General features: G+C 35.8%; 5 protein-coding genes and 1 long non-coding RNA gene across 10 annotated transcripts in view; 4 read left to right on the forward strand and 2 right to left on the reverse strand.

The window, feature by feature from the left end:
- Window positions 1–18061: 18061 nt before the first annotated feature.
- Window positions 18062–31018, reverse strand: LOC107710055 (cytosolic 5'-nucleotidase 1A-like). 4 transcript variants are annotated; one of them, XM_016514769.1, is made up of 8 exons: window positions 30558–30573; window positions 30402–30409; window positions 28150–28194; window positions 24986–25153; window positions 23680–23809; window positions 20989–21111; window positions 20024–20208; window positions 18062–19029 (listed from the first exon to the last, which is right to left on the reverse strand). In XM_016514769.1, coding segments are annotated over exons 1-8 (1017 nt in total). In that variant the 5' UTR covers window positions 30559–30573; the 3' UTR covers window positions 18062–18672. The 4 variants fall into 4 exon arrangements, with proteins under 4 accessions (XP_016370255.1, XP_016370242.1, XP_016370247.1 ...); XM_016514756.1 differs by lacking the exon at window positions 30402–30409 and having other exon boundaries at window positions 30558–31018; XM_016514761.1 differs by lacking the exons at window positions 28150–28194; window positions 30402–30409 and having other exon boundaries at window positions 30558–31017.
- LOC107710080 (uncharacterized) lies at window positions 21164–22881 on the forward strand. The gene is made up of 2 exons (XR_001636556.1): window positions 21164–22039; window positions 22146–22881. It is a non-coding gene; the product is annotated as an uncharacterized LOC107710080 (long non-coding RNA).
- Window positions 31019–32224: 1206 nt separating the features above from the next.
- On the forward strand, window positions 32225–37061 carry LOC107710087 (serine/threonine-protein kinase 3-like). Its single transcript, XM_016514796.1, has 11 exons — window positions 32225–32411; window positions 32685–32765; window positions 32850–32978; window positions 33076–33190; window positions 33271–33435; window positions 34187–34354; window positions 34441–34578; window positions 34731–34856; window positions 34936–35134; window positions 35220–35392; window positions 35479–37061. Exons 1-11 carry the CDS (start codon window positions 32389–32391, stop codon window positions 35635–35637), a joined length of 1476 nt encoding a protein of 491 aa, XP_016370282.1. The 5' UTR covers window positions 32225–32388; the 3' UTR covers window positions 35638–37061.
- A 663-nt stretch (window positions 37062–37724) lies between these two features.
- On the forward strand, window positions 37725–42449 carry LOC107710673 (ribonuclease UK114-like). 2 transcript variants are annotated; one of them, XM_016515507.1, is made up of 6 exons: window positions 37725–37868; window positions 39198–39300; window positions 39567–39621; window positions 40233–40301; window positions 41383–41438; window positions 42192–42449. In XM_016515507.1, exons 1-6 carry the CDS (start codon window positions 37804–37806, stop codon window positions 42249–42251), a joined length of 408 nt encoding a protein of 135 aa, XP_016370993.1. In that variant the 5' UTR covers window positions 37725–37803; the 3' UTR covers window positions 42252–42449. The 2 variants fall into 2 exon arrangements, with proteins under 2 accessions (XP_016370993.1, XP_016371000.1); XM_016515514.1 differs by lacking the exon at window positions 37725–37868 and adding an exon at window positions 38054–38198.
- A 15210-nt stretch (window positions 42450–57659) lies between these two features.
- Window positions 57660–59489, forward strand: LOC107710097 (60S ribosomal protein L30). Its single transcript, XM_016514803.1, has 5 exons — window positions 57660–57710; window positions 57830–57878; window positions 58728–58873; window positions 58964–59094; window positions 59383–59489. The coding sequence occupies exons 2-5, from the start codon at window positions 57858–57860 to the stop codon at window positions 59439–59441; spliced, it is 357 nt and encodes a 118-aa protein (XP_016370289.1). The 5' UTR covers window positions 57660–57710; window positions 57830–57857; the 3' UTR covers window positions 59442–59489.
- Window positions 59490–62667: 3178 nt separating this feature from the next.
- The window catches only part of LOC107710576 (lysosomal-associated transmembrane protein 4B-like), a 14800-nt gene continuing 5378 nt past the window's right edge, over window positions 62668–72089 (reverse strand). Inside the window, exons 2-7 of the mRNA XM_016515393.1 lie at window positions 71029–71180; window positions 69250–69323; window positions 68833–68955; window positions 68649–68747; window positions 66148–66243; window positions 62668–63557 (exon numbers count right to left, since the gene is read on the reverse strand). Of these exons, the coding sequence (XP_016370879.1) occupies window positions 63483–63557; window positions 66148–66243; window positions 68649–68747; window positions 68833–68955; window positions 69250–69323; window positions 71029–71180 (619 nt within the window). The 3' untranslated portion in view covers window positions 62668–63482. The remainder of the gene's footprint in view (window positions 63558–66147; window positions 66244–68648; window positions 68748–68832; window positions 68956–69249; window positions 69324–71028; window positions 71181–72089) is intronic.

Raw genomic sequence — 72089 nt, forward strand, 5'->3', positions numbered from 1 at the left:
TTATAACTAAATAATTCTGCATAGTTATTCTGCATGTCATTTTTACAGAAAAATAAAGATTTTTAACTGAATGTTACCTTATGATATATGGTGACATTTTTTTAATGATTTAACATCACATTTTTACTGTAAAATACTTTACAATTTATGATTAATTTTAAAATAAAAACCATGAATTACTGAATAATTTACAGTTAAAAACAGTAAAATTATATTTCTAGAAGCTCTGCATGACACATTTCAAATCATATTTTATTTAAATAGTCTTAAATAGTTTCTTATTTTTGTTATTAGTAATGTACATTAGGGTATTTTGTGTTACATTCTATGTCATTAAGTCATGTTACCATGATGGTGTTTTATCTTTGTGCATATGCGCACCGTCTATATAATTGGTTGTGTTTTATGATTAATTTTCACCATAACATTTTTAACATATGGTAAGCATTTTGCTGTAAATTTAATATGATTTTTTATAGTGTACAGGGGTAGGAAAATAAATTATCAGGTTTTTAAAAAAGAGGAGAAAACACATGTTTGGTTGACATCAAATGCTGTGCTTTCAAAAAAATACTTCTGTCACTTGGAGCAGCCAAAATGGAACAGTCATGTGTCCTCATCCTAGAAAACCATGAAGGAAACTAATCAATGTAAAAATAAATAAATAAATAAAATAAAAAACAGACTTGAACACATGAATCCTGAGCCCTGAAGGAAAACCACTTGAACCCCACTTTATTCAACCATCCCATACTAACTGAAGATACCATCTCATAAACCTCTGGAAGACCTACAACATATTCAGACCCCCAATCTGAACCCATTACATAACACAGTGAAGAAGAACATCATCTCGCCATCAGACTGAAAGTCTGAGTGGTTGAGAATAAAATTTTCAACAAGAGGCATCATTTTATGAGCATAATTCATTTCTGAAATGTCCTTGCAATGTGAATTATTTTAAAAGGAATCCTTAAGCATTATTCATAACTTAACACACTGATCAATAAGAGATTCGTCCATTTAATTAAATGTACAACCATCCATAAGCCATAAATACACAGTGGCACTCCAGAATATCAGAACATGTGTAATCTTGTTTTATGAAAGTATCACCATCAAATAAATCTGTAATTTCAAGTTCTTCAAAGCTTCCTCTGTTCAACTCTTGATCAAAGTATCTTTCCTTTCCAACTACTGTCAAATCCACAGAGACTGAAGCGATTATCAGAGCACAAGTGGCATGCGCAGAGCTGCCCTCTTGCTGTTGCTGATGGCAAGATGCCATAAAGCACTACATGTGACTACTTTAAATTATGCATAAATGTAAATTAGAGGGCTCGCTATGCAGCAAACACATACAGTACACCAGACTAATCCATTTGTGTACAGCAGTAAATCCTGTTAAAGTAATACTGTAGTGGAGTAATTGGCTCGATGTCTTCCCACAACTCTGGTGCCAAACTGTGACACTCAACTGATGCTGTACCTCTAGAGAAATTCACTGAAGTGGGTTAATGTGCTCAGATAGGAATCTTCTGATGGGTCTCATGACTCATCCTACTCTGAAAGCAGCTTTGTGTTCAGATCAATATTCAATATCTTGTGTGGATATCAGTATGTGTGTCAGTAGTGATCTTAGGAGGTCTGCTTAGCAAAAACAGAGTGCACATCTCTTTTCGCACGCTTCTCAGCTGTTCAGTAAGTGGAACATCGCACATCTATTATGCATGAGAAGTAATGCACACTTTGTCTATACTGTAGAGTGCAACTCCTAAAAATTGAAAACAGCCTGAAAATGTTAGCGTGTGTAGGTATTAATTAAAGAGATAGTTTATCCTTATAGTTTACCCTCATAGTTTATTCTCATAGTGTATCCTCATGTTGTTCCAAACCTGTAGCAATGTCCGATTCATACACAATTATTTTTATTACATTTATAAATGAGTCGGTTGATCCAATTCAGAAAACCAGTTTGAATTATTTGTTTACAAATCGGACTGATGTTCTTGAGTTCAACTCACTGATTCGGTTTATTCACAGATGACAGCTCACTGGACGGGAAGATTATTAGTGAATATCGACTTAAATTTCAGTTGGTTATGGAAAAAAGTGTCTGCCATGGAATTTAAAAACAAATCTCATAATTCTTACTTTGTTTCTCAAAAAAAAAAACTCATAATTGCTAGACTTAAATAATTACGAGTTTACATTTCACAATTCGGGGACTTTTCTTCTCAGAATTGCAAGTTTACATCTTACAATTCTGAGTTTGTATCTCGTAACACCCTTCACAAAGACCTGCCCCCGTTATTTACTGTTGCTACATCCGACAAGCCATGGCTCTCTCACGCCACATGTCATGAAACAAAGTCTCAGCTTTCAAATTTTGTCATTTTGTAAGAAATTCAAACAATAAATGTGCATGTGAACTGATCATCTCTTCCTCTTTACTAGTTATAGCACAAAATAAGCATGAATGAACATCAGAAGGTATCTTGTTCCAACCACGGAAAGACGTCAATACACTTACACACCAATACACACCACATGAAAAAAGTAACGTACAACATACAATATGAAAAATGGATATTGATTTTGTGATTTGCTGAAGATTAAATTTAAGTGTCATTAAATTATTAGTATTTTTAAAGAACGTTAAATAACAACACAAGGTCATCTATATGTATAAAAAGAGGAAAGATACAACATCAACCGATACCAGTAAATTAAAAATACTGGCTGATAATAAACGATATAGTACCAATAGATCTTTCAGCCCTACTAGTGTCCTGTTTTTTTGTCTGGGAAAGACTGCAATTATGTAAATGCCGTAATAACTGGAATCGCGCTGATCTCAATATCTCGTTCACTTTATCAAAAATATTTCTCTGTTTGATGCTGTTTACTCAAAAGACTTCAATGTGAAATCTACTGTACAAGACTCTCTCACCCTTTCACCATCTCCGCCATCGCATTTCATTAGGAAATGTCACCAGTTCTTGTCACTTGTTTAGCAGAGTGTCTCTTTTTAATCTGGACTGAACTGTCAGATCACAGTCTGGACCAATTTCACATCTGACTCCCTCATTATGATGCTACTGTATGAACAATGGTTTTGATGTAATCATGTTGACTTTCAAAAAGTGTTAATCTCATCACTACATCCTTTTATGTACAAATACTTTGTAATTTGCTCTGTTTACAAAGCTATCAGACTCAGCCCTAAATAATTAAACAAAGAATGAAAGAGGATTTGAAATCAAACCACAGTTTATGGGCTAGTCCCTGTAGTGCTGCGGAATATATGATCCAAGACCATTATTTAAAAGGCTCATGATCAAAGAGCAGTGCGCAGCATAGGCTCTATCTATGTAAACATCAATCACATTTGCACCAGTCCTTCGATTTAAGTCCAATTTGAGACCAGCTTCACATGGGAGCGATTTTAATTAATGTGGATTGCCCTAATTAGCCTTTTTGTGACTGTCTTAATTACCAGGACAAAAACCGGGACACCCCAGTCTGAATTAGCATCATTCTAGTGGATTCTGAGCTTTATTTTTATGCAGCAAGGTCAAATGTTTCCGTTCTGCTCTCCTTGCATTAATGAGACTGAATTTGCATGTGTATTGAATCAGATATGACAGATTATCGTTCCTCTGCTAATCTCTGCCATTGGTATCCAGAGAATATTTTTTCCATAACAAAACTCAATAAAAAAAAATGTGAAACAAGTTTTTGTCTATTTTTCAGGAGAAAGTATGGAAGCCTGTTATCACCTCGGAGTAAAACTTTTAAATGTTATCGCAGCAAAGTCGCAATAATGAGATATAAAGTTGACAAGAAAAGAAGTCACACTATGAAATATAATGTCACAATGTGAGATATAAATTCACACAAATTCGCAATTACAAGAAAAAGTTGCAATAACTCACAATTACAAGAAATTCACAATAACAAGAAATAATGTCTAAATATAAAGATTAAAAAAAATTTTAAAAGTTGCAACTGTGAGATATAAATTCGCAATGACAGGAAAAGAAGTCACACTGTGAAATGTCACACTGTAAGATATACATTTGCACATAAATTTGCAATTGCAAGAAAAACATGCAATAACAATAAAAAGTCACAATTACAAGAAATATTCTAAATTTAATGATAAAAAATAAAGAAAAAGTTGCAACTGTGAGAAATAACATCGCAATGACAAGAAAAGAAGTAACACTGTGAAATATAATGTCACAATGTGAGATATAAAATTCGCACAAATTCGCAATTACAAGAAAAAGTTGCAATAACTCACAATTACAAGTAATTCACAATAACAAGAAATAATGTCTAAATATAAAGATAAAAAATAACAAAAAAAAGTTGCACCTGTGAGATATAAATTTGTAATTACAGGAAAATAAGTCACACTGTGAAATGTCACACTGTGAGATATAAATTTGCACATAAATTTGCAATTGCAAGAAAAAGTTGCAATAACAATAAAAAGTCACAATTACAAGAAATTTGCAATTACAAGAAATATTTTAAATTTAATGATGAAAAATAAAGAAAAAGTTTCAACTGTGAGATATAACATCGCAATGACAAGAAAAGAAGTCACACTGTGAAATATGTCACAATGTGAGATATAAATTCGCACAAATTCACGATTACAAAGAAAAAGTTGCAATAACAACAGACAATCGCAATTACAAGAAATAAAGTCTAAATATAATGTAAAAAATAAAGAAAAAGTTGCACCTGTGAAATATAAATTCGCAATGACAAGAAAAGAAGTCACACTGTGAAATATAATGTCACACACTAGTTCTTAATTGATGAGAACAGGTGCAATAACAAGAAAAGGTTGAGAAATGAACAATTACAAGAGATAAAGTCTAAACATAAAGATAATAAATAAAGATAAAAGTTGCAATTGTGAGATATAAATTCCCAATTACATGAAAATTCTCAAATATAAGAAATAGTCACAATTATGAGAAAGTTGCAATTACGAGAAATACAGTCTCAGTTATGATATATGAAGTTGCAACTATGAGAAATAAAGTTGCAATTGACCTAAAAAAAAAAAACCTAAAGATGAAATTATGTAAAATAACGTTGTTATTATGAGAAAGTTATGAGATATAATGTCACATTGTGTGATATAAAGTCTTTGGGCTTCCATACACAAGTGAGAGACTGATGATAGCCAAGAATAGAAATGACGAAATTACAAATTCATAAAGGTCTACTGAAAAGCAGTAGATTTTCTATGTACAATAATACTTGTGGCTTTACACACCATATTTATGAATTTCAGTTGCATCCCTGGTTTCAAACGAGATGAGAAAATATTAAAAACCCTGTGAACCTCAGAATTCCCAGTACTGCCTGAAGCAGAGGATTTGTTGCATTCCGTAAGTTTGACGGCCACGTAGCAAGAGTCAAAACAAACATAACTTGATAGAGTTGATGTACTTAAAGTAGTATGCCAAACAGCCTTTGGCAGCTCAGGAGCCTTAATTAAATGGAGATTGAAGAATGAGAAGCTTCACCAAAAGGACTGAGCTTCCATGGCAACAAAGTTGGGAAGGTTTAATTTATGTGTGAGGATTTTCTCTCTCTTTCCCCACATTATGGGGAGTCTCAATAAAGTATTAGTGAATAGTGATGACATTGCTTCTATTGGAAGGCCTTGTCACCAAGGGCTACTCGTTGGTCTGAAGATACAGCTCATCAGGCGCTGTGGATTTGGTTATTGGTATGGCCTTAATATAGCACCAGGGCCACTAACAGATGAGAGCAGACAACTAGACCCTAGAGTAAAGGAGCATTTGCAGAGGAATTCAGGCAATGGACATCTAGCAGACACTTAGATAGAATGCAGGAAAATAAATTGGGGTTTGAATTTCATTTAAGAGCAATATTGTTGAGAGACTTTCAAATCCAACTTAATGCCAATCATTGATTAAATGGCCAAAAGAATTAATCTCAAACAGAGCTACTCACGCTTGCTGGAAATGTAGTTTGAGTGATGAATGGAGCTCAAGCGTGGTTCAGACAGACCACGGCGTGACAGCAAGCATTAGCTGATGCTCAGCTGATTGTAACTCCTCCCACTACAATTAAATAAGATATATAAGTAGGGATGGGTATCGTTTACATTTTATCGATACCGATACAGATACCAATACTGCTTATTGATACTACTCTCTATAATTTGGTGCAAAAAGACGATGGGAAAAGATGTTGAAAATGTCACGTTATTTTATTACTGCTGAACTTTAGTACTGCAGTTTACAAATGCCTCTAAGCAAACAGAAATAGGCACATAACAAAGCACATTTAAAATAAAAAGGCCCTTCAAAAAGAGAGAGATAGAGAGAGAGATTTCCTCAGCATACCACAGCACAACATATTTGAACAGCATGTGCATAGGAGCACAACAGAATGTAATAGAGAATTCTGGCAATTTTTATTTAAGAAAATCAACATATTGAGACTTTCTCAGGAAGCAGGCACGGTCTCTCCTTACAGAGAGTGTCCCCGGCTGTCGAGAACACTCTTTCGCACGGAGTTGAGGAAGCCTGAACACACAGGTAGATGTTGGAGAGCTGTGAGAGTGTCTTTCTGATCCCACCACCAGAGGACAGGGTCTTTTGATGTGGGGATGGGAGGCAAGGCTCCGTAGACTGACACTTCACTCTTCATCTTCTTGGTGTAGTATGTTGTTGTTAAATGAGGAGTCTCTTCAGCTCTCTGTCCTCTTCTGTGAAGAGTTCCTCTAGTGCAGAGACTCTTTGTTTCGGAAGCTGAAATATAAGATTTGCCATGTTATTGTAGTCAGCTTTATTCCTTACTTGTTAGAACACAGTATAAGCATCACACAAATATATCTAACTTACTACGTCCACCTCATCCTCTTCTTGCTCTTCTCCATATTGGGTCTGTTGCTCATCCCACACTCCCATTACCTCGTCAGCCTTTTCTGGCAACTGAGAGGAGCATGACCTCATTAATGTCATGTACATTATTACATTCATTCAACATTAAAAATAAAACATCTCATAGTAAACATATTCTGAAAGAAACTATTAAATGAGTACTTCCTTCACTGCTGCCTCGACTACTCGATCCCAGACTTCACTCTGCCACCTTTGCCTTGAATCGAGGGTCCATGGCAGTCGACTCCTCGAGGAATGCCATCACATCATCATCCTGTATGCTTTTTTTTCTAAAATCAATTAATTAATCACTCACTCAGATTGACACTCTTATTATAGGCAACAGCCAGCTGTGTATGAATTGTCATAATGATGAGTGGTGTTTTTTTGGCACCTTGTAGAGTTTGGATAGATCGCACCACACTTTTTCTTTAATGGCAGCCACAAACTGCGAATCTCCCTCCCTAATTCTAAAGTAGTCCTCCATCTTTTCAAGGATAGGCTGAATTTGGCATTGTAGCATTATATGTTAGGAGATGTAGCATTCCTGTTGCTGGACATGCACAGCGTAGATGTGTATAGAATGCGCATCACACTGACAAACTCCTCAGTCTTCCTTAAGTCATCCTCTATAACCTAGTCTGAGATTAAATTAATTAAATTATGATGTAAATTTAGTACATTAACATTACATTATTTGTCTTCATCATTACATGACCTTGATTCAGGCTGGCATGAGCACTTACAGTACAATACAAAATTATAGTATGTTTATTAAGCCTAGCCAATTCATTAACTTAAATCTACTAGTTCTACTAATGCTTATATGAAATCCAACTCATTGAATTACCTGTCTCTCTTCATGAGCCGTTTCGGGGTTTTGATCAAGGGTATTGTTCAACAAATCTTTCAACCATGAGGAACAAGGAGTTCCAGCGGGTCTTGATGTCCAGGACAACAGAGTGGTTTGGCAAGCCTGAAACATAATGGCCAATTGAAATCAATTTAAATGAATAATTATTCATATGCATTAATAAACACCAGTCCATTCGTGCATTAATAGTAACTAATGCATGAATAAAACTGAAATAATGACTGAATTTCTTTCTTACTTTCTTACTGCTTCTCCTCAAAGATGTTCTTCACAATGGATGATCTTTTTATCCATACAATGGCATTACTCATTCTTGCCAACCACTTGGAGATGGCTGGGATGTTGTACACCTTTTGTGCAGCAAGGTTGAGGGTGTGCGCAAAGCACCCAAGATTTCTGATCTGTAGCTGTCGTACAGCCACTTCCACATTCGCAGCATTGTCTACAGTAATTGCTATTACTTTCTCTCCTAAACCAAATTCTTGAATGACTTCTCCTGTCTCCTCTGCTACAACTGGACCACTCTGAGACTCATATAAAAATTAGTGTATATTTATGTGTACGTCACTTTGAATAAAAGCAGCCTGTATATTGATTCATTCGTAAGTCGCTTTGGGTAAAAGTATCTGCTAATAATAGAATAATGTAGAAATTGTGCGTAATTTAAAAATTCTTCATTTTACTGTGTAACGATTCTTTGTTTCAAATTTCCCATAATCTTAAAACTTTATTTACTTCCAGGTTTAAACTGAAAAAATACAGATTTTCAGTGTGATCTCTTTTTGTAGCCCACTGGATCTCTGAACTTCTGGACCTCAGTCAAATATGGTATTGTAATTATTGACCTGTTGATCATAGATGGATTTGTGGATTGTAATGCACATGTCTTGAAATGCAGCATCACTTGTGAAAGTCTATGTTTAGTTTAACATTTACGTAAAAATCCCCAAGAGTGGCCCCATAACAAAGGTATGCTGGAGGTCTCTATCTCTGACTCATGTTGACTCACCATGGGAACTGGTCCTGTTTGGGTTAAATGGGATAAGAGGGGGGTTTCTGATGTAATGCATTTAACATATTTTATTAGTGTCCCTCATACAGAGGAATAAACATGATATTATTTACATTACATAGTGTACTGTTAGTCAGTACTTTCTAGAAGAGCCGTCTAAACAGATTCTGTGAATGAACCTCACACCATACGATCTGGAAGCAGCCCAGTGCACAAGTAGGTTGCCATGGTGAGCAGTGGAAAGGTTCTCCCCATGGAGACTGACTCAGACAAATTCGAATCGGGCAAAAATCTGTTCTATTGCTGTTTGAAAGATGTTGAGTCTGGGGGACTATTTAATTTACAACAATGCTTTGTCTTGTGAAAAAGATAAAATCTACTTTAGACTATCACTGGATTAATCTGAAGTTTATTTATTTTGAAAGAAATTAATACTTATATTTAGAAAGAATACATTCAATTCATCAAAAGTGACAGTAAAGACATTTATAATGTTACAAATTTGATTACTATTTCAAACAAATACTGTTCTTTGAAACTTTCCATTCATCAAAAATTCCTGAAAAAATGTATCATGGTTTCCACAAGAATATTAAGTAGTTCAACTGTTTTCAACATTGATAATAATAATGTTTCTTCAGCAGCATATTAGAATGATTTCTAAAGGATCATGTGGCACTGAAGACTGCAGTAATGATGCTAAAAAATCAACTTTGCATCACAGGAAGAAATTAAATTTTTAAATATATTCAAATAGAGCACAGTTATTTAAAATTGTAGTAATATTTCACAATATTACTGTTTTACAGCAGTTTTGATCACATAAATGCAGCCTTGGTGTACATAGGAGACTTCTTTTTTTTTTTAAATGTAATGGTAGTGTACAAAATTAAAAAATTATAGTCTTTCTAGTTTAGTCAATTATTAGTCTTTCTCTTGTAGCAAAATGGAGTAAATATACCGAAAGATTATGGGGTATTTGCAGTCAAATTCTCTACAGAATACATAGAACTCAGTTTCCATTCCAGTGTAAAACCTAAAACAGGTCATTTGTGAGATACATTTGATATAAAGTCACAAATACAAGAATAGTCACTTTTTTGTTAATTTTACTTTGACTCTCTAAGAATGAAAGTCCTTCCCCTTAAATCCTCCTGCTTGTGACTAGCAATAGCAAGTAGGCTGGTGGATCATGGTTCATGAGGTATAGCTACTAGTAATGATGTTACCGTTGGTCTCTTCGTGTGATCTTGTATGTGAACATGACCATCTTCATTGAGTTATACTATGGAGCCTATTGAAGCAAATGAGGAAAAGTCTGAGAATAAGACTTCCTCAAATATCCTGTAGAATCATTTTCCGCTATGCTGTTTATCATCAAATGTGTAAAACTGGAAGACTGATGAACACTGCTGCTTTCAACAGTTATAAGATTCTAAATGATGTCTGGCTTAAGGTGCATATTCTGCGTGACCTTAGAGGACACGTGTCGTGACTGTGCACCCAGGGTCCCTGTTATTACATTACTATCTACTTCATGTCACAGAGAGGGAGACGAACACGGCCATTTGAGGCCAGCGGTGCAGCCTGACAGGGAGTGGAGATCAACAGCGTTGGACGCCTGTTGCTCGGGATCAAACGGACAGAGACATCAAATAACACTGATTTCCGGGAACAAGCATTTCACACATAGGGCGACGTGTGACTCAACAGTTAAAATGTCACTGGGAGGTGAACAAGTGACCTTTACAGCACATTTTGGTTCTAATAAAAAGCTACTAAAATTAGGCCATCAATATAACTGTTGGTGGACCGGCACAGAGACACATTTGGAGGCAGTTGGAGTCTATCAGCTCCTTCCTGCATGAGGCCGAAGATAACTGTTGGTTTTTATTTGTTTAGCACAACTCTCATCTCATTCCTGGCTTTGGATCATCACATTAATATGCCAGCTATAAAAAAAATAAATATAAAAAGACACCGTCAAAGACAACATTTGGAATCGCAACAAGTGCCACTGCCTTCAGGATACAAATGACACACATCTTCGTGATTTTAAAGACAAAATGAATGTGTCTTACAAAACAGCCACGATAATGACAGATGCAAATTAAGAAATTCAATTTAAATTCCATGTGGATGAACATAATCCTGGGGCTCTTGATCAACCAGCTGCTGAGTGTAACATCTGGAGATGCTGCTGATGGCTGCAGTTAACTCCTGCATCATGAATAGATGAGGAGAACTCTTCAAAATCAGTGAATGTCTTAAAGTGTTTGTTTTCTGGCAATTTAACAAGAATGGTCCACACAGCATATTTATCTAGATTGAGTGGAAATCACAGCAGAAGGGATGCACACTGGGGACCTAAAAACCCAGAGCCAGCCACCCACCGCTGCCCTGTCCACCCACAGCCTGACTGCAAGGTTACGTCAAGGTGTCAGCAATGTATCCGGATCAGGCTAACTTTGCCAATTCAGTTACACTTTACAGTTAGGTTGTATATGTTAAACATTACTTAATGCAATAATCAAACTGCCTTAGTGTGAGACTGAGACTGCTTTAAATCCTGTCCTAACATATAATGTCCCAACATAAAAAATATATATGATAAAGAAGTGAACATTTTAATATCAATTATTTTGGGTTCACAGGAAAAAGACAAACAATTTTCAAATGACATTATGGGTAGTATAATATATATATATATATATATATGCAAATCACATAATTTTAGTCAAATAAAACAATTACTGAGTTTACCTAAAATAATTGTGCAAATAAATATAAAATATACAAACCATCTTTTTTATTTTACTTCTTTTATGGAAGTTGCATTATTATTAGTTGTGTTATTTTAGTATTATTTATGTACTATTATAGTATTTATAGCTTTTATTTTTATATTTTCAGTTTTATTATTATATTTTATTATTATATTTCCATTTTAGTTTGTTTTAGTAATTTTATGTTTTGTCATTTTTATTAGTATTTTTAAATATTTCTATACAACTTACATTTATTTTTATTCCAGTTTTAGAGATTTTAGTACTTGCATCTAAACTCATTTAGTTGCCAAGGTATTATTTATCATTTTTGTTATTTTATTTTATTTATTATTTTATACGATAACAACACTTATTACAAATCCACTTTAATCCATCTTGCTATGCTTCTGACAAAGATTAAAAAATGCTGTAGAAATATTGCTTATTATTAGTATATGATACCTAATGCATTAACAAATGCTGACGTTACAGCCTTACATTCTCATTATAAAACACATTATAAACATTACATTTTCAGTGAGTTCTCTTAGACTTTAAAAAATTGTGAGTTCACTTACGTATAAAGGTGTTGATTAATAAAAAAATAACCCTGTTTTTGTGTGGATCCCAAGTTATGCATGATTGCTCTAATGGTGCTACTTGGGCTCTGGTTACTATGGAGACAGCAGCAAGCTGTTTCTAATTCAATAAATACTGTAAAGATTGACCATAGATTGCCCACACCAAGGGACAACCTCATCCTGTTGCCATGGATACCTCCTGCCGACCACTAAGACCAGGTTCAGCACCAGAGAGATGTTGAAATAAATAAATTAACCAATTTACATTATAATAAAGGATACAAAAAAAATCTTAAAGTTATATGAAATGTTTAAACATCACAGTCATATAAGCTTACCAAGATGTCAGTGTTAAGTAATTACACAAATACTTGTCTGCCTCCATGAGACTCAATTCAGGTCCACAGTGACGTCTGTGGAAAAAAATTAATTGCTGTTCTTTTTTTAGACACAGGTAGAAGAATGCGTCTAACTGTTGCTTTTAGTCACAACGGAAATCAAAGGGCAGCAGTGTATGAGCTTATTGATTAGATCTGCATGCTTGCTTAAGGAGACATTTCAGTAGAGCTGTCGCTAAGGGAGCAGGGCTTTCTACCGATATCTGGCTCCTATTCAGGCCTGTCATCCTAAACTGATGGCTCTGGCTGATCAGAGGCATTTTGTTGAAGCTTGATGGATCCGTCAGGACTCATTCACTCTCAAATTAGGTTGTTGTTCTTGGGTTATAGGAGTCCAGACTCCAGACATTGGTCTGCTGAAGAGATGCCTGTGTTGCGGCAGAAAGTGAGAAGCAAGAGAACAAAGGGAGAACTGGGAGATCTAGGACCTAAACTACTTTTATATACGTATATAACAAAAACTACCTAAGCTTGTCTGTTGGTTGGCTTTTAGGGGATTCTGGCAAGTTATTTTTTCCAAACGTGTAGCTTTGTAGCGTATTAAAATGCTATGTTGCTTCCCTTTTATCGCTATAATGAACTTTGCCCAACAATACAGTGAAGTAAAAATCAAGCGTGACTTCAAGCGGTTTACCTGGTTAACATGACCTCATTAGACCCTGCTGGTAGATAATATAATTACACGCCCATAGCTACTCCATAGCCAGCCAAAACTAGCCTTGTTTTCTGAGAAGTACATTTCTTTAAGCAACATCTATATCGCTAATGTTTTGTTAATATAGTACATGTTTTACCAGTGTTCAATTCTTATTTGGACGGTGTTAAAAACATGAGTGGTGCTGTGCTGTGCAGTTTTTTCCTGCAGATTCAGAGAGTGAGTCACATGGTGTTTACTGCTCAGGTAATTGGTTCAAAATGTTCTGTGGTTTCATGAACAAAATTGGCAGAATTCGAATCGACTACTTAAAAGAGTTCTACGCGAATGAGATGAAGATGAACAAATGTGCTAAAGGATAAATATCTTATAATATCAATCTCCTTGCGTGGTCTTCTAACTATATTCACTCTTACTGGCAAAGTTCAGAAGTCAGATTCAGTTCATCGGTTCGTCAAGACAATTCATGTAAATGAATCAGTTAATACAAAATGACTCACCATTACGAGTCTCTAAAAAAATCTAGTGCAACATTTTGTCTTTTTCTACCAAATATTTACATTGGTAAGTGTTGCTGCTCTCATTCGTTGTACAATTTGTGCAATGACAATAAAATCATTCTGATTGTTGTAAATGTATCCGTTTAAGTTTAATGATGTGATTTTAATTTAGCCATAGTCATACATTTATTTTAAAATGCTGTCTTAAATAGTTTTACTGTATTTACTTAGTATTGTGTAACTTACTGATTATTAGTTAGAGAGCTTAAAAAATTAGTAGCTTGTAATTTGGAAAATTACAAAGTTGCTTCCCTAACACTGCTCCCAGTTCTCTGATATGGAGATATCTACAGTACATGGAAATAATATTAACAAGTGGCACCTCTTTTTGTGTACATAGATTTTATGTTTGTTTGTTTGTTGTAATTTTTTATCTATAATTTTATGATGGCATATGTTAATGTGGAGAAAATCATAAAGAATAGGGAAAAAACAACAGCAAATTCCCTTTACAGTCCAATTCTGTGGTCAGTCGTGGCACTGGATTATAATGATGATTAACTCCCCGGGTCCATACCCCGTCAAATCTCCCACATTTTCCCTAATTAATTTCCGCAGCTACTGTTAGAGTCTAATTATTGTTATTAGTTCAAAGTCTGGCAATTACCTCACTATTACCTCATTGCCACAAAGGCCAATTCATTGGCTACCATCAAAGAGCCACGAGGCTATCGATTTCAAACAGGATATGAAACATTAAGTGTATACAGAACCTGCTGCAGCCTATCTGATGAGAATATGCTCTTCCTGTGGAATATTTGCTAAAACATTGGTCTGAATGCATATAGGCACAGCATGATTAACTGAAGCGAAGCCATGCTGAGAAAGAGGGCGACCTTGCATTGTGGCTGGCAGATCATATGAGTTCACTGCACATCTCACCATCTGTCTGCACCAGGTTTAGATGTGGCTTCAGCTCGTTAGCTCGTAATAAATTGGTCATAATCGCCCACCCATTATATCACAGCTGATTCAGCCTAATACTACAGGATGTAATGGTGCAAGTACAGCACATACCAACTGCCAAAACGCACACAGAATCGCTAACATCTTGTTGACTAAAAAGGCTTTAATGCCTGCATTGTGCATTTTTACAGCCACTCTAATTAGCCAAGCCTGGCAAATGTCATAACAGAGCAGCTGTCAAAAGTATCTAGCGAGCTCCGGTTTGTTTAGATTTGTTTGCATGCTGACCTAAGGTTATTCTAAAAAATTCGATGCTTATTATTTCAACATAAAATGAAATTTTACTGTGTCTCTGACAAAACAGGCATATCAAAAACCACAAATTTGCCTCAAGTTGTAATGTTCCACTCTATGAGACCCTTATCACGCCGGTGCACAATGAACCAACTGCAGAACTTCAGGAAGGAAGACATGAATTTATTTTCCTGAGTGTATAACAGCATGGTTTTCCCCAAGCAAACTAAATAGTTTCAGCATCACCATCAATTTTGCAGGCAGAATTCAATTTTTGTGAGCTTTATCACACATAATCCATTTGAAGTGCCTCAATAGGAAAATTGTGTATAACATGTATGCTCATTCATTTAAATTTGTCAATAGAATGGAAAATAATACAACAGCAGTTCTACCTTTTCTTAAAGAAATAGTTCACCCAAAAATGATAAATTTGATGAAAATGTACTCCCCCTCAGGCCATCCAAGATGTAGATGAGTTTGTTTCTTCATCAGAACAGATTTGGAGAAATTTACATGACTCCAGACCATCAATTAATGTCTCGTGAAGCGAAAGGCTGCATGTTTGTAATAAACAAATCCGTCAAGATGTTGCTTCCGTGAAGAAGTCCATCACTTGTTGTCTTCTCACATCCAAATCCACCCACACATTTGTTTAGAACTGTTTTGGACTGTTTTATTCAGTATTGGAAATGTCTTTGACTACATCTCTATCTGTATCCATCTGCATCCATGCCTTTGATTCTTACAAACATGCAAGATGACCATGATGAATTGGACTCGTGTTGTGGATTATTGTGGAATATTGCGATGTTTTTTATCAACAGTTTGACGGCACCCATTCACTGCAGAGGATCCATTGGTGAGCAAGTGATGTAATGCTGAATTTCTTTCTTTTGAATTTCATTTTTGGGTGAACTATTCCTTTAAAATTTCATTTGAACATTCAAGTCCAGCTTTGCAATTGAAACGAAGGTGTTGTTAAAATGCACCCTGAATTGATTTTCTTAATCAGTCACTTTCAAATGACTATTTTATAAAAATTCTGGTTAGCAGGAGACTTTCATTTGCTTATTTACAGAGTGTTTGAGAAGAGTGCATTAAAAAGTCAGCCAGATGGCAGTAGTCCCTCCCCAGCACTTCTCCAAAGTAATAAAATGGAAACGATCTCTGATCAATCACTACATATGGGGTGGACAACAATGGCCTCATTACCACGATGGCGCCTCGGAGGCACAGTCGCTTGATAGCCCTCTAGTTTATCTGCACTTGCAGTTTGGCAAGGTTTCTGGGTAATTGGCACCAGCAGCAATGATGAACAGAGAAAGCATTCATCTCTTCTCTTTCTAGTTTCAAAACCTCGCTGAGCGTAACAAGTGCTTGGACACTGATAAATTTGAGTCCTGTTTTAGACTCTCGCTCTGCAAACTCCAGCAAATCTGATACATTATATACAGTAGGATGATGCACAAAATAATAAATGTCTTAAGTATATAAATGCTCCTTATTCCTCAATGTTTTAAGATTATGGTAGCATTAATAATGTTTTTGAGGTCCTCAGCTTTTGGATCTTCTGCTGTCATTGAGGATCATATAAAGCTTTGCTGCCACCTAATGTGATGATGAGGAGGTGCATGCCTAGATTACTAAAATAAATTCTAAAAAGAAATACGCTCAAAAATTGTATTTTATAAAACAGTTAATTATTTATACTGAACAAGGAACAGCTGAAGGACTATTATGCAATTAGTCTTTTGTCTATACAGCATTTGTAGGGGAAATATGCTGACGGTGAAACTGATAAGACTTTTTTGTGTCACGTTGCACATGGACACAAAAGTTCTACGTCCTCATAAAATTCTGCATTCTTCGAATTTTTACCTTTTGTATCAAGGTAGATTAGTTTATAAAAGTAAAAAAAATAAATAATAAATTCGTCAGAACAGAACGTCCTGTTACTGTATATGTATGGAGAAGGCAGCTAATATGTCACATTTCCAGTAGAGTTAATTTAAAGAGGCAGACTAAACACTAATGTCAACATAATTTGTTCCAATAATGTTTATAGGACGGATGCTGCAAAACATTACTAAACAGCACAGAAAGACAAGGCACAAGAAACATGTGAACAAATCAGTACATAAGCAGGAAATTATGTCTTCACTACCCTAAAGTAGAAATAGACAGTTGTCAATTCTGAAGATGATAACTTTTATTTGTGTGCTAGATGCCAATCTAAGGACTATGTGTAAACAAGAAATGATATTAACTGCATGACAAATGTTATCTGGAGAGAAAGAGTGGCAGGTAATGAAGCTCGGTAGAAATACTGCACGGTTTATTTGTTTTGTTTCTACAAATTAACTAGCAAGGGAATTTTTCTTTCTTTGGATGACATCTGTAGACATATGTGACCACTTCTATTCATTTTACTTTCCCTTTCACATACATTAATTTCCCTTTGTAAATTGCAGAATATGACCAACCATGTCAAATTGTCTTGGCTGAGAATAACTATATAATATACGTGTGTATGTTTTTATTTGAGGCCTGTGGACACAGGTAGATCGGCCTTTGCTAATTTTGTTAGGCTAATCCACTACTTGGTACAGGACACAAAAGTAATCAACACTTAATTGTTTTCTGTCAAAATATATATATATATTTTACACCATCATTCAAAAGTTTGGAGTTAGTAAGATATTTTAATGTTGAAGTTTCTCATCAAGCTCATCAAGGCTGCATTTATTTGATCAAAAATACATTAAAACAGTAATATTGTAAAACATTATTGCAATATAAAATAACTGTTTTCTACTGTAATTTATTTTAAAATGTCATTTATTCCTGTGATGCAAAGCTGAATTTTCAGCATCATACTCCAGTCTTCAGTGTCACAAGATCCTTCAAAATCATTCTAATATGCTGATTTGCTGCTTAAGAAACATTGATTATTATCAATAATGAAAAAGGTTGTGCTGCTTAATATTTTTGTGGAAGCTGCTACATATTTTTCAGGATTATTTAATGTATACCGTCCCTTTAGATTAATTTAATGCATCCTTGCTGAACAGAATTTTTAAACAGTAGTGTATATTGAATGCAGATGAGAAAACAAAAAAAGTACAGTTATCACTTTAAATATATCATTCACTACTCATGACTTTCTGGTATATTTCATCTTCTCATACAATATTATGGCTTCTTATTAACATTACATTACAGACTAACACTCCATCCATTATATACGACCATATACATTAGATTACATGAAAGAATACTGTAGTTTTGCTCACACAACACCATCTACAGTAATAAACAAGAACACCATCACAGTCCATTGCTGAATTATACAGTGCGGTTCAAAACACACACTGTGTAATCACCATTTCAGTATCACTCCTTTTTCTTCTGTCACTTTACATATTCACTTTACAAATAAGAATAGCAGCACACATTCCTTTTTTACAGTAAGTTGATGTCATGTATATTTCGACAAACTATCTCTGAGAAACATATGCTTAGATGAAAATAACCGTTCATTGCAGTGCTTCAACAGAGGCACATTGGTCAAATTTCATTCATAATGCAAAAGAATACGGAGGTCCTGATCCAATGAGTTTACAAAATAAAAATGTCTGCAACTTGAAGGTCGCTCTTCATATTTTCTCCTTTCTTTGTTATTTTCCTGTATTGGTGCTTTTTTTATGAAGGTATTTCTGTGCAATCCCATAGGGCACATGGGCGGCAATGGCACCCATCTCTACAGCGCCCTCCACGTGAAACATCTGGTCATCAAAGTAGATGTGGGGCCGTATTTTCTCCAGCATGGGGCCTTTTGGTGCCCCGGCCAGGAAAAGAGCCTCATCTATCTCTAGTCCCCAGGCACGGAGAGTCTTTAAGGCACGGATGCCTGAGCTGGCTGCGCTGCGGGCCGTCACGAGGTAGGTGCGGATGGGACAGTCCAGACGGTGGCCTTTAGCATAGAATTTCTTCTGAAGTTTCCCGAGCACTTCCAGGAAACCTTTCAGTGGCCCCTGTGAGGTAGACAGATATATTAAACAGTATGTCTGTTGTAGCATCAACTACATTGAAGAACAAGGACACTCAGTCCGGTTGTCGGTTATATCTGCTAATTTAAAGATGGTGTGTCATTATTTACTCCACTAGTCGCAATGCCAAAATTATAATTCTAAAGGATTACAAAGAAATAATTCACCCAAAAATGAAAATTTGCTGAAAATTTGAGTTTGTTACTTCATCAGAACAGATTTGGAGAAATGTAGCATTACATCACTTGCTCACCAATGGATCCTCTGTCTGCAGTGAATGGGTGCCGTCAGAATGAGAGTCCAAACAGCTGATAAACACATCACAATAATACACAAGCAATCCATCCATTAATGTCTTGTGAAGTTCCTCTATATATAATAGAGTCCTCTACAAATAATATTGTTTTCTCTAGTTGTTTCGCCTGAATCAGGAGAGAAATATACATAAATCAAGCACCATTTTCAACAGTCCAAAACAGTTCTAAACAAATATGTCTGTGGATTTTGATGTGAAAAGACAACAGGGAATGAACTTTTTCACTGGAGGAAGTGTTATTATGAATTATGAATATTTTGGACAGAAGTGATGATTTAAAGTTAAAATACCTTAATGATGGATTTGTTTCTTACAAACATTCAGCTTTTTTCTTCACAAGACATTAACTGATGGACCGGAGTTGTGTGGATTAGTGTATTTTGTGATGTGTTTATCAGCTGTTTGGACTCTCTTTCTGACGGCACCCATTCACTGCAGAGGATCCTTTGGTGAGCAAGTGATGTAATGCTACATTTCTCCAAATCTGTTCCAATGAGGAAACAATCTAGCAATCATCTAAATCTTGGATGGCATGAGCATGAGTAAATTATCAGCAAATTTTCATTTTTGGGTGAACTATTCCTTTAAACATGCATTTTGCATTTGCTCTGTATCTCATTTAAAATATAAACAGATCAAACGGATAAAAATAAAAATGCATACATGATCTAACAATGTGTTTTCATTTTCCCTCTCATGCTCGAAGAACTTGTCCAGGCCGTGGGCTTTAAAAATACGCTCAGATTCATCAGAAAAAAGAACAGCGTCACCATCAAATGCCACTCTCAGCTGGGTCTCGGACACCTCAATTTGTTTTTCTGACATAAACATGGTGGCTGCTGCAATTCCTGTAAGAAAACACAAAGACAAAGATAAAGCTCACCAGCCTAAAGGAAAAAGCTGTGTGATGAATAACATTTAAAGGGTGTTCTTTAAAGACATTAGGACAGGACCCATTAGGCCTCAGTAAAACAAATAGGTCATTGGATTGTTAAATCGATGTGGAGTTCAATGCTTTCTCCCACTTCAGTTAGTTTTATTTAGCTTACTCACTATATGCAAGTTATTTATGCAATAATTAATATGATGACTGTAATATGTGAACAAAGCAACAGACAGTATGGTGCTCATGTGCTCAAAGGATCTTTAAATGGCAAACTGCAAAAGCAATTCCTTTGGAGTCACTATGACCAATAAGTAATTTAGCACTTTTCATAATTCACAATCATTGACAGGTTACCTCTTAATATACCACAAGTCTAATGTTTGTAAATCACCTGTTCATGATAAACTGGTTTCTTGGTAAGTTCACTTCATATGGTTTTGCTATACTGTGTTGTGACATTGAGACTGTACACCAATTCTGCATCATATACTATAACTTTTACTCACCATTTCTGCATCCAATTTGATTAAAAAAAAACTTTTTAAGCAACAATATTTAGCCAGAAAGAGTCCATGAATATTGTATTTATTAACATAACATCAAAGGTCTCTTGTAAGCACTTTGTGCACTGCTTGTTGCACAAAAATGTCACATGTATTCTTTGATTTACTGAATGTAACTGTGCTACAAGATGAAGTACTAGGCAGTTGCATGCGTTATCTCATATTTACTGTGTCCTAACCTTCAGCGAGGGCTTCCTGAACCTTTTCAGCATCGGCAGACAAATACAAGTTTGTATGCCATGCTTTCAGGTACCCAATGGGGCTGCTACCTCCTGTCATGCAGAACCGCTCAATGAATAGATCTGGGGATGAGAGAAGAATATTAAACAGCAATTTACATTTCATGAGAGCCAGATATTATTACATTTATGCATTTGGCAGACCCTTTTATCCATACGACTTACATTGCATTCAAGCTATTATTACACATTTAATCAGTTATTACCATAGCCAGCAGCTAGTCTAATGCTTTTTTGGCTGTTTTTATTTAGAATACACTCTCAGGAAAAAAGTACAAAAGTTGTCGCTGAGGCAGTACCCTTTCAAAAGGTACACCTTTGTACTTTATTTACCCATAAAGAGGTACCTTAAAGGTATATGTTAGTACTTTTTGAAAGGGTATGTACATGATCAAAACAGAATGTATATTGATCAGTAAATGTGGCTGATTTGGCAATCTATGGTTTATAGTGACACCTAGTGGTTTGGATGCAGTATTAAAAAAAAACAACTTTTCAGTTATCAGTGCCACTGTAGAAATGCTCTATTAGCTGTCAGCCATGAGTAATTTATTTACTGAGATAAAGCAAATATGATTCAGCTGGTCACGTGATCCCAAAATGGCCGTTCTTATGTCCATGTAAAATAAAACAACTGTTTTGAATCTTCCTCTCACATGGGTAGCTATACATTTACATACATTTATCAAAAGTAGTATTAGCTGTAGCTATATCTGTAAAAACCTTTTTAATGAGGGGAAAATGTCGTTAGAAATAAAGTAGGTTTTCCTTAAGTTATTTAAACAGTCAGTGTTTAAACAGTCACTGTTCTCAATTAGAAGATTTCACTATTTCGACACCTCATTTATGAACTGTTTAACAGATGGAAAGCTTAGACTGGTGGGAAATGTTGGGGTAATGTGCTTCTTTTAGCCTTTGACACATTAGTGCATGGGTGCCAGCTCAGTAAGACATCAGCAGCAGGTTTGATTTACATGACATGTCAAGCTAAGTTTCCCAGGAGTAAAGGATAAGGTACAGTCAGCTGATCATTATCGCAAAATGAACCCCTATCAGCATCCTGATGTAGAGTGGTGGGCTCTTGTATCATCCTGAAGGTGTTTATTTTGAGATAATGATAATAATTTTGCAATAACGCTACATTATTACACTTATACGACTACTTAGCAAATAAGTGAATACATGAACATGAAATATTGATTTATTTTATCATTTAAAAAATGAAACTGCTGAGTGCAGTAGGAGACATGAAACTAGCACCAAATAGGAGACTGGATGACAGGAACAGTGTCAAATATACAGTTTAGCCTTGTTATACAAAAATATGTGACCTGTGACCAGAGGATGCTGTGACTGACCAATTAGAATCAAGTATTGCTGAGAGCCAATAAATAAATAGATGTATGCAGTTCAGAGATGTAAAAAATGCTATGTGATTGGCTGATGACACCACAATACTTGTGACATCAAAGAAAGCAGGGGAAAAAATCATTTTCATATTATCAATTGCTATGTCTAAATAATTATACTATGTTTTAATAAAGTATGAATATGAAATAATAGTGATGTGAATGCATCTACAAGCTAATGGGGTTAATGTTCCCCAGTGAGATTAGCACAGAAACATGAGATACATTTTCAACACTCTTGATATTTTAGATCAAATAATCCTTCGCATGATCTGATTGGCTCTTGTTTTAAAGCCCAAAAAAATCTGGAAACTAATTATTGGGAATTAGATGAAAGAAAAATATATAGGCCCATTCTTGTATTCTTTTGTATGATTTTTGCTTTTTTTTCTTGCTGTGATGGGCTTTTGGAACTATTACAGCATTAGACTCACATTTATCATCTAACAAACATCTAGCATATTTCATGGTTCAGGACACAAAGTTCTGAATTCAAATACTTCTTGAAACATCAGTTCATATCCGCACATTTGTTGTTTTGTCCAAAGAGAGGCCAAAGGATGGAGAGACGTTTATTTTTTCTACAGTCAGCCACCGGAACGATCAAAACCAGTCCAGCTGGGGCGCTGCAGGGAACTGAGCAGGAAGTGGCTGGTTTGTGATACAAAGGTTAGAGGTGTCACATGCATCTCTGTGGGAAGATATGATTGGCCAGCTGGAGATTTATCTTCTAAGAAAACATTTGCATTTACAGTTTTGTGTCCTCAGAATCCTGTCATTACTTTGTATCCCATACCTTTGACTTATTGATTAATAATATAGCATAGCAGTCTACATTTTACTGTTTTATTGTTTATGATTTCATGCTGAGCTACCTTTATTCACATTTTACTGCCTTATATCAAAACGCAATTTTCTAAAAATGAATAATCATTATTTACTTACCTTCATGATCTTCTGTGAAACACAAAAGAAGATATTTTGAAGATTGTTGTTAACCAAATATTTTTAGTCTTTTATGTTCCACAGAAGAAAGAAAGTCATACAGGTTTGGAATGACATGAAAATGAGTAAATTATGACAGTTTTCATTTTTGGGTGAACTATCCCTTTAATAATTATCATTCTTTGTCAACATTGACCACCCAAGGATAGCATCGTGTTTACAAGAATGGACCTTTCTGACCATGTACATCTTTATGGAAGGTCAGCAATATACTTACTGTGGTAGTTGATGGTGTTGATGAGTCTGATGCCTACATGAGCATGGTTGTAGGTTACTAGCACAATGTCAAAAAGCTCCTCGCTATCTGGATAGAGCTCCCGCAACTGGCTATTTACTGCTTCCAGTGCCTGAGAAAACACAAAATAATGTGTCTAATCAAATGAAGCCATATTGTAGGCAGTTGATTACAGGGTGGGCAGTCAATTCTATTAAAGGAATAGTTCACCCAAAAATCTAAATTTGCTGAAAATTTACTCACCCTCAGGCCATCCAAGATGTAGATGAGTTTATTTGTTCATCAGAAAAGATTTGGAGAAATTTAGCATTACATCACTTGCATAGCAAGAGAAAGAGAGTCCAAACAGCTGACAAAAACATCACAATAATTCACAAGTAATCAAGTGTACAAGCTTTGGGTTTGTAATAAACAAAATTCATCATTAAGGTTTTTTTTTTTTACTTCAAGCCGTTGATTCTGCCTAAAATCAGTCATCTTGTCTGAATCAGGAGATAAATATGCACCCATCAAGCATACAACCGAAAACAGTTCAAAACCATTCTAAACAAATATGTGGATTTTAATGAGAGGACAACAGGGGATGGATTTTTGCACTGTTTTTGAAGTGTTATTGTGGATTATGGACTCAAGTGACTGTTTAAAGTTAAAGCATCTTAATGATGGATTTGTTTCTTACAAACATGCAGCTTTTCACTGATTCTGCCTAAAATCAGTCATCTTGTCTGAATCAGGAGATAAATATGCACCAATCAAGCATACAAGCAACAACAGTTCAAAACCATTCTAAACAAATATGTGGATTTTGATGAGAGGACAACAGTGGATGGACACTGTTTTTGAAGTGTTATTATGGATTATGGACTCATATTTTGGCCAGAAGTGACTGTTTAAAGTTCATCTTAATGATGGATTTGTTTCTTACAAACATGCAGCTTTTCACTTCACAAGATGTTAATTGATTAATTGTTAATTGGACTGGAGTGGATTACTTGTGGATTATTGTGATTATTTATCATTTGTTTGAACTCATCTGACGGCACCCATTCACTGCAGAGGATCCATTGGTGAGCAAGTGATGTAATGCTACATTTCTCCAAATCTGTTCCGATGAGGAAACAAACTCATCTATATTTTGTATGGGCTGAGGGTAAATTTTCAGCAAATTTTCATTTTTGGATGAACTATTCCTTTAAGGCAATGCCCTAGTATTTGTTTAAAAAAAATAACTTATAACTTGATAATGCATTATATTTTTCAGTCTTCAAATATCATTGTGCATTATTACCTTAACAAATGGGAATGCTGGGCCAGGAGCAAAGGGCTCATTTTCGTGCTCCACCTGATACCTGAGGTACTCCTCTATTCCTTTCTGCTCAAACACCTTCTGCTCTTTCTCTGTGCGGAACAGAACCCTCGACGACACAGCAATGGTGACCGCGTTCTCTGGTTTGGGCTGAATAGGGATGGTGAAAGAGCTGTGAGACATTCATCACCAATTTTGAGCATATAACAGACAAGTGCAGGGTACCTGGTTCCTGGTTGGCATGTGCACTGATTTCATAAAAGTGGCCTGTATGACTCATTCACTAAAGTTTTCTGAAGTCACATGATAGCTCCATGTGACAAATAGACTGAAATGTAAACTTTCAAATAATAATCTTCCTCTCCATTATAACTCTCAAATTCCATTTGTGTGATTTGAATATGCTCATTTAAATCTTGCATATTGCAATGCAATATAAGAATATGGTTATTTTAGTATTATTTATATACTATTAGTACTTTAATAATTTTAGTATTTAAATTTAAAATTTGTATTTACGTTTTTTCAAGTTTATGTTTTTCATCTAATATTTTGTTTGTTTGTTTGTTTGTTTGAGCTTTATTTCAATTAACAAAAAATATTTTTTATAGTTTTACTGGTTTTTAATATGTTTACTGGTGAACAATAACAACACTGTTCAATATAAGAACCAATAACATTTGGCATCATTGATTTCAAACCTGACAAGACATATTAAAAGTTCAAACTGAAGAATGAAAATTCTGTCATCATTAACTCAACTCCCTCTTTTTGTTTGGGTGAACAATGCACCACATGTGAATATATATATATATATATATATATATATATATATATACACACACACACATACATGATATGCACACATGAAAGGAGAAATTATTAAATAACAATGTCACTAGGGTTTGGCATGACTTCAGATGGCGTAAATATAGCCCAGAAGTCATACTGACCACTTGTTATAAAATTATGACAATTATTGCCTTTTTTGGGTGAACTATCCCTTTAAAAAGAGCTGGCAAGATTTAAATTTTGTGGAGTGCATAAAGCAGTTGAAAGAACAATATGAAATGCAATAGTCATCCACACACAGCAAGCAATCATGCGACATTACAGATTATCTCTTTAGGTGAGAATTAAGGCAAGAATAGCGTGATTAATGAAAAGGATCTCTGGTTTAAGAGTAGATCGGACAGGACCAGATAATTTGAGATTATCATCACAATAGCTCTATTCCCGAATTTGATTATTCAGTCAAAATTTCATATGCTGCCACACAGACCAATGAGAGTGATCCAGTGATCAAACTAAAATTAATTTCCAAGTAATGTTTCATACATGCTGGTGATGTATCAGGTGGTGTAGTTGGTAATGTGATTCCCAGGAGCAGAGCATAAAACATGTACAGTGCTTATGAGTCACATGGCCACACATCAGCTGACTGATGGCTGCTCAGTATGTCACAGGAAACCACCAGGAAGAGCAGGGCTAGTTAATTTTGGAAAGGGGCTACCGCATGACGCAGCCAGACCACTGTGCGTGCTGTTCAACATGCCCTCAACCGGGCGACAACCCTCCAGCCCGAGACGTGTACTGCCTGGGGGGGTTATGGGAAAAGGACAAGCCTGTGTAAATTGACCTGTGATGAGTTAAAAGTCTCTTTCCCCAAAGAACCGAGACCGATTCGTCATTCCAGATGAGCCGTGTCGCATCTCTCACTCGTGCTAGGAGATCCTGAGAGATTTGATCAGGACTGGAACATTTTTTGATGATAAGGTTAGGTATTTCAGGTGGTTATGGAAATGAGACATTACCAGGAAATGAGAGTGGATAAGCTGTTGGGTCAGTGGGGCCAGAATTTAACTATTCAGCACATTGATAGAGGGAACATTTACTCTAAAAGCCCTTTAAGTGAACATTGACCTGCTGTTTAGTATCTCTCTTAATTGTTTAAATTGCAACTTTGGTGCCCACTTACCAGCTATAAGTGATATTTTACCTGCAGATATTAGAGTTTTCTGAATCAAACAGAAACATAAAGGCAAAACACAGAGAAACAAATGAGTTAATGTTATGTGGAAAAAGTTGAGAATATGCAAACAATTAGGGTGTTTTTGGGGGGGGGGGAAATTGTTTAAAAAAAAGTAATTAAAGAAAGAAAGAAAGCTAGAGAAAAAAAGAAAAGAGAGGAAAGAGTCTGGCGTGTCCTAAAGACCAGTGGTTCTCAAACAGGGACTGGGGCCACTAGGCCAAAAAAAAAAAAATTATTATATGTGAGAACTTTAAAAGTGTGATTTCTGGGCCTGGAAAAGTAATAGAAATTGTTAAAATCTTTTAAAAAAATTTTAAAAATAAAATGATAGAAGTACCAGAAATACCTTGGGAGGTCTTCGAATATTGTCTTTGACAAGTGGGGCCATGAAGTCCAAAAAGTTGAGAACCGCTACTATAGACCATATTTTAGTGAAAAATAATATATTCCATTTTTTTTTCAAACATTTATATTCAAATTTGTATTCTGCATTATAAGTCACTAAACAAATTCGTAAATTTGTGAAATTCATGTTAATTTTTCTGATTGCATAAGTATATAATTTCTATAATTATATACTGTACATTTATATGTGTGCATGCGTGCGTGTGTGTGATAAGAAATGCATTAAAAATGATTTTCACTTCACTCTTAGTCTTAGATTTTTAGACACCACTGTGTGTGATATTGTGGTTATACTACTTATTCTACTTTTTCATTCTAACATTTTCTGTCTTTCATGTGTCAATCACAAGAAATCACAATTTTTAATGCATACAGCAAAAAATGTTGAATGCATTGCACAGGCACATCAAAACTTAAAGGTATACATCTCTTGCCTTTAGTTAAACCCCACTGCCAGACACACTAATATATCTACTGAAAAACATGGATTTTGAAATGAATTTTCTTTGCACCCAGTAATGTGACTTAAAAACACTGTCAAATGTACTAAAAGCACCATCAAACTGAGCTCTTAAAATGCATTAACATGTTTATTTGCGTAAGTCCATATTGTGGGTCAAAAGGTCATGCGTTTAGTAGAGCAAAGCAGAACAGATTGTTAATGAGACGGCAGAGATGAAAATCTGCATGACCCTTTGAAAATACTTACAAAGAATATGCCTCCCTCCACCTTCCTGGCCCGTCTCACAGGTCCCTTCATAAAATAACATTTCATATCAACCTCCACGTCACAGGTTTACAGATTTGCCTGTTATGTAATGCATATCACAATATATTTATTTTCTGAATGGATGAGATTGTCATGGTTGGAAATAAATAGGAAAACACCGGTAGAAAGCGAATACAACAGACGAGCCTTGTTGAGAAACGAACCACCAAACAATCCTATCATAGTGACCAACAACAATATTGGAAAATTTGCTTCTGATTCAGTAAATAACACTGTATTTCACTAAGACTCATGGGTAAGTGATATTGTAGCGCTTTGGAGTGGCTGTTCTTATAGAGGGGTTTAGCTCTCCTGTGGGGATGTGTTATATAAACCGTGTGCTTGACAAAGCTTGCTCATAGCATGCAGTGTTATTCATGGTTCAAACTCTTGATTTAAAGACACTTCTTACTGTCACAGATACAGTTACAGACACCACGGGGGGTTCAAGATTGAGTTTTAGTAGCAGCTCATCTCAGGAAATCATCTCCCGGTAAATAAACGAAGTAAAATCTGTGTTTTCTTTCCCTTTGACCAAGCAGAAACTGAAACTCCAGCTCTGCTCCTTTACACTGTGGTTACTCCTTAAAAATATGAAGTGGGCATAGAAAGTTACCATCCCTCTTGAAAAATGTTGTTATGTTGTCTCATAAAATAGGAGCAATTGTCCATTTTTATTTGGAAACTTTCACAATAAAGACCAGTTGATAGAAAACTGAACATTACTACAGTTTAAAACAACTGTTTTCTATAATAATTCACAGCAGCCATTACTTCAGTTTACAGTGTCACTTGATCCTTCAGCAATCATTCTAATATGCTGATTTGCTGCTCAGGAAATATTTCTTATTATTTATTCAATGTTTATTCAAGATTATTTTATTTAATCTATTTATTTAATAGAAAGTTCAAAGGAATAAAATCTATTTGAATGAATAAGATTTTTTACCTAACAATGTAAAAGTCTTTACTGTCACTTTTGATCAAATTAATGCATCCTTGCTGAATAAAAGTATGAATTTCTTTCAGAAAGGAAACATCTTACTGACTCCACACTTTTGAACAGTAGTGTCTGTTTTACAACATTTATTACTTAAATAACCAAATAAATGTAAATATTTAAATGTATATGTTTGTATATTATCATTTATATGTAGCTAATTCAGGTTCCCATAGACAACTTGACAACTAGTGTACATGCAGTAAATGAGCTGTAATGCCTCTCTGGTCAATACTGCTGAAAATATTCAATTGCTTTTTTGTATTCAAGACTATAAGGTATGTGTCTGAACAAAAAAAAAAAACAAAAAAAAAATCACCCACTCATAAAAGATATTTTACTTGGCTAATGTGTGTTCATACAGGTCAAAGTGTATGGGCTGGTGACTATCTATACCCACTAACTAGGTAAACTACTAGACAATGCTGGGAACAGGAACCAGGAATCACTTCTGGGTCAGTCTGGGGCAAGCAGTGCAAGTGTTGGAAACGGGAGAATACAAGAGTATAACAAAGAGGAGAATGGCATTGCAGGTTATTAATAGATCTGGAAAAGGCCAGTGACGCTTAGAGTGTGTATAGAGCTAAAGGCTACGGCGGAGAAGGGAATTATCCACATGGTGTTGACCAGCTGCCTGTTGCACACGCTAAGCTGATTTTATGTCTGTTAAAATGACTGTGCCATCCAAAGTGTATTTAATAACACGTGTAAAGTTCTCTAAGATACAAAACAAATGCACTAGGCCAGACAAAATCTCATATTATAAAGCTCTGCCCTTGGAGGCAATGTCACTATTTTATTCGCCACAACATATGACAGATGGCATTTCGATATATTTACGGTGGTGTTAGCAGAGTCTAAATAAGCAGTGGACGACTTAAAATGAGCTGCACCTGCTGAACCTCTGATGGCATTATCTCCTTTCATTAGTACTGTTACCTAATAGTGCTATCACCCCCTCCTGTCCCATTAAACCTGTTCTGTTTCTGTTTTACAAGCACAGACACCACAGCAGGCATCACAACATAAAATGCTATGCTCCTCTTTATGTTTTTGTAATTATATTTCATGTAATTATGCTGTTCTGACAAGCTACAGGTCACTATGAGGGGAAAGTGACTGGAAATGCGTCTGGAAAACTGACTGCTTTAAAAGTGGGCGCTGAAATACGTGCACTAATGTATGTACACACTTCACGCACTAAATAGCCAGCAAAAGTGTGACCTCACCAGAAAAAGAACAGAAGCGATAGGGAAAATCACATCACAATTAATGTTGTAGAGTTATCTATGCAAATATGATGCACAAACTGAATGTGAAACACTGAAATCACAAATGGGACACTTACTGGTTTGGGCTTCTTTGTAGAACCCACATTTTCATGGATATCCTTGCTGTCGTCCCAGGATGCTTTGCTATCACCGTTTGAAGCTGACGGGCAGGTTTTGGGCAAGGGGTCTTGCCCCTTCATGACCTGAACAGGGTCAAGACTCATTCTCCCCAACTCTTCTCATTAACGACACACTTATCCAGGGCTGTATCACGCTGTGCTGTTCTCTCTGTATACATGTACAGCCTCTCTTCCACACACAGTGTATGTCTCCAGCTTTAGGTAGCACGGTACAGCTGGTATCCAATGCTATACTCCTGATTCAGTGTCTAATGATAGTGCTGGCTTTGGTTCTATGCGGCTATATCCTCTCTACTCTGACGCTGTGCCTGCAATCTACTGCTGTGATGCGGTATGTGTTGATATCTGGCCCCTTCTCTCTTTCTTTCCCTCCCTTCCTACTCATCCCTCACTCATGCACATGACACCCTCCTCCCTTTCCCTCTATTCCCTGCTCTAATCTATCTGCATTTGCTCTCTCTTCCTCTCTCAAAATATAATATTCTGATTGGATCAGCATCTTGCAGCCAATGAATAACAGGTTTCCCTGACAGCTGTTCTTACTGGTCCATCCTCACAGACACAGACAGACAGACAGACAGACAGACAGATAGATAGATAGATAGATAGATAGATAGATAGATAGATAGCTCTGTTTTTTCTCCTCGCTATGCCCTTAATGCCATTGTAATGGGGTGAAATAGCCCATTACCCAATGATCAGTTGCTAGGCAGCACTTCGACCCAATGCACAATCTCGCCAGGGATTGGCTGTTTAGTTGGAGCCCTGACAGTAGCCCTGGGGCCAGGAGTGACAAACTGGCCACACTGTCCAGTGGTAGGCTGCCTTCTTCTGGGTGAAGAAAGAAATATATTCTCATTCTCAAGAATTCCACAATAGCAGTTTAAGTATGACATCTAGACATTCAGCATTGCAGTGTAATATTGCTTTTATATAATATTAGGTAATGTAAGTTTTGGCTAGTTAGTCTGTATATTTCCTACAAGTTTTGTGTGTCACCAAGCAACTCACAGACAGAAAGCTAGTCTGGCACAGCATATTAGTGGTGCGGAGATAGATTTCCCCTTCCCATTCAAAGTGCTGTGTAATCATTCATGTACAGAATCACTCTGGGCTTTCCATTTCCCAATTTAGGGGACAAACCAACTCTAGGCAAATTCTGCTCCTCGCTCTCTATGTACCGCTTCTGGTTTGTGAACAAGTGGAGTGATAAGTGAAATGACCCAGTGTTGTAGGCTAGCCTACTCTGAAACACTGCTCTGCCAATCATAGCAAAGAACTGGAACTAACTAATTGTACTAACTGAACACTATTATATGTTTGAATCTGCCACTCCAGCCACATTTCTCCCCATAGGAACAGGCGAAGAGGAGATTTTATATGTTTTAAATGTTTTATATGTTTTAATTATAATCATGTTTTATAAATATGAAACAAAATGAAATCCACTGAAACTCTCAAAGTGGCTTTTGAATCGATTCATGATGTTAATGCAGTTGTACGATTTATTTTCTGCTTAAACACTGTAAATGAGAGTCTTCATTGTGCTATATAGAGATCGTAGGACTTTTATTTTGAAGTACCGTTTGTCGTGGAAAATCCCACACGTCAGCTAGCTTTACATCGTTGTTAGCGGCGGCACGGAAAGACAGATAGTGCTTCCTGAAAGTCCAAACAAAACATGCGTTATTGCCCGAATCCTTAAGTTTTGAGCAAACAAAGTGTTTGAAATTAATCGGAAATTACCTGTTCATTAGAATAACAAAAAATGGAGCATTCGGTGCCCAAAAAGTAAGTGAAAAGATCAGCTCGGCTAACCAGCTATCAGTCAGGCTAATATTTACAGGCCTCGTCTTACTAACCAAAATGAAACTAAAGATCAGTCAACGAATTAGAATAGATTTTTGGGTTCATATCTTAATGTTCGTAATTAACTATATCTACAAGACCAGTTGTTGTTATTTTTATTGGTGTATATGTAAGTTTAGGTCACATTTTAACTTCTGTCTGGAACCATGGCGTTTTATGAGTTAAATAAACTACGATTGTGTTTATTCATGACAGTAAGCTGAAGAAACTCAGTGAAGACAGTCTTACCAAGCAGCCAGAGGAAGTGTTTGATGTCCTTGAAAAGCTTGGAGAAGGGTGTGTATTAACAGTATACTTAAGTGATGTTGAATGGATAAATCTTGAATAAGAATTTCACACAATGAATGATTTTTGGTTCAGATCATATGGCAGTGTTTTTAAAGCCATTCACAAGGAATCAGGCCAGGTTGTGGCCATTAAACAGGTTCCTGTCGAATCAGACCTGCAGGAGATCATCAAAGAGATCTCCATAATGCAGCAATGTGACAGGTAAAACAGCCCATTAATGAATAATAAGTAACATTTTATTAATAAAATTATTGGCCCTATATGAAACATTTCCCAACACTGCAATTTTTTTTAACAGTCCTTATGTAGTGAAGTACTATGGCAGCTATTTCAAGAACACAGATCTGTGGATTGTGATGGAGTACTGTGGCGCTGGATCTGTGTCCGATATCATCAGACTGCGCAACAAAACGGTAAATAAAAATACAACTATAAATTCACTATACAGCTTCAACACATGGTTAATTACACAATTTCTTTTTCTCTTGACAAGCTCACAGAGGATGAGATCGCCACAGTCCTCAAATCCACCTTGAAAGGTCTGGAGTATCTCCATTTCATGAGGAAAATCCACAGGGACATCAAAGCAGGGAATATTCTCCTCAACACAGAAGGCCATGCTAAACTAGCTGATTTCGGAGTGGCTGGACAACTTACTGTGAGTATTAAAACTATCTGGTTTAATGTAGGGATGCTCCGATCCACCTTTTTCGCCTCCGATACCGATTCCGATACCTAGGGTTCGGTATTGACCGATATTGATCCGATACCAGTGAATCACTATCGGAGCCGATACCCGATATGAATATCTGATCGGCGCATCCCTAGTTTAATGTAGAACTTGCAGTAACTACTAGTTAAAGGTTTGAACATTACTCAACATTTTTATTAAAATTTTCCATATTTTAGAATAATAGTAAAGTAATTAAAATATAAAACATCCAGAACTTTTTGCTTGTTTGTCTGTTTTTTTTTTTCATTGTTATTTGTTGAATAATAAAAAAACAATAAAAATAATTAGTGTAATTCCATAGCTTTGAAATGATATGTATTGTGAAAAGTACATAAATTGAACATGGAAGTGTGGGAATTCTATTGTTTTAAACAAATAAATTTAGTATTTTTAGCTTCTTCAAAAACCGCCTCACTTTTTCTTTATTATTGAGTCCAAATCATCCATTTAAACAATTACATTTTCGTTTAGTAAAAACAAAACAAAAAAATTATAATATATAAATTATTTATATATCATTTACATAAAATTCATAAGCATTTAAGCGTAAGCATCCAAATCCAATTTCTCTCAGCCATGATCATCTAAGATCAATTTCGGTCAAGTGTATCCAAACTGGTCGTGTATATCATGTTTCAACGAACTAATCATGTTTTTTTTATAATGACCACAAAAGGACACAATGGCGAAGAGAAACACAGTTATAGGAACACCCTTCTGGATGGCCCCTGAAGTAATCCAGGAGATCGGCTACAACTGCGTGGCAGATATCTGGTCTCTCGGCATCACATCCATAGAAATGGCCGAAGGAAAGCCTCCTTATGCAGACATTCATCCAATGAGAGTGAGTGGAACAAGTCCTTGATGCGCAATTTTGACAAGAGAAAATGGTTGGTGATGGTGTCTTGTTTTGTCTCTTTGTGTCATCAGGCTATTTTTATGATCCCCACAAACCCTCCACCCACTTTCCGCAAGCCAGAGCTGTGGAGTGACGAATTCACAGATTTTGTGAAGAAATGTCTGGTGAAGAACCCTGAGCAGAGAGCGACAGCCACTCAACTGCTGCAGGTATAGGAAGAGCCAAAAATATTGCTAACTACTAGTTCCTGTCTGTGATTCATACAGTTATTTATTCATTCTCTATTTTATTTTATTTATTTATTTTCCATCGAAGTCGTGAAAATAAACATCTGGTATGCTTTTCATTGTCTATTCTGCAGCATCCATTTATAATCAGTGCTAAGCCGGTGACCATCCTGAGAGACCTGATCACAGAGGCCATGGAGATGAAGGCCAAGAGACAACAGGAGCAGCAGAGAGAGCTGGAGGAGGATGACGAGAACTCTGTGAGATAATTCACCAACGTTGCATATTAGTTGTACAGTGTGTGTTTTAGCTGATGTCGTATGTGACTGAATTGTGCAGGACGAAGAAGTGGAGGTGGATTCCCACACCATGGTGAAGTCTAGTTCAGAGAGCGCTGGCACCATGAGAGCCACCGGCACTATGAGCGACGGTGCTCAGACCATGATCGAGCATGGCGGCACCATGCTGGAGTCTGACCTGGGAACCATGGTGATCAACAGCGATGATGAAGATGAGGAAGATCTCGGCTCGATGAAGAGTGAGCGTTTATGTCTTTTTCTTTACATTAACACTTTTGTGCTGCTTTGAGAAATGTTTAATCTGATGTGTTTTCCTCTAAATAGGAAATCCTACATCTCAGCAAATTCAGCGTCCATCCTTCATGGACTACTTTGACAAACAAGACTCAAATAAAGCACAAGAGGGTTACAATCACAACCAACAGGACCCATGCTTAATTTCCAAGACCGCTTTTCCTGATAATTGGAAAGTTCCGCAAGATGGAGATTTTGATTTTGTAAGTGCTCTTATGGTGTTCTTTTGATTCGTTGTTTATGCATAAAGCTGAATGAAATGATTCACTGTTTGTTTCGGTCTGTGAAGCTGAAAAACCTCGATTTTGAGGAGCTCCAGATGCGCCTTTCTGCTCTGGACCCCATGATGGAGCGAGAGATTGAAGATCTGCGGCAGCGCTACACGGCCAAGAGGCAACCCATTCTTGATGCCATGGATGCGAAGAAACGCCGGCAGCAGAACTTCTAACCGACTTCACAGATGCTGAAGCTTCAAAGCTGGCTGGCCAGATCTTATGTCCCCTCCTGTGTTCAATCTTTGTACTGATGCATCTTATTCTAGACTCCTGCTGTTTGTACATTTGAAGAAGGTCCCAGTGGATGTATAAAACATAAAATTACTATTTTCTTTTTTAATTCAAATTCATAATATTAAGAGTTCATTCTAAACTGAACAAATTATTCACAATCTTAACCAGTCTCACCCTATATTATGACGTTTAGGCTTTTCTTCTCTAGCTTTCAAAATCAAATTCAGCCATCTCTATATCTGTGGTTTGTACTTTCTTAATACTATAAATGAATCCAAGGCAAAAATTACTGTGAAAATGTGAAGTTTTGTGACTGAATTCATAAGAAATGCTGGTTGGACTGCTGCAAAGTAATTTTTAGGTGTGAATGGATTGCTAAACCAAAGACAATCAAAAGTAAAGAATGCCTTCGAGCGCTTGATAACCCTCTTTTTGAAGTTTGCATCACCAAGCTATATGTTAGTATTCTGCTAATATGGGACCATGTTACAGTAGAGATGCCACAGTTTTGTTTGTCATCTTTACTGGTATTAATTTAGAGAGAAACGGGACCATTCCTGCAGCTATGCTTCCAATCCCATCAAAATTCCTCGTCAGCACAAAGTAGGGTTTAAAACATCTGTCCACAGCTTTGTAAATATGCATGGCTTGTTTATGCTGAATGTCATTTTCTCGGTTTCTGTGTGACGTCTTCCCTATGTTCTCTTCACTGCCACTGGCTTCTTGATAACTTGTGGCAAATATTTGTGTGAGGAAGTGAGAACTACTTTTCCTGTGCCCCATTTTAAAGTTCTCACTTTATCTCAGGGGTTGCTCGACTTTGAACGGTCTCTCTTTCTTCTGGTCTTTTTGGTCATTTCAATGCAGTGATTTTGTGTTTCTCATTATGGTAATGGTACCATCATTACTAGGCCTATTGAGTCTCTCCATACCTACCAAAAGCAATACAGCAACTCAAGGACATAGTAATGTAACAATGCCAGTAATGTGAATGACCTAAACCAGTTGCTGAATCTTTTCAGAGAAGGATGAGTTGTTTTAAATAGACATTAAAATGACTCGCAATGTTTATGCCCTGATTGTGGACTGATGAAGTCTATAAATCTGAGTTGGTTTGAAGTATAGTCTGCTAATGATTTTTCTTTTTTACAAAAGCTTATTCATAAAATAGTTAGGGACTTTACCAATGCCTTACATTTCCTGCAGTTGTGAGTTATATCAGTTTTATTTCATACTCTGACATTTATATAGGCACATTTTTACTGAACACTCTATAATTTATTGTGTATTATTCATAATGTATGTTATTTTTTGCACTCTGCCTAGAGTTTTTGAATAAAGGTCTGTTACTTGTCTCCTTGAACCCTATGTGGACTTATTTACCAACAGTTTTTTTATATATTGTTAAATATATGGGGAACACTGTTAAAACACTATAAAATACACAGACAAACCTGGAAACAAAAGGAGCATTTAAATTGAGTACAACAAAAATAATAAAATGTTCTAGTTTTTCTCAGCTCCAAAATATTTTTTCAATTAGAAATTCGTTTTGAGAGCAAATGTCACTATAATTTCAAAATAACTTTTTTCAGTTGCAAAAGCATTATACTTGTTTTATATTATACTACAAGCCATTTATTTAAACTATGAACACTAAAAACTACAATAATTAAGCTACTATTTATGAAATTACATTTAGGCCTACAAACCATAAAAAAACAAAGATATTGAACTTCTTGACAGGTTACACGAACTACCGTAATCACTCAATTACACAGAGCTCTGCTTTATTCTGCCAAGTGATAACTACTCTATTTATACACAAAGACTTGAATCAGCTTGTTTAACCGTGTATGCTTTGTCTACCATTTATTTCCTTAATTTTTTCCCCCAAATATAGTTCCATTCTGTGTGACATGTTATTGAATAATCGTAATTACACATGCAATGTCTCTATATGTGGGTCGTTATGGTAGGAATCGCTGACGCCTACTGGAAGTGAGTCCCTACAAACCTGCTTTACACTCATTCATTATTAACTCAACTAGAAGTTTACGGACAGTTGTGCTTCGCGAGTCTCGTTTGGATCTCAGAGTTGAGAGATGTCTGCGGTTATTAGGAAGATCATTCACACTGCAGCTGCTCCAGCCGCCATCGGGCCCTACAGGTGAGAGTCCGTCTGCCGTCAAGTCAAACCATCATGTTTACGCTCCTCAACAAACCCACACGAGACATGCCCTAGCATATGGATAAGTGTGATTTCTACATAAAGCACCACCAGCTATGCATTTAACAGTCAGCATTGAGCAGCAAAAGGCCTGACATAGGCTGCAGTGCAATATTCGTTCGGGGCGTGTCTTTAGAAAGCGCACTCAACTTTGTGCTGGAGATTTGGTGCGACTTACTTTTCATATTTAAACTGTTTGGACGAGATGAATTCTGTTCAGAGAAAAATCCCATATACACCTAAAGCCCCTATTAGACAGGGCATATACAGGTAAGAGTCTTCTCAGTCACTTTAATGTTACAGAACAATAGCATTTCGATTCCAAACTGTTTAAAATGGTAAAACTGGGATTTTATTTTGAATGCATTATAATAAGATTAGTTGTAACGCTCCATAATACCACCATTTTATAAAAAAGTTTCTCAGTAGCACTGAACTTTAGTAACGCTTTATTTCATTACATGCAAAAAAGACATTTACAGATTTAAGAGCTTTTTTTCTTGCACAAAATGCACTTGAAAGTGGTTAGTTGTTATAATGGGGGTGTTAGTGTTTCAACCAATAGACAGTAAGAGGAGGTGTCAAGTTCATTGACTTGACCAGAGGTCAATGTGGTTTGTTCTGCTTAATATGTGGTTATGTTAAAAAATAATAAATAAATAAAAAAGGGTGCTTCGGAAAAGTATTTCTGACACTAGATTAATGTCATTTTTTTGCATATATTCTATATTATATCCATTTCACCTTATGCTCAGCTGATTACATGATTTAAACCAACATGAATCAATATTGATGAGATTTAATGTATGAGCTGACCTATGATCTTTAATTTCCTTGCAGTTGTGCAAACCTTGTGCTAAAACAACTGGCATTAATGTTTGCATTATGTAACTTACTGAACTTGCTTGTATTAGACACATATTAACTTGGAATTGGTATTGTCTTGGACTATGATCTCAAGCTGAACTTACACTTGATCTTGGTGGTCTAAAATGCTACTGAGTGATATTTTAGTTTATATAATATTCAGTATCCAATTTATGATTAATAATATCCGAATTTACTGTGCCCAACATTAAATAAAGCAAGAAAACCTGATTGGCTGTTGGGCTAGTTGTAACTGCAGTGCACTGGCTGTGCCAGCAGAAGGCAGAGAAGGACAATACTTCCCACAATGCATTGTAATGTACGAGTAAAACATCCTTATTCCTTCCAAAATCAGAGTACACTATTAATTCACATTTTAAATGATATTGTTCCTACATTCAGCCAGGCTGTTTTGGTGGACCGTACAATGTACATCTCAGGACAGATCGGCATGGACGTTAGTGGACAGTTGGTGGCGGGAGGAGTGCAGGCTCAGGCCAAGCAGGTGACACATACAGTGGCCCTTAAATAATTGTTGACATTTTGATGAAGATATTTTCGAATAAATGATTCATTCACAATCATGTATTTGAATTATATTTTAAGTAATTAATATATTAAGTAAATATGGTCAGGTTGGATTTCATGTTGACATTGCTACACAAATTAACAAGTTTTATTACACAAAGTAGCCATTTTCATTAAAAAATCCAATATGGGATACATGTAATTATGTATGTTTCTGTGTTTTTTTCCCTTACAACTCCATAGGCACTCCTTAACATGGGGGAGATTCTGAAAGCTGCTGAATGTGGATATGAAAATGGTAAATCATCAAGCATCACCCAAAAATGAAAATATGCTTAAAATGTACTCACCCTCAGGCCATCCAGGATGTATGCTGCATTGCAAATGGGAACCCAGAGCAATGGTTTGAAGTTAAAAATGTCTTGATGGATTTATTTCTTACAAACATGCAGCTTTTCACTTCAAAAGACATTAAAGGGGTCATATGATGCTTTTTTAAAGATCATTATTTTGTGTATTTGGTGTAACAGAATATGTTGACATGCTTTAATGTTAAAAAACACATTATTTTTCAAATACTGTACATTATTGTAGGTCCTATATGCCCCGCCTCTCTCAAACGCTTTGTTTTCTACAAAGTCCCTCCTTCCGACAAGCGATGGACAGGAGTCGTGTGGATTACTTGTGGATTATCGTGATGTGTTTATCAGCCGTTTGGACTCTCATTCTGACGGCACCCATTCACTGCAGAGGATCTACTGTTGAGCAAGTGATGCAATGCTACATTTCTACATTTTCACATCTTGGATGGCCTGAGCAATTTTTCATTTTTGAGTGAACCATTCCCTTAACATGTCTGTTCCTTACAAATTTTCAAGAATTTTATAATGTGTGCTTTTTTTTTTGCAGTTGTCAAAGCCACAGTGCTGTTAACAGACATTAATGACTTCAATAACGTCAATGATGTTTACAAGCAGTGTGAGTATTAATAAAGCAGTCATAATGGAATAATTCACCGCAGTGTGTCATATACACATACAACCACAGATTTCCCTTACAGTTTTAGTAGCCTTGGTAATTTAGAAAACCTCATATTTGGGAATGACATTGGTGTCCTTTGTTGTTGGAATTAAAAACAATCATGACATTTGTGTTTCCTGTATATCCACCTTATTTGTCAACGTGGAAGTAAGCCGTTTTCTGTGAATGTGCGAGACTTCCGGTTAATAAGCCGCTGTAGGGAAATAGCAAAAAGAATAACAAAGTGCAGTAAACGGTAAAACTGTTTGCACTACAAACCAGTATGTTCGTAATTAAGATAATACATTAAAATAACATGGTAAGATACACTAGTTTGCAATATCAAGCAGCAAAAGGAGCTGTTTTGTACAGCTAAAAATAGCTGGAAACGAATGACACCGGAACCCTTGCACATTAAATTTACAAATGACCACACCCGCTCTTATGGGGAAAATAAGGTGGATACCTTCCCTAAAATTGCTTTACTTCCCATCCTGCACTTTAGTGATAATGCTTTATGCAAGTTATTGATTATTCAAATGTTACACAGATGCCTCTGTGCAACCCTGGGTATTTCCTCTTAAAAACAATGCTGATGGGTAATCCTATCCTGTCTGCGTGTAAAGGGATACAGTGCAGTTCTGTGAAACGAAAGCCTCCTCTATACGAGGACAACCCATCATCACTGCCTCCTACCACACAGAACTTTCCATGATGTAACATGCAAACCTGCAGCATCAACAAATACTCTAAACTTAATTCACGTCATTCTGTCTTTAAAACTTATGATGCAATTAATGATACACACAGGGATAAGAGGCTGTTTTTCATGTCACAAGAACTGCAGTAGTCGACTATGTAAGATGAAGATTATATTTTATATAGCATACAGCTTATAGACATTAAGTGTCAATTTCAACTTTACTGGCAGTTTTGTATACATTTGTCACCAGTAAAAAAAAAAAACAGAGTTTCCCCAAAGTCTAAAAACGTTGGGATTTTTTTATTTTTATTTCTCTGTTTCTTTTCTTTTTCTAAGTTTTCAAGAGCAATTTCCCAGCTAGAGCTGCCTATCAAGTAGCTGCCCTGCCCAGAGTAAGTATTAAAATTCTATCTCTTTATCTATTCCTTCTCTTTCTAGCGTGTACTTATTTGAACAATGTCTAAAAACTTGGTATTACAAGCACTTCCTGTATCCGTTTGCCTCTTTTAAGAAGAATCGCTTTATGTATCCCCCAATTGTAAGTCGCTTTGGATAAAAGCGTCTGCTAAATGTCTAAATGTAAATGTAAATGTATTAAACAGACTAGTTATTGGTGTTTGCTAAGACAACCAGGTAACTACACACTACTCTTCAAAAGTTTGGGGTCAGTAGCTTTAAAAAAAAAACACACACGCACATTAATGATAATCAGTAATGTAATGAGCACCAAATCAGCATATTAGAATGATTTCTGAAAGATAACGTGACAGTGAAGACTGGAATAATGATTACAAAATATATTAAAATAGAAAAGAGTTATTTTAAATTGTAAAAATATTTCACAATATTACGGTTTTTGATCAAATAAATGCAACCTTGGTGAATATAAGAGACTTCTTTCAAAACATTTCTGAAACAATATAGACCAAAACGTTTGAACAGTAGTGCAAGTAAACTTTGGCACACAAGCCATCTCACACTGTTTGAGTTAAGGAAATGAACAATACCTCAAATTATATGACTTCTTGAGGAGAGTTGTGCTATTACTTTACTCTAAGTGGTCAACTTGAGATAAAAAGGGAGGGAAATCCCATAAACCTGCTTTGTGTTTATACCTCATTTGAACTTCACTTTTTGTTTTACAGGGAGGACTTGTTGAGATTGAAGCGGTCGCTGTGTTGGGACCCATCACAGATGCCCCCTGACTATATGACCCCGACATGCATCACACATTGTAAATACAGTTATATGGAGACAAACCGCATCCCATATTACAAAATCAATCAAACTTTTAACCTCCCAAGTCACCAACAGAAAAAAAACACTCTTTTTCTGTTGCCCATTTTGCTAATATAAATATGCTATCGAGAGTTCAGTTCAAAGCCCAGTTCAATTCAACTTTATTTTTAAACTTGCCATTATCACATTAATCTGTCATTATCACATTAAATCAAACCACACCACAAAAACAACATTTCTTCCATTTGTTGAGTTCAATCTGTTGTGTTTGTTGCAGGAAAACATTAGCATACAATAAATAAAACCAAAAAGCCTGTTTTTCAAATATTATGTCCTTTTGTCATTTTAAATGTATATAACATTTAATTTCAGTTGGTTAAAATATTACATAATTATATAAATAGCATTCCACGATTTTCATATTCTCTTTGGCTTTTTGCATTTTTTATAAAGGGGTAAAGCCACTAAAATAGGCACCAATATTAAATATCGATGAAGGAAATCTCTAGCTAAAGCCAGCAATTATAATTCACTAAACTATAACTAGAGTGGGATGTTTGCATTCTGTGTATACAAAGACAGGCACAGAGTCTCTGAAGACCAGTTGGTCTATATCTTGGCATCGAACAAGCAATATCTATATAATAAATAAACTAATGTTCCACTGTATTTTGAAACCATTCATGTGAATCTTTATTTTATTGAAAATAGGTGGTTGAATCTGGATTCTGTAGTAACTGTGCCAAATGATGCGCACTTAACTATCTTCACCAGAGGCTGAAAGAGATGAAGTGGTATGGGAAATCAGACAAGACATTTATCCTCAGGAGAAGATTTTTAGGTCTGTCTTGCATCATATTACCCTACTTACCAGGCACTTCCTCTGGTGGGGAAGATTTAGCCTGGTCCTCAGTTGTGTTTTCTGTGGAAATAGGGATGCATTTCATTAATTTAGGCTCAATTCAGATTCTTTTTTTCCCCTTCATAATGGTTAAAGTAGCCAAATAAATTACATCATCCAAAAAACTGAGAAATTATAAATTCTCATATATACTATAAATGTATCAGTCTTCATTCTGTGATTCTATCTTTTCAGGACACGTCCTGCGTGTTTCTCACGTTGGACTTACTAAAACTAATCAAATAAAAAATTAATATTTAAAATCAGTTGCTGTGTCCAGCAGAGTATTATTTCTTGTTGCTTTGTATTCTGTTCTGTGGTTTGTCATTATGTTATTTGACAATGTCAGAGTTTTTTCCACATTGCACCCAAGACATTTGCATCCGTGGATAAATTGTCATTTACATTTAAAATTCGGGCAGTGAGGCATGCTGTGGCCCTCGCCACATTTAAGATCTGGCCAAAGGAACTACTGTTAAAGATGAAAATAATGCACTACTCCTAATTCCATTTTTTACTGTGTATTCATAATCCTGATATGAAACCGGCCAGTCTAACTGGAACCTGGTTTTAGTAGCCAAAATCTTGTCTTTCTTAAGGTTCAGTTATACTAACCTTTATAAGACCAATATATCTGCTAGAAAGCCTTAGCAAAAAGTTTGGTAAAAAGGGATGGAAAGAGGAAACTTAGCAGGGCAGTGCTGTACTTCTACTGTTGGTCATGGAACAGTTAGTAGAACACTTGTCAGGTTACTTAGAGTTAAACAAACACACTATTACCAGTTTAGACTAGTGCCATCACCTTTTACTTGAAGTGTAAAGGTAAGTATGAATGTGTAAAATGGTGCTTGAACTTTTTTAAATAATACAAAGGTATTCCAGGAAGTCTTCATTGCTAAAGAGAATGTGCAAGATGTTTTGCATCTAGAGATACGTACCTTGAAAGTACCAAAGCCATTTGCATGCACAAGCATAGAACACAAGGTATTATGTACCTTGATCTTGAAGAACTACTGTGAGCCAGTTTTTCCATGAGACTTTGGCTCACTGTCCCTTTAAGATACGGAAACTGGCAGAAAACTTTAGTGTTGGTGTCTGTTAATGTGAAACGTACCACTTGGTGCTGGTTCTTCGGTATTGTCAGCTGTTGTGGAGGGGTTTGATTCGGGTTCAGCAGGCTGGTCAGATGTAATGGCCTCAGCAGCAGCAGCTGCTTCTGGTTCATTGTGAGCTACGGCAGCCACAGAGTTCTGTATTTCCTCCGAGGCAACAGGAGCTGCACTGGATGTCTGTGGAGATTCCTCGGCCTGGGTTTGGTCTGGAATTGTCTCGCTGTCTGCTGCAGGGCCACCGTTTTCATTATTTGTTCCTTAGAGATCAAGACAAATATTTACCAGGGTTATTATTGTTAACTGAAACCATAACGAGAATCACTTGAAATAAAATAAACTTTAACTAAAATAAAATGTAATAAAATAATAAAACAATAAAACTTAAAAACTATTTAGACATTAAAAAAACCTAATAAAAATGACAAAAGCACCAAATAATAAAATTGAAAATATAAAAATAATATCTAAATTCAAAACATTAACAAAAATATAATAGTATATCAATGATACTAAAATAACTTTAAATATTATTTTACATATTAAAATTATTTTGATAATAAAATGTTAAAAATAATAGTGGTTATACAATGTAAATTGATTACATATAAAACAATAATTGTTTTTTTTTTTCACTATTATTTCCCTCATATTATTGATCACGTGTTTAGGCATATACATATTTTAAATAGGGTACATCTAGGCCTGCACGGAGTCAGAACTTTTTCAGAAAGGTTTCCGCAGCACAAACTATATCAATTTCAATACTGAAAAAAATATTCCAATTCGACTTCAGTATACTCAGTTTGGTTCAACATATTTTACTATATTTAAATCTTTTCCACAGAATTCACATTTCATCAACACAGAAATATGAAAATATATTATGTCCTTTCTCTCTTCCCATCTTCTGTGTATCAAGTGTCAGTAAGGTAGAAGACAACTCTTTTTGAGACCCACTTTAAATTCAACAGAAAGCTCTAAACTAAAGCTTGGACTAGTCTACTAAAGAAGCTGCACTGCCTATAATTATATGAAACAAAGCAATACATAGACATTCTGGTTAAATACTGAAAACTAACAACAGGTAACAACGTAACAACAGGTGCTGAAAGAAAACTGATGTATTAAAACAGGAAAACTAGCAGAGGTTTATGACATCGGTCATCTGTAATCTAAAGCACACAATATTTACATACATGAAACCTTCTTCTCCGCTCCATAAGCACACACTTTGTTTAAATGTCATCATGGGCAAGTTGACAAGCATCACCACACTTGAGGGAGCACCTGAGGTGGGGAGGACCTCCTCTGATCACCTAAATGTATTTCCTCAAATTCCAAGAACTCATCCACTGTGATCGTTCAGGAAACAAGCATGTAACATCAACAAAGCAAAATACAAATTTCCTTCATTTGTTTAACAAATTTAAATCAATCCCATTAAACTCTAAATTCTACTTAAATGTACTTGCTCTTTGAATAGCACTTTTTAAAAACATTATTTGATGAATGTTCATGAGATTGCATACATTTTTTTAGAACGCATGTAAATGTATAATTAGGAGGTGTTTGCCATATGGATAAAAAACATCTGCCAAATACATACATGTAAGTGTAACATGGGATCATAAAAACGGCATGCATGCATGCTAATGATAAAAACTATATTATAGTGTTTCTCTGAAAGAAGGTTAATAATCTAAAGGCAGTTATCAAATTGCAATGGTTTTGCTTATGGTTTAAGCTCTGGGCAAGGCGTTTAACCTTAGGTTTCTCTAGGGGGACTTTTAGTGTAATGAATACTGTAAGTTTCTCTATGAGAGACGCTGGAGTCAAGTACATCTAAACTGTATGGCTGACTGATGACAGCATTCTGGATAAGGATCAGGGTGCCTTACACAATGGTTGAGGGTTCAGTTTCAAGTTAGGGTCGGTCATATGCAAACCTGCTCTTATTCCCGGTAACTTTACAGGTCGCATTTGAATTTGCAATGCTAAGACAGCAGCGAAGTTCTGTCCTCTCTGATTAAAATGCTTTGTGTTAAGAAATTATAAGAGACGCTTTATGTTCAACTTCAGTTCTAACAACCAAAATAACAATACAAATCTGATAACAGGTTTAATGAGAAAATGTATTCTAACTTTAAAATATAACATCACGTAGCCTACTCCATGTGTTATTTTGGCGACATCTACAGGTGACATCTGGAGAAGCGCTGGCCAACCCGAACTAGACTGTCATAAAAACTACTGTAAGTCAACATCTTCAGGCTCTACAATACATATTCCTACAGTACATAACTACATCTACAGGGCGCAGAGAATGCTATGCATCCATAAGAAACTCACGGCTAAATTTTTTTAGTTCTATAAGATTCTTTATTTGGATAAATTGTTCTTTGGAGATTGGAAAAGTTCTTTGTTTTAAATTATATCGTTTGCATTAAAATAATGAGGAGACTTATATTTGTGGGAATTATGACAAAATGTTGTCTGAAAAGTGTTTGGGGTATCAAAAATCCCATTTAATATGCTTCAATCATTCTGCATAAAAATTGTATATTAAGGGACCCCTATATATAAGACATGTATAGCCTATAAAAACAAAGAATATAGCGGTGTAGACATTTACTCCTGCCAGTTATTTATTTGGATTTCTTTTATTGTATCTGCAGTGTGTTTTGTTCTTCCCCCTATAAAAGCAGCAATGGGATCATGTTTCTAAACATGCATGCATATTTGTTGCAAAATAACAGGAAAAGGCTTCAATAATATCTGCAGGGTTTTGGTATGAACACACGGTCTCACACACTGTTCAAAATATTAACATTTCAAAATTCTACACCATTTTATTTTTGCAAAGAAGAGCTATAAACTAGTCATTTAAAAAAAATTATTTCAAAAATTATTTTGGATTTTATAAAAGAGAAAAAATTACTTTACTGTATTGCTTTTGAAAGACAACTGAACATGTAACAAAGTGTTTGGCCTCCTAAGAAATACACTGTTTATACAGATTTGTACAAATATTTGTACATCTTCCTCTTAATGGTGTGCAAAACAAACATTTTATATGCCTTTTTAATACATTTCATTGAATTGTGTCCCTCTGTTCTCTATTATGAAATGTTTTTCCCCCTTTTCACAAAGAAACACATATATCGAACATAACACATATAGATGTATTACAAATAATGAACTCAATTAATCAATGTCAAATTGTTATAATGGTCCCGTTTCAGCAGAATTATTAATGGTCTAAAGCTTTGGTAATTATTTTAGCTTTTAAATGCCTCCTGCTATAGATATAGGCAGCACAAAAATGATTTAAAGAGCAGGAAAATACTTCACAACCAAATGTTAAGTATTTTGGATGCATTTGGATACAGTTGTATGTGCAAGAGTAAATTCAATTCTGAGAGGAACTTCAACTGCAGGCCCTACTGTTTGCCTTCCTACACCTCTTTAAGCAGAAGGCCATAAAGTCGGATTGAGCTCTTTACTATTTCTTTCTCAGCAGATGTGCTTTCAGGTGTTGTGCCGAATTCTGCACCCCTGCCAGATTATGCACCCCCTCGTTGAAGTCGGTTGCAAAATAACAGGAAAAGGCTTCAATAATATCTGCAGGGTTTTGGTATGAACATAGAAGAGTTTAAGGGGGAAATGATCACAAGGGTTAATATTTCAAACAGTCTCACACACTGTTCAAAACATTAACATTTCAAAATTCTACACCATTTTATTTTTGCAAAGAAGAGCTATAAACTAGTCATTTAAAAAAAAATTCTTTCAAAAATTCTTTTGGATTTTATAAAAGAGAAAAAATTACTTTACTGTATTGCTTTTGAAAGACAACTGAACATGTAACAAAGTGTTTGGCCTCCTGAGAAGAAATACACTGTTTATACAAATTTGTACAAATATTTGTACATCTTCCTCTTAATGGTGTGCAAAACAAACATTTTATATGCCTTTTTAATACATTTCATTGAATTGTGTCTCTCTGTTCTCTATTATGAAATGTTTTTCCCCCTTTTCACCGTTTTTCCATTCTTTTGCGACGTGAATGTCTTGCTTTTCGCGAACACATCTGCCACATTGATGTCTGGAGATGAATAAATCCCTCTTCCGCACGCCTGACCACCTCCGGCCTTGAAGTGAGTCTGTATGATGCCCTCAGCCCCTTGTAAAGCGGTTCCGTGGTAGGAGACTGGCCATTCATCGGGCACGGATTGGTTCCTCCATCCACCTATTCCCAGCCAAGCGTTCCCATCAGGGTATTTATCCAGAACCTTCAGGGCAAAGCGCATCCACCCGTAGGGCCGCTTGTACGGCTCGTCTCCACGCATGCACACAGAATCAAACTTGGATTCGGACATGTTGCTGAAGTCAAAGTCAAAGACTGGATCAAAAAAGCCATCGGAGATCACAAATAATTCCTTCCGGAGAGAAGAGCTGGTCCTTTCTCTTTTCGGGGTTGCTTGTGAATTCTTCTGATCACGAACAGACAACCGGATCAGAGAAGAAGTTAGACAAGTCACGGGTTGCACTTCGAAAGCTTCATGTTCAAGAAGGGCAAGAGCTGCCAAGCTGGTAATTTGCAGTTCAGTGGCTTTATATAAATCCTTACATTCTGAGTCTGACTGCAATTTCACCGTGACTCCCAGAATAGCAGAGAGCGCCTCGGTTATGATATATTTGTTCACCTCCATTGTGTTAATCGAACTCATTTAGAAAGCAAGAGCTCTGATCTGTTATGGGAAAACATGCAGCACAGTGGTTTTCAGTCTTGCTACTAATGGACCCACTGCACATTTGTAGCCTATGTCCTCCTTAATTTAACACACCTGATTCAGATCAACTCATTAGCAGAGAGCTGAACTGAAGTGTGACAAATAAGAGACACCCTGCTTCCCATTGTTCATACTATACATCCTATATGAGATTAGAATAAGTGTGTCCCAAAGCATAGTATGTTGAAAAGAGTAAGGCAAAGGTCCCCGGATGGTCTACTATTTCAGGTAGATTTTTTAAGTGTGCATCCGTGTTAATATAATGGCTAATATGCCCACAATCCATTGCGCTTTGGCGACCCTGATAGCACACGTAGGCCTACATAATTGAGACGTCTGCATTTACATCTGCAAGACGTGTTTTTTTAGAGTGTTTGCTCATCTGCAATAAATCTATAGGACGTTTCCTATCAGATGTCAAATAGACGTTTAGAAAATGTCAGAAGTTTGTACACAGCAGATGCTTTCCAGATTAAGCGATCTTTAACAGACATCTTGCAGATGTACGTGTGCTATCTGGGGAAGGATTAACTACAAACACGAATAAAAGGCTTTTTTTTTAACTACAAACATGGCGGATGTGCGCTAGTGACGGTTAAGTAGAAATGTTTAGATAAAGGGGTTTGAGTTACAAATAGGCCTAATCAACATTTAGCCTGGTAAAAATATTTATTTAATCCTCTGGCCCTCTTCGGTCATTTGATGAGATGACACTTGGTGACTTTTGTTGCATTAGCTATGGGAACACACAAAACACTAAAATATCAAGAGTGCAAAATAGACACCCACGCACACACACACGTGCGCAATATATTAATATGTGAAATAAAATTAATAAATGAAAAAAATTCAAAAGAGTCTCTCTCTCTCACACACACACACACACACAATTGCAAACTTCCAGTGTGCAAGAGACGCTGAATTACTATCGGTTGCATGTGCAGCAATGTGTATTTATTTATGGTTATTCAGATTTTTTTCCCCCCTCTTTTTCTTCAAATTACTGTTTGATAATTATTGTGTTTGTTCTTATTTTAGTCTAACAGGTGTTCCTGATATCTGAGTAACAAAAATGCTTCCCATGTGTTCCCTTTCTAACAAAATGTTTATATTTTATTGTAATCATAATGCAAAACCTGATATTTATCTAACCAAAAATATCTAAACCTTGACAAAAAAAAGTAGTATTTTATAATATCTATACATATATAGGCCTATCTAAATGTAAAACCTAATAAAATGAAGAAATTATGTCTAAAAAACAATTGGAATTCCAAAAACGTTTTTATGTGTATATAGGGAGCTTATACAGGAGGTTACACGACATTTAACACGTTTTTATTTTTTTAATGCCACCAGATGGCACAATTCTCACTTAAAAAAAATGATTTTAAATGCTTTCATTCTGTTTTAATGTGAAATATTGCATTTATTAAAAAGTTATTAAATAAATAATTGAATAACAAAAAATATATTAAATCTAATTGAAAATAGCTTATTAAAATTTTATAAATATTGCATAGTATCATAAAATCCCCTCAAAATTCTAAATAATAATCAGAAAATATTATTGAACAAAAATGTAGGCCTATTACATTGATTTTCCTGAAGAAAAAAAAGTTACATTTCAAGGCTTTGGTCACTTTTGACCGCAAAGGAGCCAAGTGTGACTCGTAAACGAAGAGGCCCAGAGGGTTAATGTTATCTGTGTTATATTTCATATACAACAACAATGTGACCTTTTATAAACACCCGTTTGGCCATTAACTTTGAAATGCATCATTATACAAAAATATGAGCGGAGTTCTCCGCATAAAGACCCACGGCTGGCAGATAAACAAGCTATTTCTTTTCTCTCAATACGGTAAAAAGTTAAATTAAATTAAATGTGGATGATGTTAACTGTGACAAGATGAATCGACAGGCCAGAGCGGTCCGTTAACTCTATGCACAAACGCTGCTTACGTATTTCCAGTAGAATCTCAACCAGAGACTTCACTTCCGTACCTATAGCGAAGTGTACTAGCGGCAGAACTTTTTCTGGGACGTATAGTAAACAACAAATCCATCAGTGGCGGGCCGTGCATTTTACACCTAGGCCTTCAGTGGCGTCCTAATATTAAAACTAAATCAGTGATTCTGATAGTGTTTAGGCCAGCAGAGAAGGCTTTGCTGGCCCTAACGGCCCACCACTGAAATCCATTAAAATCCATTAAAGGGGCGATTACCCACCATATTCCAGTAGAATATCTACTCATTTTCAGCACCACGCCCTTAATACAAGCAAAGTATTGAAGAGTGAACACTAGACAGACTTCATTTCTACCCTTTATACCCTTGGCTACTCACACGCTTCACAACAATACAACAGAACAGCACAATATATTAATTAAAATAATACTTAGTATAGAAATTGTGGATGGATAAATTTGCATTTATTTGTACAAATGTAGATAATGTAAACATGTAAATATAAATAACTTGGATACCTGCACTGCCGTAATGTAAACGTAAAAATAACATGTATATATAAGTAACTATGATAAAGTGTTAAACATTTCCTGTACAACATTGTTGTGTAGGCCTATATACAAAAACTCTATGTTAGCTATGGACAAACAAGCAGACAGATGGGTTAAGGCTGTAAGTGGCAGATGTGGCGGCGTTGGGGCATCTTGACAGCGAGTAATGTTGCAGGTTGTTTCTGCTGGTATGAAAACACACTCCCAGCCTAAACTTTTCCAAAGGTAGAATCCACCAATGAATCCTCACTGAACATCCTGATTAAAGTGGATGTAGTGCTGACAAAGTACTAATACAGCTCGGACACTCGGAGGACTGAGAGGTCAGGCAGCTCGCTGGTGACACCTCTGTAAAGGGTACTCCTGAAATAAAAAAGCTCCTTAGTATGTTTGAATTATTTGACCTAAGTGGATGTCATGCCATGTTTTTGTATGGTTAGAAAAAAATTCAGGCAAATTACTGCTCTATAACTTTAAAATTAAAAAGTTAATTTTTGACACTGGTAGTTGGACAGTCCATTTGTTATATCTAGCTCTGATCTCATACAGTAGGTATTATAAATTATGAGTTAAGCAAAAAATGTTGTTTATGAGTGTAAACTATTATTTTGATGAATTCACTATTTAATTCAGCAGTCAAATTTTTTTCTGAATAATGACTATTGTCCACAGAATTGCTGTATTACTCACAGTTCATCCAGAAAACCTGTCAAATGTATCACACAGAGCAAAGGTTGTGTTGTGTTGTGTTGTGTTCTGTCTCATCTATAATCTCTCCGACTAAGCCAATAAAAATAATTTGAACTACATGCATGTATGCATGTATTTATATATTACATTATCCCTTAATCAAGTTTATTTTAAAAGGATTTGATAATTTTGGGTTAAAATTTTCATTTAAAAATTTAACCCAACAGCTGAGTTAGTCCATATTTTACCCAAAGTTGGGTTGAAATAACCCAGCATTTTTTAGAGTGTGAAATGGAAACCGGGGACATTTCTTTCTTGAGTGTTCTAAATATCATTGAAATCTCATTTGTTATTATCTGTGAATTGAAAAACGGGGGCAACACATTTTTTTAATTGTTGTGGATTCCATATACTATTATTACAATTGATAATTAGGCCTTTTATGATGTTCAGTTTGATTATTAGGACTTTTGGTCTGGTTTTATTACAGTTAACCAAAAATCACACTATGGAAGCAATGCATTATGCACTGAAATAGCAGTTCAAAACAATATTATAACAAAATTATGACTTTACACAAACACTTTACGAAATAAAACGAAATAAATATGAGAATATATGATAAATAAAACTGTATTTAATATTTTTATGTATTTAATAGTATTAAATATTTTAGTTTTTTTTTTTTTTTACATTTTCTCATAGCCTATTCTTATTTTCATTTTCACACACTGAAAAAAGCAATTACAACTTTTCAACTGTTTTATGTTTGTGCTTAGAAATGTCCTTATAATTAGACTCATTATTTTGCAATTCAGGCTCATTTTAAGCACAAATTAGCGTTTTCTGCAAATGTAATTGTTTTAAGTGTAATTGTTTAGTTGGGTTTTTGATCAGGCATTTATTCATATCGGGGTGTACATTCACCATACCTCGCAATTCTGACTTTATAACTCACAATTTATATCACTCACGAGTTGATATCACCTAATTCTGAGGAAAAAAAGTCAGACTTGCGAGATGTAATCTCACAATTGTGAGAAAAAAATCGCAAGGAGAATGATACATGATTCAGGATACTGTCACAGATCTGTCAGGGTGTATTCCTATAGTTTAACCTGTCCTGAAGCGTCTCCTTTCAAACCAAGAACAATAACTGTAACAAACTGTATTAGCATCCACAATAGAAGGGAAAATAACATTCTGTTTGTTCTAAGTGGGTGCTTCAGCTAAATTGTCTGCTGCTTTAAATATCTGAGCTCTAGATTAGTTGTCAATGTTTTTATTGTTCATCATTTATGGATACACAACGTTATTGTCCTTGGTGTGAATGGGCCTTGATTAAATATCTCTCAAAAGATGACTCTTTTACTCTTTTGTTCACAAAAATGTAAGTTTAGATAAGTAAATGATGTTTGTGCATTTGAGTTTGAACTAATTTGGACATATGTGCTACAAATATAGCACTACAAGGTACAATTTGGTCACCAAATATTTGTCTTTGAAAGGTGCAGACTGTAAGGGTACCAATAGGCTACACTTTTCGGGTGTACCCTTGCCTTGAGGGTACTGCCCCATTGACAAGCCCTTGTACACATTTTGTGCACATTTTTCTGACAGTATACCAAACTCATTCACACACTAACAAGCTATCACATGCCACTATGAATTTTACCTGTTCGACATCAGGCATACTGTGTGTCCACAGCAGAAGTGCATGGTAATCCTGGGTGCAGTGCATTAGATATCATTTTTGACACCAATTTCACTCTGAAAAATTAAGCTTTGTGATTGGCTATTCACAGGTTAGGTTCAACAAAGAACTTCTTATCTATAAACAATGTTGATTATATAGGGTTGGCAATATATTTCTTTGGCCATTAGAAAAGTTCTTGAGGTTAAAATATATACGCTTTAGTGTATTGGTTTCAGTATTGCTTAAAGAATTGTTCTTTAAATAGATGTTTACTAAAAAATCTAGGAATAATAGATTTCTTTTGTACATATTGAGGAAGCTCTGTTTACCAAAACGTTGTGTATATAAAGCTATGTAGTGATCAAGTGAGTTTGAGTGGTCTATGAGATTTTTCATTCTTTTGGACTGACACTGAAGTCAGTCTCAACAGAATATGACAGTTAATATTTTAAACATATTCTCGCACACTGGCAGGGTTATGTAAGGGATAATACATGGCTAGCTGTGCATTAAACGATTTTAATGCATGATGTGGAGGCCAAGAACCACCCGACGCGAAGCGAAGTGCATTAAATTTAATTTAATTGTGCGTCAATTAAGGCAGCGCATTAATATATGTTTAAACAACTTTATTTCAGATATAGGCCTACGCAAAATTTTTGAAAGAACAGATATAAAGAACATAACTAGTTTGAGAGAACATAATTAATCTTTTTCTTTCAAAATACATTATTGTTTAAGAAAGAAAGGAAAATATATCTACTGTAGTCTTTTCATTTTAAACAAGAGAAAGTTGAACACATCACACTTAAAGTTTTTGGTTTCATACAAATAGTTTATGGAAAATACAAATTGTTCCCTTCATGAGATGCAAGACAAAGCAAGCCTTTTTAGAATATGGTTCATGGAATTTTGTACGTCTATGACCTACAGCAATGTTCTAACTTTCTATTTCTCTTCACATGGAAGCTTAAAGAACATAAGAAATAACAAATTACAATTATGGAATCAATGAATATGAATGTGCCAAAATGTTATCTCCTGCTTGAGTAGAAAGTATTAATTAAGGTTTGGTATGTCAAATATCAGACAGTACAAAAATGAATTAGAGAAAAGAAAAAGTGGGCCTATATAGAAACCAGCCATGCTGGATAATTTCAGACAGCAATAAACAATCTTGTTAGTCAAATGTTAAAGTCAGAAGATTTGAGAGTAGAAATATATACCCAAGCGAAATCTCATGAGAGCAACTTCAACTACGGCTGCAGATTGCCTTCCTACACCTCTTTAATCAGAAGGCCATAAGGGCGAATTGAGCTCTCCACGATTTCTTTCTCTTTCTCAGCAGATGTCCCTACTGGTATAGGAACCAACCAAATATTTTTGTCCTTGATTTCCCTCTTCTGGGGGTTGATTCTATTCTGCATGATGACTTTGTAAGTTTTTCCATTCTTTTGCGACGTGAATGTCTTGCTTTTCGCATAATCTTCTGCCACATTGATGTCTGGAGATGAATAAATCCCTCTTCCGCACACCTGACCACCTCCGGCCTTGAAGTGAGTCTGTATGATGCCCTCAGCCCCTTGTAAACCGGTTCCGTGGTAGGAGACTGGCCATTCATCGGCCACGGAACGGCTCCTCCATCCATCTGTTCCCAGCCAAGCGTTCCCATCAGGGTATTTATCCAGAACCTTCAGGGCAAAGCGCATCCACCCGTAGGGCCGCTTGTACGGCTCGTCTCCACGCATGCACATATAAAAGAATAACAATGCAAACAAGTGTGTATGTTTGACAGATAGTAGACCTACAGTTTTTTTTTAGTTATAGGCCTACACCAGAGGCTGTCAGCCAGGGGCCCGAGCATCAGCAAACTTCCAAGGAGGTCTCAAGATGACGCATTTAAAATAAGAATTAAAATAGACTAAAATAACAATAACAACAAAAAATCAGGACATTTCTTATTTTAATTCACCCCCCTCAACAACTGTTTACTTCAGGGACCAGGGTTTCCAATTGTCTTGAAAACCCTGGATACATGAAGCAGCATGATTTTAAAAGTGAGATTTCTAAACATGGAAAAAGTGTGAAAATGAATTACGTTTTATAACTTCATGGACATTTTTATGATGAACATACATGTTTATTGTGCCAAATACTCATTAAGTAAATCTCGAACTACTGGAAAAGTTGTGGAATATTGTTTTGGAGTCAAACAGCTGAGAACTACTGGCACCTAGTGATGGGCGCTTTCGAAGCAGTAGCCTATGAAGCTTCGAAACCTTTGCGAATCATTTGTTTCGAAACAGTGGTTCGGAGCGCGTATCAGACTGCCAAAGTTCGAGATTTCAGGGGTTTGCAGACTGGGGGCGATGATCTCTGTGAACCCGTGAATCATGAGTTCAGTGAGATCGGCGAACCCCTGAACCAGCGTCTATGTGTTTTGCCATAGAGTGATCTCGGATCAGTTTGATCAATTTGTAGACATTTTAACGATACATTTGTGTAATTAAAAGGATTAGTTGTAGTGAACAGTCTCGTACTGGCCTTTAGACAAGCTCTCCATAAAACAAACAAAACAAGCCCTGGAAATTAATTATTTTTAAAAAACATATTATAAAGACACTTCATATTAAACGGTATTTTATTATTTTAATTACATTTAATATATTATACTTTCAATAAAGCATTTGCATTGGGTTTGTAAAAGCTGTTTTTATGCATGTTTTGACATGAGTTTGTGTTGCATTTACACAGTTTTGACCAGCAGGCGTCACCAGCGTGTGGTGTTTCGAGCGCTTCGAAAAAGTGAATCATTTTGCGAAGCAATTGGTTCAGTTGAATCGAAGCTTCAAAAAGGTTCGTTTTTCGCATCACTACTGAGCACGTTTACATGCACACCAGTAAGCTGATAACTCACAAATATCAGCTTATTAAAATAACCAGTTTTCCCCGTTTACATGCACATCAGTAACCTGACAACGCAAGTGAGCTGCGCTTCATTAATAAATCAGGTTATTTCCCTGTACTGACGTCAAAATATAATCATTTGCGTATCTGACTCAGAGTATTCCATACATTTGTCAGTTGTGATGTTAAATTAAGCTTGCAACATGTCAACTTGCAACATGTCGGGAAACTTACAGCTCATATATTATCCTCTCATGCAGTTATAAACGCAGCATTGTGACTGAACCACTTCTACTTCTGCTGCACGAGATGAGAACACATTTTTATCATTTTCTGAGTCATAAAAAAAGTCTGGTTGCTTTTGTGATATATTTCCTTCTTTCTTTACTGCAAGACGTTTGCTCGGTCTAGATGCGCTTAAATCTGCACTAACGATGCGTTCCTGTCACGTATCACACATGAGCACTTCAATAAGCCACACAGAAAGCGGGTTATTGCGTTTTCAGCCGTGCGAAATCGGAGTAAGAGGCAAAAAAAACTACCTGTTGCGACCGGTTTATGCTTACGCCGTTTATGACCTTACTCCGATAAAAGAAAACGGGCTACCGCGTTTTCGGTTTAATAAGCATAATCGGCTTAAGAACGTGCATGTAAACGCGCTCAGACACCAAACGTCACAGGGTTAGTTCTGAGGTCAGCGGTCTCGAGGCTTCGCGCTCTCGCGATGCGGGCGCGTGAGGTTTACGCGCGCGCTGCACGCTGGGAAGCCCTTTCTCTACGAGGCCATCTTGGTGTGATCAGGAGGTGAGCGTGGCTCTGGTGGAAACGATTAAAATACTCTCTTTAAGACTTTTATGAAGACTGCAAACAGAAGGTTTTTGAAAGAATAGGTTTTGATTTGTTTGTTGCTCCTCTGTGTTTAGGTTGGCCAGATCGGACTAATCGGGAAAAATGGTGGCCGCGAAGAAGACGGTGAGAGGAGCGCGGTGCTTCACGTGGAAGCTCCCTTCAGGCCCGATCATAAAAACCAACATGTTTTCATCCACAAATACTGAAATATAAGATTTAAGTTACGCAGTGGAGCTGTTATTAGGCATTTCATTGCGCAAATGTTCATCTCTAAGTGCTGTCGTGTGGGCTAAATGTTAGCTTACTTAGTTAAAGAGTGCAGCTGCTTGACAGGATGTTTCTAGTTCAGAGGAACTAGTTTGTTTTCTATTGTACGTTATATGTTAAATATATTAATGATATAGGTGTCTTCAGAAGACGCGATGCGTCTTTATCAGTCAAACGCTTATTACGTTAACTGCAATGAATGTAGTACGGGAGCAATTCTTCTGAAATGTCATTGAGATATAGTATTGAATTGTAGTTGTCTGACGCAGACGCTATTGATGCGTCTTTATCAGTCAAACGCTTATTACGTTAACTATGTGCAATGAATGTAGTACGGGAGCAATTCTTCTGAAATGTCATTGAGATATAGTATTGAATTGTAGTTGTCTGACGCAGACGCTATATGGTCACATTATGTGTATATACTGTTTATAAGTGCATTGATGTGATCATAGAGCGAATGGGGCGTGACTTTCTTAATTGATTTGGAAATGTAACTTATTTGTGTAACTATTATTAATGTGCTAGACATATTAGTCTAGTGAGCAAGATTAATATACAGGACTTGCGCACCTGTCAAAGAAATGACTGGTATGAATATCTGATGTAAAATATATTTGACCTGTTAGTCACTGTTTTGTCAAAGTGTATTTTTATGTTCTGTGCCATAGGTGTATTTATGGTTTTGTTCCTTCATCTTTTCAGAAAAAGTCCCTGGAGTCCATCAACTCCAGACTGCAGCTTGTGATGAAGAGCGGTAAATATGTTCTCGGATACAAGCAGTCTCAGAAAATGATTCGCCAAGGAAAAGCCAAGTTGGTAATCCTGGCCAACAACTGTCCTGCTCTGAGGTGTGTGCCGTTTACTGCTCTGAAATCTGCTGTCAAAATGTGAAAAGTGTGGCGTCTTAGTCAATACAATTGTATTTTTTTTTTTTCTAGGAAATCTGAGATTGAGTACTACGCTATGTTGGCCAAAACCGGAGTCCATCATTACAGTGGAAACAACATTGAGCTCGGCACGGCCTGTGGCAAATACTTCAGGGTGTGCACACTGGCCATCATTGACCCTGGTGTGTATTCATGCATCCGTTCCTTCAGTGGGAGAACTGATGTGACTTGATCTTATACTTTTGTTTTATCATAACTTTCCATGTTAACTGGTTTAGTAGATTGTGTGAAAGTAGATGTACATTTAAAAGGTTGCTGGTATCTTTTGTGCTATTTTGATTCCGGCGTGGAACTCAAGAGCACCTTAGACATTGTCTGTCTGTCCTTTGTATTCTCAACATTAATATTGTAGCATTGTGTCAGGTTAAACGAATTGTTCGGTCATTAAAGCATTTCTCTTGCATTGATAGGCGATTCTGACATCATCAGAAGCATGCCAGACCAGCAGCAGCAGCAGGGGGAGAAGTAGAGCCATTTCCACCAGATCTTATTTGAAATAAAATTGATTGAAAAGGTCTTTGTTGGTTTTGGTTATTTTTGTCTCAGCTTTTGTTCAGACTTGATGTTTAATTGATAAAAGGCATGAAAAAGACAGAACTTTTTTCCCTTCTCATCTTTTGACCTTTGATAATGTTGAGGAAAGGGATATTGTTTAGTCACTGTTTTATGTATTCAAGGTTTTTTTTTTATTATTAAAAAAATATGAACATGACATCTGTTTCTGGAATCCTTGATATGCTCTTGGGATGTGTTTGTTTCCCAATTTGTTAAGAGCATGAACAGAATCCAATATTTTCAATATTTATGTGTGCTGTGAATTCAGCGTGAGCCACAGCAGTGGGGTGAAGACATTCACACCATCAATATGTATTACAATTTTGCCACTAGAGGGTGCAATATTTAATGCATTTTATTCTTAGTTTTGCAGTTCAATAATTTAATCTTTTAATTATAAGTTTTTGGGGGTTTTTTTAGTAGAAGACGGTGTTATCTTTTGGTTTGAAAATTTCTGTAGTCCAGTCCTAAATTTGAAAAATGTGTATAAATTGTTGATCCTGAAGTGTGTTGTTACGCAGTCTTAAATGAAAGGCTTGTCATCCATTGTGAATTTAACTAAAAAAGTAGTTGTAGAACTTCTTTTTAGATTGCTAGCAAATATATTATGTTCATGTAGTTTTTCTTCATCTTGAATGGCACATACCAGTTTGAAAAACATTGAATATATTATTATATAAAATTAGAAGAGGTTGACTTGCTTTTTATAGATTTGAGTATAACATATATTTGATGAGGTATTTGAATTGCTCAATTCCATAGTCATGTGAATTAAAATTGAAAATGGTGTCATTGCAGTAGCTATGTGTCAGCAATAAATAGGCAGTGTGTGTAAACCAGGCAGATAAATGGATTTACAGAATTTGTCCATTGTAACTTAACTGAAATACTCTCTAAACGAGACCATCTGTGAGGTTTTTTTTTTTTTTTTGTATTGTATTCATAAATTTAATGTAAAAATCTAAAATGCTCACATATTCCTCTGTGATTTAAGGCAGCCGTTGAGATGAGGCTGAGGCATTAGAAATGTGCTGCTGCAACGACTTACTTTTTTGCTCCTAAGTATTTTCAGACCAAAATAAAAATCTTGACGGGCCTAAAGCGCTTGAGCAGAGATCAAACGCTCGCTTCACTGAAGTGATTGCCCTAGTTTCCTCAGTCACGTGTAGTCAGTTTTGAAGTCTAATTCTTAAATACCCACACAGATAAATATAATCACCCTCAACTGAGCACGTTCAGTGAGCTTGCAAAAATGAAAGGATAAACAGGGAACTGGGGTGATTTTCACAAGATCGCAACAGTGCTTCAGAAAGGATCTCGGGCTTTTTTACTATCAAAAATAGTACAGTGGATGAAGAGGTGTATATATATATATATATAATTCTTGTAACCAAAGTAATTGGTAAAACCCTGACATAGTTCTGCTGAGGAAGGACTGAAAGTAGGCGAATCCATCTCCTCTGGTCAAGCAAAGGTAATGCCACGCTTCAGTTGTGAAGTCAATTCACTCTGATCTATCCCAGATCTCCCTGGACTTTCGCAGACACCAGGCAGCCATAATGAAGCATTACTGGAACATTTTATTGTTTAGAAATAAGACATAAGCCAGAGTAAACCCAATACAGGATGTGTAACAAGACAAAGACGAACATTCACAGACCTTCTACCTACTGACAGACATTGCTCTGGGTTTCTGAAAATTCATTTTGTGATAATTAATTTGATGAGAAATAGTGTGAGAATATAATGCTAAAATGTACAGGTCACAATTGATACCAAAAGCAATATTCCATATACACATAATCTTTTAAAATTTGTGTTTCATGATAAAACTGCTTATATGAAGCTGATCCGGAGATGCTGAATTGAAGACAAAAGTCTACGCACAGAACAATGAAAGAAAATTCCTACATCTATCAATGTCTAATACTTCTATTATTTCTTCTATGCCTAATGTTACCATGATGAATAAATGTAAGCATATAGTCATTTTCAGCTATGGATACATGTTACAAAATACCCTTGCATAGCCACTGTATATAAAAATAAAAAATGTTCCCAATAACAGCAGCTACTTTGAGCTAGAAGGTGACTGGGGGGAGATGCCATGTCATCTGAACTCAGCTACCAGCTAATCTACCCTCAGGGGTCACATCGTTTACTTTTCATTTGTCACAATTACTGATTAACACACCGGTCATCACAGACAATAACACGAATGAATAATATTCAGATGTGCAAAAACATTGCAGTCTGCAGCCACAGATTGTAACCTAGTGACAATGACAGAAAAGTTATACTACTTCTCTGAACAGGAGCATGTAACTTCACCAAATGACAAAAATTATTTCCTAACACCTATAATTTGCATTTATTCACCGAGCACTGTCTGGTTCAATGCAAGACGAGATCAGTCGACAGCATTTGTGGCATAATGTTGATTACCACCAAAATGGTCTGGTCCCTCGTTTTCTTAAAAAAAAAGCATTAAAGGGGTCATATGATGCGATTTCATTTTTTCCTTTCTCTTTGGAGTGTAGGTATTTTAGGCACCTACAATGGAAGTGTATGGAGATATTTTAAAGATTTTTAAGTGTGAAGCTTCTAATTTTATGAAAGCACTTTAATATTTCTGTTGAAACCTGTGTGTTATTTGAGCTGTAAAGCGGTTTAAACTATTTTTAGTCAATTTAGGGGTTTAGTGGTTAAACTGTGAAATGGGATATAACTTCACATAGAGAAAGTTTGGGATTTTTTCACACTAAAATCATGTTAACATGTCGTGTGGTGATGCTATTGAAAGTAATACAGTAAATATCTTCACTTTAACAGACTGGCCTAATTCACTTCCATTCTAAGTGCCTCAACTATAAAGATGCATTTACATTACCAAAATTTTAGAAACATTTTGAGACAAAAAGTGTCTATTGTGTATTGTTAATAGTGTAGTGATGTATGACGCACAGTTCACATAGATGTCACTTTCAAATCATGCAGCTTTTGTTCGTGGCGAATTTGTGCGCTAAACTTAATGTTCTTAAATCTTTTAATGGGGAAACTGATTCCTAATTGCATGGACTCCTATTGAAAAAATGGTAAATGTGATGGTACCTTAACCCAAATATTTGCTTTCTTTTTTAAAAGTAAACAAGTGACAAGTCCTTTAATTTGAAGTCAGACCCCTATGATGCTTGAAACAGTCCATAAAATCATTAATCTTTTAATCTACTTGATTTCACACCTAAACCAATGTTATCAAGTATATTAAGTGTATACAGCTTTGTAACTGTTAACAAGCAGCAGGATCATTCAGTCTTTGCGACATCTACACCATGTAAAACTAACGATTAGCATTTGACTGATTGAAAGAGAATATTAATCAATGATTGCATCATGTTTTGGGGCATTGTGTTTAAAGGAAGACTTGAAAGATTTCACTTTGTTAGATAAAATGGTGTAGAATTGCGCGCATTATTTTTTTTACACCTAATTTAATTATATTCTGAATAAAAACTTGTCATTTTTATTTCGTACAATACAACGAAATTAAAGTGAAAATGCCGGCTTCTTACATTCAGTACATTTCTAGGTAATTCCCATTTCAAAAAAGTGCTCTTACGTAACTCCCGTGTTTATCATGCACGCCGCATTCAAATCTCAGGTATATCAGTAGACAATAACACTACTGAGAAATTCACAGTATTAAAAAGGCCAGATACATAATCGCCGAAAGTGCAAATCAGATTGGAGCTGACACACAGCGTTGGGATGCCAGGACAGCTGGGCAGCCTTGTCGAGGGAAGGGCGTCTCAAAGTCATGCTGCTGCTTCCAGAGAGGAGACTTACGTCACACAGCGACAAACAGGAGACCGGGGCAACGGAATGGGCTACTGTGACGGAGAGTGTTTCTTTGGAGAAGGTTTGGGAGGAGCGTAGTACGAGAAGGGTGTGATTCTCAAGCTGAAACGTACTGGGGAGGGGGATCCTTCGGTGGGATGGCGACTGCCTCCTCGTAGGGTGGAAGTAGTACCTGAAAGTAAAGCAGTAACATTAGTAAATGCTTTCCGTATACAATATGTTCCCCTTTTCTGTTGTATTTCACTATGTTCTTAGATTAAACAAGACGCAAAAATGAAAACGACAAGAGAATAGCCATTAGCACACATGTAAAAGACACGTTAGCAATGTTTGTCGTGAATATTAGCTTACTGTGCAGTTTATACAATAATCTTCTAACTAGATTTCAAAATAGTATATGAAACAGAACATATTATGCAAAACAAAAAGTTTTAAACAATAGTAGGCTACATTTTTTTCATATGACTTTGTCACGTTCATCTTGGAAGTAAAATAAATTGTTACTCAGCATGTTTTAATCCAATTTTGTGTAGAAATGTCGCAACTCAACATGATGAGTCAAGAAACCATGTCTGATATTACTTCTGGTTCATTTGTCCCATTGGACATAATGGGTCAAGTTTGAGAGCATTGCATTGTGGGACACATTATTCTAGTCGGCTACTGCATATTTTGGCAAATGTAGCAGGTCATCCGTACAGAGCCCTGCATACTAACATTGGAGAAAAAACAATATCATGTTGGAACAAAAAGGCCACAAACTGAGAATTCATTTTCCACAACTTATTATTTGTTCCCTCATTTTTAGTTAAATCACGACTTAACTAAATTAAAACAAGGGAACAATTTAGTACAGTGTGGCCATGACTTAATTAAAATGAGGAAATAAATTAGTACAACGTGGCCATGTAATCAAATCAAGGGACCAAACTGATCAAATGTGGCCATAAATTAATAAGTTGTGCGAGAAAATTCTTAATTTGTGGTCATGACTATTTTTTCTTCTTTATGTCATGTTCGGGGGCTCTGTACATCTGTGTATTTCTAAAAGAAAATGTACATTCTGTACATATTATTAAGTATCCCGGATATAATATATTGTTTTTGTTAATATTTTTAATCAGATTTTATTTAAATATTTTAGTTTTCATTTTAATTTTAGTTCAAGTTAGAATTTTGAGTTTTTGTCTTTATGAGTTTTTTTTTTTTTTTCATGTATGACTTTTTTTTTTTATTAAGTTTTAGTTGTTTTAGTACTTCAACATAAACTTAATGAAAATGAGAAATGTTGAATTGGCAACTAGCTGAAATAAAATAAGTTGATGTTTTTATATTTTATTTTAACAGTTATAATAACCCTGGCATAGTATACATGGTATATACTGAAGATATAATAAGAGTAGCATGGAAGTATGTATTCTGAAAGTAGTCATTGATCTATGGTGTTCATATTGAAGATGCAGGTTCGAATCCTGCCTGCATCATGCCTAAAATTCCATCTTTCTCTTTTCATAATTTCCTAATTTCTTACTGTTTCCATCTGTAAAAATACACTTAAAAATAAATGTAATTATTGTTGCTTTCTAGCCATCTGTAAACCATGGCTGTGTCAGACTAAAGTAAAAAAAAGTATTTTAAGCCACTCTTGGTAAGAGGTCTCCTAAATGCCTTCACCTGAAATGTAAATTCTGTCTGTCACTGCACAGAAAAGGTCATCCTGCGTATACAGAAAAACCAACCAAAAACATTCTGTTATGAAAAGATGAGCTAATTAGTAATATGGTCATGAATGCCCTGAGAGGATCACATTCTCACCTTGTCAGGATGGCTAGCGGATTTCAAATGAACCAAACAAGTGTGGACAGTTATGTAACGGCCTGCAGCTGAATAATGAAAAAGCTCTATGCTACTCAATGATCTTTTATTTAGATTCTTTCCATCTCTTTTTAGAGCATCTGACTACTCATTATACCCGACCCACAGATTTTAATTAGTCCAAATCCCCCCCCATACAAATAAAATGAATCCCTTCCATGCACTGTATGTCACTTTATATAGCGTCTGTCAAATGCATTAAATGCAACTCTTCATCTATGTGAGTTGTCAGTGACTAGAGGGCTTTGAGAGTCAACAGAGAAGCAGGACAGATAGACAGAGGCAGTAAACCGGGATTACGTATGCCAGACAGTGGAGGGATTAGAGGCAGTAGAGGAACACAGCACACTGCCCTCTCTAATGCCCTTCATAAACACTGACTCAACAATACAGAGGGCATGAGGAGACCGTCATCATGATCCTGCTGCGATGCACGTCAGAACATCCCCTATAGCTGTGCAAAGATAAACTCTATAGCAGACTACATGAGACTGAATCACGTGTTGGGCCGTCTGTAAGGTTTTTTTTAGTGTCTTTAAAAGAAGTCTCACCAAGACTGAATTTATTTGATCAAAAATACATTATTTTAAAATGCTATTTATTCCTGTGATGGCAAAACTGAATTTTTAGCAGCTTTGCTAAGCAGTTTTTACTCCAGTCTTTTATTTTTATTACTGTTGAATACAGTTGTGCTGCTTTATTTTTTTTCAGGAAACTATGATACATTTTTCCAGGATTCTGGAAAAATAGAGGAAAAAAAGTTCAAAAGAACCGCCTTTAGTTAAAATAGTTTATGTGTTGTCATTATGGAGACATCTGCAAATGTGAGTGTAAAGAAACAAGACTCCATTTAACAGTGAACGTACGAAAAAAATCCTCTGACTTACTGTAGTGTCATTTGTGGTGACATAAACCAGGACCTCTGTAGTGCTTCTTGTACTGACGTATCTGTAGCAGTTCCACACACAGGCAATAAGGTAAGCCTAAAGAGAAAAAGAGTAAGAACAGTCGTTGATGCTAAATAAAACACCACCATAAATCATGTGCATATGGTTTAAACAATAAAAATAATGAGCCACAGATACACTGCCTTGTCTACACTATTTAATTTCCAGGGGCCGGTTGCACCAGCTGGACGTACACCCGGTTGTAAGACTAGGCTGGACGTAAATGGCGCTTTAAGTCGTGCGTACAATTTATACCCGTTGGATATGTCGGCGTGGACGCGCATTGTCTACGCCGGGCATTGTTGTGCCTGATCGTAGTTTCAGTTGGTGCAACAGGTGTAAATATTTATCGTAAAGCAGGACGTTGCAAAGCCCAGCGTAGGGCTTACACCCAGCGTTTTTACGTCTAGCTGGTGCAACCGGCCCCAGATGGCAAAAAAGTATAACAAGAACATATGGGACAAATAACATGAACATTAAGATTTTTTCATTTAAAATCCATTTTTGTTTAAATTACACACACAGTGACAGTATGAGGTAAGGTGTATATTTAATGTGCTATAACTGGTCACCTTTCGTTTTTTCTTCTTCATTTTTAATCATAACCTTTTATCTTTTTGCATTTATGTTAGAGAAATAGTTCACCCAAAATGAATACAATGCTGTGGTCGGATACATAAACTGCTTAGACTAGTCTTAATAGTTTGACACCTAATTTGTTTCTGCAAGACTGGTCATCATTTTTTAAAGTCAGTTACATGAAAACATAGATTGATCTACTCTGAATCTGAAAAGTAAGACTGATAGAGACTTGGTTAACTGCTAGTTAGTCAAACTAGTCTTAACGTGGTGACTATGTTTATGCAACTGGCCCCTGACTAATATAAAAAATGTCAACCAAATATCTGGTTTTACTGTTCAAGAAATTTACTCCTTTAGTAAAATTTACAGTAAGAACTAAGTTTCCAACACATTTACCTCTAAATTCAATGATAATGTTCATTCTCAGAGGCATTCAGATTGATTTAGACAGATCGCAATGCAATAAACAACCTACTAGACCGTCATGCATACAACAGCAAGGGAAAGAGGTTAATTTTAGCACACTGGGTTTATCCCAGCAGAGTAATCTGCCTCTCTCTAATGCGTGCAGGCTGTCATAAAGCGATTTGTATCACATCTGAAGTCAGGCTTCTAGAAGGACAACACAGTGTTTGTCTGAAGCAGTCATATTCACAGTCATCTTGCAGGCTACTGTGCATCACATCTAGCTATAGCGAACCAAAAATGATCTGGTAGATCACAATAAAGGGGAAGCAGTACAGTCTGAATACTTTCCGTACCCACTGTATAGCGTCTGTCAAATGCATTAAATGCAACTCTACATCTATGTGAGTTGTCAGTGACTGGAGGGCTTTGAGAGTCAACAGAGAAGCAGGACAGATAGACAGAGGCAGTAAAAACGTAAAAATTACGTATGCCAGACAGTGGCGGGATTAGAGGCAGTAGAGGAACACAGCACACTGCCCTCTCTGCAAAAAAGTATAACAAGAACATATGGGACAAATAACATGAACATTAAGATTTTTTCATTTAAAATCCATTTTTGTTTAAATTACACACACAGTGACAGTATGAGGTAAGGTGTATATTTAATGTGCTATAACTGGTCACCTTTCGTTTTTTCTTCTTCATTTTTAATCATAACCTTTTATCTTTTTGCATTTATGTTAGAGAAATAGTTCACCCAAAATGAATACAATGCTGTGGTCGGATACATAAACTGCTTAGACTAGTCTTAATAGTTTGACACCTAATTTGTTTCTGCAAGACTGGTCATCATTTTTTAAAGTCAGTTACATGAAAACATAGATTGATCTACTCTGAATCTGAAAAGTAAGACTGATAGAGACTTGGTTAACTGCTAGTTAGTCAAACTAGTCTTAACGTGGTGACTATGTTTATGCAACTGGCCCCTGACTAATATAAAAAATGTCAACCAAATATCTGGTTTTACTGTTCAAGAAATTTACTCCTTTAGTAAAATTTACAGTAAGAACTAAGTTTCCAACACATTTACCTCTAAATTCAATGATAATGTTCATTCTCAGAGGCATTCAGATTGATTTAGACAGATCGCAATGCAATAAACAACCTACTAGACCGTCATGCATACAACAGCAAGGGAAAGAGGTTAATTTTAGCACACTGGGTTTATCCCAGCAGAGTAATCTGCCTCTCTCTAATGCGTGCAGGCTGTCATAAAGCGATTTGTATCACATCTGAAGTCAGGCTTCTAGAAGGACAACACAGTGTTTGTCTGAAGCAGTCATATTCACAGTCATCTTGCAGGCTACTGTGCATCACATCTAGCTATAGCGAACCAAAAATGATCTGGTAGATCACAATAAAGGGGAAGCAGTACAGTTGTTTCACTTTACCTTAAAGGCTAAGATGCATCCAACAAAGAGAAGCACTGCTAATACTAGGCACATGTTGTTTGTGGACATCAAGTCCTCTTTGTATGGAAAGGTCCCAGGCTGTTAAAACATAAAGACACATCGAGTCAAAAACGGAATGATACTTTGCAATATCAGATCTGCAATAGTCAGATCAGATCCTTACCAACTGCTGAAGATAGTCCTGTATAGTGTTGGGGTAAACGACAACACTTATTGCTACCAGTGTGTTAAGAGCAAAGTCAAAGATCTGGTAGCAGAAGAAAGGTATGATCCATGCAGCATGTTGCTGAAAGAAAAGAAAGAAATCATTTTACTACGCAGCACAAACTGATGAATTAAGCATTTGCATTTATTAATTTAGCGGAATCATAATAAACAGACAAATAAATAGTCTTATTTAATGAGTTTCAAAGGATCCTTCAAGCCCAAATGAAAGATCTGTTTTATTAACTCACCCTCGTGTTTGAGTTCAAAGCAAGAAAGAAAGTCTTATGGGTTTGGAACAACATGATGGTGGGTAAATAATGACAGAGCTTTCATTTTTAGGTGAATAATCCATTTAACAAGCAAGTTGTCAAACCTTATATGCACCGTAGGTCGCCATTCCACAAATCAAAATCATCAGCAATGAGACTGCAGCAGCGATACACATGTCTGTGGAGGAAAGACACGCAACATCAGATCTGCACAAGGAATATTGAGTTTCAGGAGCAAAAATTAACCATCTAGGACTGGGTAAAAATATTAACTGTAATCTGAAATTCAATAATCTAATATCAGTTCTTAAAATCCCAAGATTGATCTTTTAATATGACAAGAATTTCACTAAATATTATTTTGCAGCAAACCTTGCACCCAGCAAATTTCACTCGAGTTTCTGCTGAGCTCACTACAAAAATTCAGTTTACCAAATCATGAATGAATGTTTATATTTTTAACATCAACTGTTTTAATAGTGTCAATGTTAAAAATAAATGTTTCAATAATGCAAACTTAAGAGCATTCTAAAGTTAAGTTCACAGTATCAGTCATAGAGAACTTCTTATAGGCAATAATTCTACGAATTAACTGCATCAACTGAAATGTAGACTGGGCCAGATTAATCTAATAAAATCCAAATCTGACTGACCTGAATGAGGAATTTAATTGAAAGTGTACTGAATCAAATTAAGACTGTTAATCAGAATTCAAACAAATCCAAACTTTAGTGGCAATACCCAGAACTATCAATGAACCGGAAAATATATCTATGTAAAATGTAATGAATTTTGTTATTATGCACTGAAATTTCTATGAAAATGCATTGAAATATATATATGTAAATTGTATAGAATTGTCATTATGCCTTCAAATTTCTTTAAAAATTCTTTGAAATATATCTGTCAATTTTAATGAATTATTAATGTGAAAGTGAAATTAAATATATCCGTGTACATTTCTGAATTATTCATTTATGAACAAACTTACTAATTCATCAGAAAAAGCTAGAGACTGACATATGAGCCAGTAACATTGCCTGCCGAAGTTAAAATTTTAGTAGTTTAGCCTAGTGCTCACAAGACGTTACAGGCACCATGAACTAGTTACCTGACCTACTATCTACAGTGTTGTGTTTCCAAAACAGCCACCAGACTCTCATTTTCTCCAAAACACAGGCATATCTCATATTATTGAGAAATACAAACAAAGCAGCATGCAGATCATTTACAGATAATAAAATAGCCTAGGAAGCACATAGTAGTTTTCAGAAGGGAGATTGTTTGAACACACTGCCAACAGGAAGTTTTCTGGCATTAGTTTATAATTTCCCAATTTTTTTTAAGAGTATGTCATATTATCACTGACATCCTGAATAACTATTACACATTGAGTTCACCTAATGGCTGATATTACAGAGTATTACTCATCTCTGACACTTTTGATTGGGACGCTGTAACTCTATCAAATTAATATGAGCTGCTCATGCTCTCAGTACTGTAGGTAGTACATCGAGTTCAGTGGTGCTGGTCTTTGAAATAGAGCTCCCTCCAGTTAATCCCCTCCATATGTTAAAGGACACTCCACCGTACACTCGGTCTACTTCAGCGCCTATTACAAAACAGGCTTCATATAACAGAGGACAGATGCAAAGCTGCCCAGACCAATTACAAGGAATCATAGTTTAAACCCTGCTGATGAGTGACGGTTTTAATCAAAGTCACCAGAGCCAGAATCTATAGCTGCACAGACAGCAGCGCTGATGCCGCCAGGAAATACGATAGCAGCCTTTGAGCTATTGCTGAACTTAAAAAGTTGATGATGACTTGTTTGCTCATACTGGAATTTAATAACTATGGGGGATTAAATGACTCAAACGTACTTGCATCGTCCATGACATCCAAATCCGTGTCGAGTTCGGAGCTGGTGAGGTGGTAGTGGTACTGGACTGGGTCATTGAGAGCCGACAACAGGATTAACAAAACCACTGCATTGATGAGCTGAAAAGGACAGAGATTATTAATAAAAATATATCTATATATAAATTGGGTGAAAACAAACAACATCAGTTGAAAACTTGAAATTGGTGATATATGGTGTAAATAAAGTTTTAGAATAAATTGCTCAGATTAACGAAGTTTACTCTTCAGTTTTTCATTTTTCATTAATATCTTGTGTGAAGTATTAACATACAGTCTAAAGTATGTGCATAATTCACTTTCATAATATTTGCCACATAATTATATATATATACAGTATTTTTTTGCATAATTAACTTACATTTTATAATATATGCCACAATATCATATTAAAATTCTCTCTCTCTCTCTCTGTCTATATATATATATTAGAATAAATATATAATTAAATATATTTATAATAAAATAAAAATATATATATAGAACATATATATTTAGAAATGATACATATCGCTGTGCATATTCGCCGGGAAGTCAAAATTTAGATTTATTTTGAGGGGATGTAAAACATTTAAGAAGATACAGTTGTGACCTTTTGAGACAACAATATTGTCATTCTACATGGGGCAAGTTGTCACAGTGGAATCTGGGTTTATCATCAAAATGTAAACAGAAAAGTAGACATTAAACACAACATTTATTAAACACTAAAAATACAAAACATTTTGGCTAACAAATATTGTAAATAATAAATTGTATTAAATTTAAACATATTAACAAACATAAATATATAAATAAAATAAACTTGCCCCAACCTGAAGAATAAGATATTAAAACGACTGGCTTCTTTGCTTAAACTAGACATGGCTGTCTAGGAAAAACAACTGATTTTTTTTTTTTTTTTAGTTTTTCTTAATTTGTGATCTACATCATACACCTATTTAAATCTTTTATAGTGACAAAACTATCCTTAATGACAGGAGTTACACATGGATATAAAAAAACATAAGTAAAAACCGGAGCA

The sequence above is a fragment of the Sinocyclocheilus rhinocerous genome, unplaced genomic scaffold (assembly GCF_001515625.1).
Source record: "Sinocyclocheilus rhinocerous isolate Xijiao unplaced genomic scaffold, SAMN03320098_v1.1 scaffold492, whole genome shotgun sequence".
NCBI lineage: Eukaryota > Metazoa > Chordata > Actinopteri > Cypriniformes > Cyprinidae > Sinocyclocheilus > Sinocyclocheilus rhinocerous.

Bases quoted from the DNA above. Each gene is read 5' to 3' on its own strand.
- LOC107710055 (XM_016514756.1), bottom strand. From the start codon at position 30,704: ATGAGTCTTGACCCTGTTCAGGTCATGAAGGGGCAAGACCCCTTGCCC. The intron at 23,810-24,985 runs GTAATAATGCAC...GTGTTTTCTCAG, and splicing joins CAGCATTCCCATTTGTTAAG to GCACTGGAAGCAGTAAATAG. The intron at 21,112-23,679 runs GTAAGTATATTG...TCTCATCCCCAG, and splicing joins CAACACCATCAACTACCACA to ATCTATTCATTGAGCGGTTC.
- LOC107710087 (XM_016514796.1), top strand. From the start codon at position 32,389: ATGGAGCATTCGGTGCCCAAAAA. The intron at 33,436-34,186 runs GTGAGTATTAAA...TGACCACAAAAG, and splicing joins GAGTGGCTGGACAACTTACT to GACACAATGGCGAAGAGAAA. The intron at 34,579-34,730 runs GTATAGGAAGAG...TCTATTCTGCAG, and splicing joins CAGCCACTCAACTGCTGCAG to CATCCATTTATAATCAGTGC.
- LOC107710673 (XM_016515507.1), top strand. From the start codon at position 37,804: ATGTCTGCGGTTATTAGGAAGATCATTCACACTGCAGCTGCTCCAGCC. The intron at 37,869-39,197 runs GTGAGAGTCCGT...TCCTACATTCAG, and splicing joins GCCGCCATCGGGCCCTACAG to CCAGGCTGTTTTGGTGGACC. The intron at 39,622-40,232 runs GTAAATCATCAA...TTTTTTTTGCAG, and splicing joins TGAATGTGGATATGAAAATG to TTGTCAAAGCCACAGTGCTG.
- LOC107710097 (XM_016514803.1), top strand. From the start codon at position 57,858: ATGGTGGCCGCGAAGAAGACG. The intron at 58,874-58,963 runs GTGTGTGCCGTT...TTTTTTTTCTAG, and splicing joins AACAACTGTCCTGCTCTGAG to GAAATCTGAGATTGAGTACT. The intron at 59,095-59,382 runs GTGTGTATTCAT...TTGCATTGATAG, and splicing joins ACTGGCCATCATTGACCCTG to GCGATTCTGACATCATCAGA.